Below are 72,089 nucleotides of genomic sequence, written 5' to 3'. Positions count from 1 at the left end.
ATCGAAAAACCCCCACTTGTGCACGCACAAAGTTCTTGGAATTGTCCTTAGAAGTCTTGCAGACAATATAGCAAGTCCATAAACCACCACGTGTAGACTCACGAAGTTTTTGGAATTGTCCTTAGAACCAGCAATGCTGTTATCCAGTCCCTTGCTGAATTAGTAACACACGTGCAAACACTAACAGACCCAACTTCTCACATATTGTGCATTACTATGACCAACAGAAATGTGTGCAGTGAAATGAATGCTTACACGTTACTTAATTTGATGAACTGGTGTCAATTACAATATTATAACATGAGAATACAATTACAGTGGTGGTGATTAGTGTTTAACGTCCCGTCGACAACGAGGTCATTAGAGACGGAGCGCAAGCTCGGGTTACGGAAGGATGTGGAAGGAAATCGGCCGTGCCCTTTCAAAGGAACCATCTCGGCATTTGCCTGAAACGATTTAGGGAAATCACGGAAAACCTAAATCAGGATGGCCGGAGACGGGATTGAACCGTCGTCCTCCCGAATGCGAGTCCAGTGTGCTAACCACTGCGCCACCTCGCTCGGTAATACAATTACAAAGGTACAAAATACATCATTAAAAACATAACAATACAGATAACATTTGTAGTAATACAGGCTTTACAAAAGAATCGAAATAACATATACATCAGTGTTACAGGAATTATGACATGAGTACATAATAAAAGATCAGAATAGCTTTCGAAAAATCAACTTCACACATGAGCATTAAAACAGAACAGATAAATAATGTCTAAACATCTTTACAAAGTAAATAACATATTATTAATGCAAATTATATTTGAGGCTAACTGTATTCCTCATCATAGTGAATGTAGCTGAGTATTAGAAAAATTCTAAAACATAAATCGTATCAGATAAACACATAAAGACAGGAAGAACACAAATACACAAGGGTACACAAACATATAGCGGAATAATACAAAAGGAAAGGACAGGGTTTGTTTTAGTGCAGTATTTTGCAAACAAAACTTTCTTTACTTCTTGGAGATCTCCCTTCATTCATCATTATACCCAAAAAGTTCTATCTATACCTCCTTTCTGTATTCTATTCATATTTCTTACACAATAATTATTTCTCATTGTACAATACTCATTCTGACCCAAATCTTTTTCATATAACTTCGCAATGCATTCTTTACCTATTCTCCACAGTCAGTTTCTTATATAGTCTACCCCTCTTAAGTTAACTTAAATCTACTGAGCTCAGATGCTAAACTAAGGGTCGAGGCAATGCAGCAGCACAAAACAATTAATGCAAACAGCAATGAAAAAAATGCAGATTTGCGAAGCAAGCAGCATTATAGAAATTAGCAAAGCAATTGCAATATTACAACTAATATAAGGCAATGTGCAGCAAACAAGAAAAATAAATCAGTAGTAAACTGGCTTAGAAGAGTAACACAAAGTCAAATTCAGTAACACTATGCCTGGCAAACAGCAGCAGCAAATGAAATAACTTATATCTAAACATGACATAGCTCAAGCAGAAAAAAAACATTACAGTAAAAATGGCCATGTTTAATACCTATGTCACATCTTAACACTAGAGTGATGCATCACAATTTATTCTACAAAAGAAATTACCAAGTACTTGAAAAGAAAATTATACACTCCTGGAAATTGAAATAAGAACACCGTGAATTCATTGTCCCAGGAAGTGGAAACTTTATTGACACATTCCTGGGGTCAGATACATCACATGATCACACTGACAGAACCACAGGCACATAGACACAGGCAACAGAGCATGCACAATGTCAGCACTAGTACAGTGTATATCCACCTTTCGCAGCAATGCAGGCTGCTATTCTCCCATGGAGACGATCGTAGAGATGCTGGATGTAGCCCTGTGGAACGGCTTGCCATGCCATTTCCACCTGGCGCCTCAGTTGGACCAGCGTTCGTGCTGGACGTGCAGACCGCGTGAGACGACGCTTCATCCAGTCCCAAACATGCTCAATGGGGGACAGATCCGGAGATCTTGCTGGCCAGGGTAGTTGACTTACACCTTCTAGAGCACGTTGGGTGGCACGGGATACATGCGGACGTGCATTGCCCTGTTGGAACAGCAAGTTCCCTTGCCGGTCTAGGAATGGTAGAACGATGGGTTCGATGACGGTTTGGATGTACCGTGCACTATTCAGTGTCCCCTCGACGATCACCAGTGGTGTACGGCCAGTGTAGGAGATCGCTCCCCACACCATGATGCCGGGTGTTGGCCCTGTGTGCCTCGGTCGTATGCAGTCCTGATTGTGGCGCTCACCTGCACGGCGCCAAACACGCATACGACCATCAGTGGCACCAAGGCAGAAGCGACTCTCATCGCTGAAGACGACATGTCTCCATTCGTTCCTCCATTCACGCCTGTCGCGACACCACTGGAGGCGGGCTGCACGATGTTGGGGCGTGAGCGGAAGACGGCCTAACGGTGTGCGGGACCGTAGCCCAGCTTCATGGAGACGGTTGCGAATGGTCCTCGCCGATACCCCAGGAGCAACAGTGTCCCTAATTTGCTGGGAAGTGGCGGTGCGGTCCCCTACGGCACTGCGTAGGATCCTACGGTCTTGGCGTGCATCCGTCAACTGCACATACGGTTCACGTCCATGCTGTCGCGGCATGCTACCAGTGTTAAAGACTGCGATGGAGCTCCGTATGCCACGGCAAACTGGCTGACACTGACGGCGGCGGTGCACAAATGCTGCGCAGCTAGCGCCATTCGACGGCCAACACCGCGGTCACTGGTGTGTCCGCTGTGCCGTGCGTGTGATGATTTGCTTGTACAGCCCTCTCGCAGTGTCCGGAGCAAGTATGGTGGGTCTGACACACCGGTGTCAATGTGTTCTTTTTTCCATTTCCAGGAGTGTATATGCAGTTATTGTTATCAGTCCATTCTTATTGTTCTTTCCATTCCAAGAGCTCCTTTTTCGAAGAATGTGGATCATAAAATAATTATTTAATAGATCTGTTGACAGAAAGTGTTCACATTAGCAAATGCATCTAAGTTTATTTTATAAAACTAATGCTGCAACCCAGCTGGAAACCAGATATTAAACAAAATGAGCAATCTCTCAACTACAAAGGCAATAGATGTAAAATGTTTCTCATCATTTCATTAGGCATTTTAGTAAATATCATAAATTACGAGCTCCACAGTATGCTTTCAACAAGGAAATGTCAATAGCGAGGATAATGGCCTCCCTTCCTTTTTTTCCACCTGTGCCTCTGAAAAGGCACACACTAATGGCTTGTTCTCCAGGCGTCTGACACTGCTGGGTGCCCACGACGCATTACGTGCAGGTGGTCACTTAACTTTCTTATGGAAATATTTACGACAGCAGTTTCTGCTACAGTGACGGTCTCATATAAAAATATTTCACAGGTCAAGAATTTGCGTTGCAAATGTGTAGAAACAAAATCCTATGAATATAACATTGTCCAAAAAATTTTCGTCGGTATTGTAATACATTCACGCATTTACATACATTTCATAACTTTTAAAGTACGATTCTTGGTTTCCAACATCCTTTTCATAAATCAGAGTCCCTAACCACTACTCCTTATTTCTTACCTTACTACACATATACATATTCGTCGACACTTCTTCAATATTTCATCTTAATAAATATGTAGCATAATCGAATTCCTCATATAACATTGGCTTATTGATCACAAACATACCTCAACAGCATAATACACATCGTCGTCGTAAAAATAACATCATAACACCTCAGTCAAATCTGAAAATCGTCGTAGCTTTCTGCAATAATTTCAAAACCTAAAAAAAAATTCTCTGCTTATGTCAAAAATGTCATCTGCCTCAAATGTACTTTAAAAATCGTGATCCCATACCAAATATATCATTCAAAGCTCTCATAATATCACAATGGGTCCGAAAAAATATGAACAGTTCACAGAGTACAGACCAAATACAATTTCGTAAGTGTGAAGTAATCCAACTCTGCAATTGCGTAAACATGTGTCACTGACGTAGTAAAAAAGTTTGTCTCTCTCAGTTAAATGATCAGATAGCTGTGTAATTCTGTTTTAGAGGAATATGGTACCAATGTGTAAAGTTGTATAAGCAAATACCATATTAGCTAGGGCTCCTTGTGCTTGCCAAACACATGGTACACAAAGTAGGCGTGTACCCCCCTGAGGATTAATGTAATTATACCCTCAGGTGTTACAGATTACAACAATGGAATAGGCATAGTTAGCATAGTTAGGCATAGTTAGCAAATGAAAGATTTTGATAGAGAACAAACAATGTATTTACCTTAATAGTGTTGAAAAATCATAATATAAATAGCAGTTCATAATATCCAGTATTACAAATTTCAAAACTCCGCCATCTCTCTCCCCACATCCACCACTGCTGGCGGCTCACCTCCAACTGCGCAACGCTACGCGCTGTTCACATCCAGCTGCCCAACACTACAATGGCAGACAACAATTCAAACTAGCCACAGACTGCACACAGCACAGCCAGTGATTTTCATACAGAGAGCGCTACGTGGCGGCGGCGTTACCAATATAAGAACCTAAACAGCCTACACATAAGAACCTAAACAGCCTACTTACAGGGTAACCGCAGCCATGGTCTCCGAGCTGATAGTCGATGCTGCTGCAAACGTGTCAAAGTGTTCGTGGAGATGGTGGTTGTCTTGCAAAGGTCCCCATCTGTTGACTCAGGGATCGAGACGTGGCTGCACGATCCGTTACAGCCATGCGGATAAGATGCCTGTCATCTCGACTGCTAGTAATACGAGGCCGCTGGGATCCAGCACGGCGTTCCGTATTACCCTCCTGAACCCACCGATTCCATATTCTGCTAACAGTCATTGGATCTCGACCAACGCGAGCAGCAATGTCGCGATACGATAAACCGCATTCGCGATAGGCTCCAATCCGACTTTTATCAAAGTCGGAAACGTGATGGTACGCATTTATGTTCCTTACACGAGGCATCACAACAACGTTTCACCAGGCAACGCCGGTCAACTGTTGTTTGTGTATGAGAAGTAGGTTGGAAACTTTCCTCATGTCAGTACGTTGTAGGTGTCGCCACCGGGGCCAACCTTCTGTGAATGCTCTGAAAAGCTAATCATTTGTATATCACAGCATCTTCTTCCTGTCGGTTAAATTACGCGTCTGTAGCACGTCATCTTCGTGGTGTAGCAATTTTAATGGCCGGGAGTGTAAATGTACCCACGCTTTGACCCACAGTATCAGCAAGGAAAAGTTGCACAACGAAACATAAGTGTTTTTCGTTGACTGTACATATATTTTAATTCTTACCTTTTATGCGTGCAGTAATCATGAATTTACCACCTGTTGGAGCCCAATTCATTCGTGACAACCCGTCACTACAAACGTTGGCATTTTCCATGCGCAAACAGCATTGTCTGGTGTAAAAGAATACAATCCTTGAGTAAGGATCTAATATGTAATCTTTAGACTGGCAGACGTACCCTAACCCATCCAGGTACCTTTACTTACAAAACTCCAGCAACATACTTGGTCAAGACTATCTTAGCTATGGCTTCTTGCAATATAGTCTCAAGAATCTTCAAAAACACACCATTATGTGGTTTAATACGTTATAAAACTACAATAAAAACCAATTTAACTTATAAAGAATAAGGCATTACATATTATATATTTCATTGCGTGACTGGATTTCAAGGTGCTGTCCAATGGATGACCTTATGTCATGACTGCTTTCAGTAGATAAATTTAAATTATGGGTACCATGTTACTTGAAATACATTCTAGAAAAAAGATTGGAGCTTTCCAACTAAAACAATGGTATCGGATGATATGATCTGAACAGTTAAAAATATCTTAAACAGGAATAGATTCATTCACTTACCATTCTATGATTTCGGTTTAAAAGGACCTTAGCATGTTCCTACACGAGCGTTTGTGGTAACTGATCTTTTCGTGATGATGTGTGTCAGGGAGTACAGCTCTTATAAGAAAATAGAGTTTCATGGCAACAGTACTATGCCCAACTCTTCTCAGAGCCGATAAATATGATATAATGCTCACCTCAATTTCGCTACTGCCAATACCTTTCTGATGGAAGTGACGTAAGTATGGTTCCCGATTCGTGACTTGATAGCTCAGTTGGTAAAAGCATAGCCCACGAAAGGTAAGGTTCTGGGGTCAAGCTTCAGTCCGCCACACAGTTTTAGTTACCCAATAATTTTTAATCAATGACCAATTAAAAAGTGTCCAATAATTTCGCACGAAGCGGTCAGACTCCATTATCCTCGATATTCAACGTACCTCAGCCAGTACAGATTATCAGTGGCCCAGTAATACACAGGTGTTTCCTTCATTTCTTAAGGGTACTTCACCACTAAAGAATATTCTTTGAAGAAAGGATCAATTGTCCTGATGACACATCAAAACTGAGCAACAGAATAACATGCGTTTTCTGCACTCCCACTGATTAATCTGCTGGTGAAGTGATGCACAATATGTTTAAAGTTGGCTGTGTTACCTCTACGAACAAAAACATACATTAATCACACAAACTTCCATTAGAAGTACTTTTCAAGCACTGATAAGTCGAAGTACTTGCTCAGGCAAAGATACGGTATCAGTATCGATATTCCAGAATCAAGAATCTCTTTTCACACCAGAAACACGTGCTTGATTGTTTGGTTGGTAGTTAACGTTGACTTCAGGCTGTGTAAAAGCAGGTACCAGCTTCTGTGCAAAAGCAGCCTTTCCGCAGTGACTGCGAGGTCAAGGGGCCATACTCCTGATGAGTTACGCCGCAAGCAGCGGGTAACAAAATCTCTACTATGCTTATATACTGATGAGCCAAAACATTGTGACCACTGACCACCGGGTGATTGAATGACGCCTGGAGGCGTTGCGGGTTAAGGATAGTATATAGCTGGAGCAGAAACGAATAGGGAATCATTTCTGTTGACTATACGAGCCGAAAACGCGGAAGTTCTATGACATAAGCCTCACAGACAACGAGCGGGTTATTATAACTCTGTGCCTTGGAACGAGCATCTCGAAAACGGTAAGCTGGTTGGCTGTTGACGTGTTACTGTCGTGAGAATCTACGGAATGTGGTTGAAAAGCGGCAAAATTACGAAGAGCCGACAAGGTATTCGATATCCACGACCCATCACGGAACCTGGAGGTCGAAGGCTTTTCCGCTCAGTAAAAAAGGGTAGGCAGCAGGCTTTGGCAGATCTGGCAGCAGAGACAAGCAGACACAAGCATTCTGGAGCACACCATTCAATACAGCTGGCTGAGTATGAGGCTCCGCAGTAGATGACTCCTGCTTCTTCTCATGAAGACTCAACGACATCTTTAAGCACGACTGAAATGTGCAAGGGAAAATCAAGATTAGACTGTGAATCAATGGAAACGTGTCGCCTGGTCGGAAGATTCGCGTTTCTTGTTACACCAGGTCATTGTTATTGTAAAGATAAGCTGTCGTCCAGACAAACGGCTGCTCGAAACGTGCACCGCGCCATGGACGCAGGCTTCTGGGGCAGTATTATGCCTTATGGGACATTCACCTGGGTTTCCTGGGTCCTATGGCAGTAATATAAAGCACCACGACAGCTGAGGACAACGTGAATATTATTGTAGATCAGCTGCATCCCTTCATCTTAATGTCTTGCCCGTGGCGAATGCATCATCCGGCAGGATAACCGCCCATTTTGCTCGTACACAGCCAGAATCATGAGATTGTTTTGAGGACTATGATAGTGAGTTGACATTCATGTCTTGACCACCGGATACGCCTGATGTGAACCTAGTGGAGAATATCTAGGACGCTATCGGGCACCAGCTCCGCGCCCAACAATCACCGGTCCATAATTTCTGACAATTATGTGACCTATGCATAAACATCTGGTGCCACATACCTCTGGAAACCAACCAGCCAATCATGCCAGGCAGGATCGCTGCTCGTATTGCGTCCCAAAGATGGACCAACACTGTATTAGCTAGGTCGTCATAATGGTTTGGTTCATCAGTGTACATGTCTCCTGAAAGGCATTTGATGATTCTGATTACCTGTGTTAATAGTGAAGCGACAACATACACGCATTATAGTTCCAGAATTTAGATTAATTGATTTTCGTGAATTAAGGGTGCTACTTCGACATGTGTTGTGGCCCACATGGACATTTTTGTTTCCCCTATTCGTTCTTTATATTTTGTGATACAGATTCTAAATGCGTTTTCTCCAAAGATGGACCTGCAGGATGTACCACTAATGACACGATGTCCACAGGCTCTGAAACTGCAGTGATTTCCAAATACAAGGCTGAAGTTTCTTAGGCTGTAGTCCTTATATTAATTTTTTATGTTTTAACTTTCCTTAAATGTATTCTTCTAATTCTATATTACCTTTAGTTTATAAGTTACCGTGACTATGGATCTCAACAAACTGTACTAATGTAGGCTACGCCTGGCAATGTTCAACATAGTTTTTTTATTTTTTATTTTGCAGTTAGTTATCAGGTGTTAATCTGTTTGTATATGTACGTATCTTGTATGGTAAAGATTGGCGGTTTTGACACTAATAAATTGAAATGTGTTTTTCAGGGTCTTTTGAAATTATAGACATCGTAGGAGTTCGCAAGACAGTCATTTTGGTAACACGTGATCACATAAGGTGTGCCTTTAATTTTCGACTATGTGCATACTTACCTTGTGATTGGAGGCCCGAACCGTGTATTTCGTGTCAGTTTACTATGCTTGACAAAAAAAGTGAAGCACCCAGAAAGGGAGGAGGAAACAAAATGAAACTTTAGAGGCTGAGAGAATGTGTGATGTTTCTGCAACGACTACAAAAACAAGTCATATTTGCAAAGAACTTGGCAATATGAGCCCACTTAACAGTGAGATGTTGTACCCCCTCTAGCCTGGATGCACGCATTGATTCGGTTGCGAAGAGTCTCATAAAGCTATTATATTTTCTCCTGTGACTAGGTGGCTTCCAACTCTCATTAATGTCCTGAATACTGGCGCTGGGACAGAGTTGACATCGGTGCTGGTTCCACATACACTCCTGGAAATTGAAATAAGAACACCGTGAATTCATTGTCCCAGGAAGGGGAAACTTTATTGACACATTCCTGGGGTCAGATACATCACATGATCACACTGACAGAACCACAGGCACATAGACACAGGCAACAGAGCATGCACAATGTCGGCACTAGTACAGTGTATATCCACCTTTCGCAGCAATGCAGGCTGCTATTCTCCCATGGAGACGATCGTACAGATGCTGGATGTAGTCCTGTGGAACGGCTTGCCATGCCATTTCCACCTGGCGCCTCAGTTGGACCAGCGTTCGTGCTGGACGTGCAGACCGCGTGAGACGACGCTTCATCCAGTCCCAAACATGCTCAATGGGGGACAGATCCGGAGATCTTGCTGGCCAGGGTAGTTGACTTACACCTTCTAGAGCACGTTGGGTGGCACGGGATACATGCGGACGTGCATTGTCCTCTTGGAACAGCAAGTTCCCTTGCCGGTCTAGGAATGGTAGAACGATGGGTTCGATGACGGTTTGGATGTACCGTGCACTATTCAGTGTCCCCTCGACGATCACCAGTGGTGTACGGCCAGTGTAGGAGATCGCTCCCCACACCATGATGCCGGGTGTTGGCCCTGTGTGCCTCGGTCGTATGCAGTCCTGATTGTGGCGCTCACCTGCACGGCGCCAAACACGCATACGACCATCATTGGCACCAAGGCAGAAGCGACTCTCATCGCTGAAGACGACACGTCTCCATTCGTCCCTCCATTCACGCCTGTCGCGACACCACTGGAGGCGGGCTGCACGATGTTGGGGCGTGAGCGGAAGACGGCCTAACGGTGTGCGGGACCGTAGCCCAGCTTCATGGAGACGGTTGCGAATGGTCCTCGCCGATACCCCAGGAGCAACAGTGTCCCTAATTTGCTGGGAAGTGGCGGTGCGGTCCCCTACGGCACTGCGTAGGATCCTACGGTCTTGGCGTGCATCCGTGCGTCGCTGCGGTCCGGTCCCAGGTCGACGGGCACGTGCACCTTCCGCCGACCACTGGCGACAACATCGATGTACTGTGGAGACCTCACGCCCCACGTGTTGAGCAATTCGGCGGTACGTCCACCCGGCCTCCCGCATGCCCACTATACGCCCTCGCTCAAAGTCCGTCAACTGCACATACGGCTCACGTCCACGCTGTCGCGGCATGCTACCAGTGTTAAAGACTGCGATGGAGCTCCGTATGCCACGGCAAACTGGCTGACACTGACGGCGGCGGTGCACAAATGCTGCGCAGCTAGCGCCATTCGACGGCCAACACTGCGGTTCCTGGTGTGTCCGCTGTGCCGTGCGTGTGATCATTGCTTGTACAGCCCTCTCGCAGTGTCCGGAGCAAGTATGGTGGGTCTGACACACCGGTGTCAATGTGTTCTTTTTTCCATTTCGAGGAGTGTATTTAGTATCGTTGTCAGATCTGAGGACCCTGCTGGCTAAGGAAGTACTTCAACTTCATACAGGGAGTTCGTAGAGACACGTGCCATGTGTGAACGAGCATTGTCCTGTCGAAAAATGGCATCGTAATACTATCTCCTAGGAGGTAAAACATTATAACTCAGGATGTACGTGACGTACCTCTGTGTCGTCAGAGTTCCCTCACGCATTATCAACCGTAACCTGAACTCATAACTGATGATGCCCCGCCCCATGACATCAGGATCAAGGTTGCCATGCCACTCCAAAACACTAAAATAATGGGACCTCTCACCCGGTCACCCCCGCATTCGCCGACGATGGTCGTCGGGGGTGGTATAAGACCGCGATTCATCACTGAACACCATGCGGCGCAATTCGTCAGTATTCCATGGTTCCCGGTAACGGATCCACTCCAAACGCAGCAGTTTGTGTTGTGATGTTAATGGGAGCCTACGCATGGGAAGCTAATTCCCTAGCCTGGTTACAGCTAATCATCCACCATCCACTATTGCAGGTAGTCTATGACTTGTTGGCTGGCAAGTGCAGATGTGAAGGGACCACGAAGTGCTTGATGCACAGTACAGCAATCCTCCCTCGTCGTGGTCAGACGTTGTCGACCGGAGGGTTGATGACCTCGTGTTCAAATGCAGTCGAACATCGGGCCACTGTCATATGTGAATGCTCCACAAATTACGATTCGACGAGCCGGCCAAATGGAGGTCCATAATAGTGTCCCTGTCAAACACTTTCAGGTGCTGATAACGCCCTCTCACACGTTTACGTGGCATTGCTGTCCTTCACAGTGCTCAGTCGCTATTCACGCCCCTTGTATACCCTACCAGCCATCGTAACAATTCAAAACACGAAAAACATTAACGCAGTGTGCTGCCCATTCTACCTGTCAGGGAGAATTACTATTCTAATCATTTACATACAAAAAATTATGTTGACCTCCGACAATGTCCTCTGGCTGCTTCACTTCTTTTGTCAGATGGTGGAGATTATTTCACGAAGTTTTGGGATTGCAGCCGGATTATACTGACTTCTAGTCACGAAATTTCTTTAATTCCTTCATAAAGAAATCATTTTGTGACTAATGACACATCTAGCGACAGTTACGTTTATTAATTTTGACATCTGAAATTTATCTCCGCGAGTGGGAATTTCGACAGAGAGACGCATGCCCCTGCGCGCCGTCGATGGTGCAATATTCGTAGAGGGCGCGGAACTCGACAGAGATTGCTCATATAGCAGCTGCCTTTTGCGCGTGAGTCTCCACTCCAATTTTCGGTTAAGGTAAGCGATGTGAACTAGCCATCTCCAGAGCAAAACACTCACCGGAAGATGGTTGAATGGTTGACAGCCGAAATATCGTGGCAAGAAGTAGATGTAATCCGGCTTCATGGAATACTCTTCACGCCCGAAAAATTTCAAGAACCACATCAATGTAGATTAGTTTGTAATTGCGTTGCCAATTACGTACACCCACTACATAACTGTGCAGCCTCTTCCCAACGTCGCGATGTCACTTTTTTGCAATAGACTCAGTTATTGGCATGTACATCTACGCACAACTTGTACAACAATCTTCTGTAAGGTGAGGGATAGGTTCACAGGGGGTTCCACTGCACATATCACCATTTGTAGAGGTAGTGTTGATTCTCAAAAAGCCAGTTCCATTCAGAAACCGAAAGCACAGACGTTTCAAAATGCTCATGGTCTTCCCAAAAAAAAAAAAAAAAAAAAAAGCGTCACAAAGGCGTTGCCGCCCGACCTTGTAGACAGGCCTTCACAACCTGCCTAAGGGTATGCAGGCCAGTCACTGACGTAAATCTGTAACAGGGTGCTGGTGAAGCAACGTGGCTTTCTGCCGTCAGAGATTGACTGGATTGCTACGTGGTGTAGCACAATAGGGCTTTTCCACAGCTGTCTACGTGGTAGGTGACTACCTCCTGTCATGACGCATCCGACTGGAACTAGTATAAATGCTCCCAGTCCATCTGGTCTCAGCATTCTTTAGCATCGTGCAGTCTCCGCACCAGTCATGTTTGAGCTACTGCAGCCTCATTGAGCACTGCCAACAAGTAGGCAAAACCGCTTACCTACGAACCGTTAGCTAGCATGACGGTCGCGAGATCGAAATCGATTGCCGAGGCGAGGTTGCTCAGCGAGTGCCATAACCTTACATTTGTCCCCACGAGACCAGGGTTCCGACGTGGGCCTGTGCGCTTTCTGCTAGACGTCACGCTCCTGGTACGATGCACGTCTGTCAAGCCACATAACCTTACTGTGCCGCAGAGTTGACTGCAGAGTTTACTGACTCAGAAAGGTGGCTGTTTGCCATCAGGCGCCACTGTTTCAGCATGACTTACCTGCTGTCCTCTATCCATGACCAGAACCTTCGTCGCTACTCTTTCAGTTCTGTATGGAACGATAAAAAATTATAAATAATATTATTGTTGAGCAAGTATTCTTTAATCGTAGACAACTTAGCAGCCAGAACCGTCCATACCTGTAACAGATCAAAAATCGCTGCACTGAAACATTGGTGTCAGAAGAGCCAGTACGTACGAGCGACACCGTGGAGCAACGATCTGCAGCGTCACTGCAAAATGGTGAGGGGAAATGACATGTTTTGCCTGCGGTAGGGTGGGAAACGCACTCTTCAGTTGGCCAGATAGGAGGCCGGGACATTACACCAGGGAATATACGGATGACCATCGTTAACACTCAGACGTAAGAATTAGTCGTGGTCACTGGCAGGATATACAACTGTGGTTTTGGTTCCCTTCGTATAGAATATTAATCTTGATAATAGACACAGGCTTTGCATTTATCGAACCAGTGGTTTAGACGGTTACCACTACAGAGGCAATTCAGGCCTTGTTGAGTCAGATGGTGCAAATGTGGGCTGACAATATGGATCTGCGCAGGCAGTTGCGCGCTTTGAGAGAGGATAGTACGGATCAACCCTCGTCTAGTACGTCGGTTCATAGCCAAGAGGTAGCACCGCTGCCTCACTCTTCCCCTTATCGGGTAAGGCAGGAGAGGACATTTTTGAGTTTATAGACAACCTTTTAACAGCCACAGAACAGAGATGCTGATCTGCGGAACAGTTTTTACACATATGGTCAAATTACGTTTGGTGGGAGACGCTAAGGCGTAAACCATGTATCACGAGGAGTTAGGAATACGTGAGCGTTTGAAATTCTGAGGACGAGCCTGTAGCAGTGATACACGAGAATAAAATCCTTTAGATATTACAGAAAACAGTTGAACGTTATGTCCCCAAAACAGGACGAGTTCATCGAAAGCCTTGCAGACATGATTACAAAGCTAAACGTTAACAGATACCGATAATAGCAACAAGATTCTTTTACAAGAGGCAGAACATAAGGCATTAGATGGAATTATGCTGGGGTTGCCATCAATTGTATCAAGAAAAGTACGGGCATGGTTCCCTAAGCGCTTAGCTAAAGCCATAGGGATAGCAACGTCATTAGAAGAAATGGGCGCGGTGACCCAAGTTCTGGAGAAGAAGGGAATTTTCACCGTGTGAGTTATATGACTCAGTAAGGAAAGAACGTAAGTGGAAGAGAGACGAATGGGCAGTCATTATAGTGAAGATACGGGTACCAAATTTGGAAATCCACTGGGAAAAGCGCTTTTGATAAAGGACACATTGTTGTGGCGCTGCGGCTGGAAATGAGAGTCTCTGAAACGGCGAAGTTGGTCACCTGTTGGCATACTACTGTCGTGAACATCTATGGGAAGTATTTGACGGATGATGAAATAACGAGTAGGCCGTATGCTATTGGACGACTACGTCTCATCACAAAACGTAGAGGTTGGAGGATCTCTCACTGTGTAATCCAGGATAAGCAACGGTCTATTGCAGATCTGACGACAGAGTGTCGGAGCTCGACATCACACGACACCTACGTGTTCCTGTGTTGAACCAACGACATCGTCAGTTATCATTGCAGTGGGCGTAGTATCACTGAGTTTTCACTGTGGATTGATAGAAACCTATCGCCTGTCGAATGAATCGCATTTCTTGTTACACCAGGTCAATGATTGGGTCCTTACACGACGTCGTCCATGCGAATGGCTGCACGAAACATGCACCACGCCGTGGAAGCAGGCTGGTGAGGGCAGAATTATGCTTTGAGGTACATTAAGTTGGGCTTCCATGGTCTCTATGGTGGCATCATGACAACAATGAACTACGTGCACATTATTGCGGACCACCTTATCGCTTCATGCTTCAAGTTTCCCAATACTGCGATGCTATCTTCCAGCAGGATAAAGGTCCGTGTTGCAAAGTCAGAATCGTATTACGGTGATTTAAAGGGTATGATAGTGAACTCACATTGATCTCTTGGCCAGAAAATGTGTGCGTGATCTGTACCCATGTATCCGGGAATTGCTTGACCTGTGCGTAGGCATCTGGTGTCACATACTTCTGGAATCCTGACGAGGACCTGTGGAATCCAAGCCAAGCAGAATCTCTGTTGAACTGTGTTTGAAAAGTGGAACAACGCACTATCAAACAGGTGGTCGTATTGTTTTGGCTCATAGGTGTATAAACACAGCCAAAACATATGCGGTGGAGGAATTTTACTTAGGTCGCTAAAAAGATCGAAGGAAGCTTTTTTTTTTACACTGGTTTACATCTGCGTGTGGCAAATTTGTAATGGAATAGGTTTCCATAACACAGTGTGCGTTATGTGGACTAGGTGAGACTGACATCCATTCATTGGGTTTAACGGCTTTGAGTTTTCGGGAGAGGACAAACAATTGATGGATTTGCATGGAAGTTATGTCTCATACGAGCGGCGAACAATCTTAAGATTAGATTTCTTTCTTGAACATCACACCTGAATTGATCTTGATCGGCATATCGTAGGACTCGATCCTCCATCGTCCCACCAGGGGGAAACCGTGGACAGTTACACAGTTCTGCAAGGTTCATATTTGGTGCAAAGGTAACTACTTAGCCTGTGTGCATGGTCACTAAGGAATAATTTGCGCGGTAACGTACCACAGGCTTGCCAGTTGGCAGTTGCTAGTTTCTAGATTATGCTGAAAGACACTTTAATTAGGGTAAATTTGGACCCTAAGATTAAGCAAGTTGCCAATTTATCTGCATTGCAGGAGGAGTTAGCTTAGTGGGAAGGCAGAGAGAAGACAGTGATACAACAGTTACTCGTCCTTTGCCAGCACTCCCAGCACCACAGCACAGAATCAAAACAGGCAATTAACTGCCTGTGTATCGAAAGCCGTACTGTATATGACATCGCCTGCAACCATTGATGCAAGAATTTACTAACCAATAATTATGTAACAGTGTTATTGAGGAAAGTATTAGTATATGAGGAGTGCTTGTAGTAATTGTTATCGGTTTTGTTGTAAATTTCGGTACCTTAAAAAGCATACAGTTATGTATGCTTACACTACCCACATTATAACAGAAACATTGGATAAGCTGCGGCATTGTAGATAACCTTGTATTATGGACCTGTAGAGTGGCTGTCATCAGTTAGGGGTAGCACCAGAAGATCTCCAAAAGGTAGCAGTTAGGTCCTCTAAGGACATTCAGTACTGGCATACGCTCTTTAGATTGAAAATGCACTAAGCATGTTTCACTGCCACTTAGACAGGAAAGTGTTGGGACTGAAACCTATGCATTAAAAGGTTAATTAAAATGACATAACTTTCTTTTAGAAAAAAATGGAAGAGCATTTATTACAGCTAAGACAATTGTTTAAGTGAATGTATTCCGCTCTTCTGACAGTCCCATTCGAAAAAGTTTCACTTTGTGCTGGAAGAAGTACAGTATTCACAGCATGGAATTAGTTGTGAGAGAGTTCAGAAAGACCTCGTAATTATAAGAGGCATAAAGGGTTTCCTGAGACGTCATACAGAAACAAATTTGCACTGTTTCTTCTTCCTGGTGAATTGTTGTTGGAAGTATGCATAAAAATATGCAGAAACAGTATAGCAGTTCACCAATCTGTTGAAGAAATGAGTGAAATTTCACTGCTAAGTGGATGGGCTGGAACATTGTCACCTATGCTTCACGGCAGCTGTATAGGTTGGAAAAGAACTGCTTCATGACTGAGAAAAATGTGCGGTCTTGCTATAGAGCATAACATACTTTAGATGTTATTTGTATGGGAGAAATATCATGGTCATAGCGGACCATACAACTCTGGAGTAGTTATTAGGATTAAAAGGCTCATACAGCTGGTTAACTCACTGGGCAGTAATACTCAGGGAATTTGATGTTGAGGAGATTCATCGACCTGGCAAGTGACATGGAAATGCCGATAGCCTCACTCGGAAAGTATGTGTGATATAATGAGTAGGTTTCACTTCTGCAAAATGGGAGAAAGTGCAAGTATCTACGCAGACTGGAAGTTAATGATAACTGAGCTGCTCGGGGGAAAATGGTAAACGCTAATAATGGGGTTTGCAGATACAGAGGATTAAAGTTTGCAACTGATCCACAGACCTGAATAATTTTAATCTAACATCAATTTTATTCTAGATTTTAACACCTATATCCTCCCCTATAACGTAAAAGGAACGAGAAATAGACTATAACACATGACACATACAAAAAAAACATATTACTGTAGTGGAAATACCTTCACGCTGCCCTAATCACATACACTAACAACAAAACATAATGATAGATAATAATATGAGAACATATCCACAGAGTTATTAAAAGACTTAACTGTATAGTTCTTTGCTTGAAAATACGTAATAAATATTCATTCTCATCGCTGATTTGTCCATTGTAGAAACGTGTAGGTTTTAGTGATAAGAAATATCCATGATGAACTGGAGGGATAAAATATAAGGGGACAGAACGTCAGCAGCTTTCTTATTTTCAACGAGTCTGGGTCCGTCGAACTGGGTTTTGCCTTCTGCATTTCCCGAAACTTACCTTGCGCCAGATGTCGTGACATAATATCTCGCTGATGAATAAATGTTATGGGTATTCAAGAGTCACCTTCCACCTGCATACATTATTTAGGTTGACAGCCAGACGCATTCTGAACTTCAAAGTCACCAGTTTCCCTAAATGTTTTGAACGTTTACCTCATATTGTTTTCTCCAACTTTCTCAAAACATTTAAGAGGATAGTGGGAGTTAGGCTCTATATCCTTTTTATGTCCAGTTTTTCCATATATACATGCTTCGCCTATATTTCACCTCTTCTGCTAAACTTCTATTATCAGGTGCATCTCAGCCTTTTTCGAGATCTCCTGGTCTGTTCTTCTGCACCTTCATGACAGATATCTGAGACAGTGACAAACTACTCTATGCTAAGGCCAGTTTGGAATTGTACACATATTACCTGAATCACACCAAACATTATCACTATTATTGTTACTTGTACGAATATAAGTGAACAAATATACGTATACACACCATCAAGCCTTGAACAGCTGCCATTCAATAAGAGGCTCATATTTTTCGCAGTTCAGGAACGTAATAGCGTGCACATGCTCTTGCCTTTATGTACGTCAAACATACTAAGTACAACAGGTTTGCACATTTACATACCTATGGCCTTCTGAGTCTTGGGAAATGTACTCAGCATACTGCTAGGATACATGAGGGTCACTCAGAACATCTATGTTTTCTTATAACTTGTGAAATGTAGCTGTCATCTCGGAAACGTACAGAGGTCCCTTCTAGCGCCAGCCATTTTAGCCGTATCTTACCATTGTGTTCCTACGACGGGCAGCAACTAGTGTTTACCAAGAATAATCGTTGTGACACTTGTTGAGTGAGATTAGAACTTTTTAACCGTGTATTATATTTTGCTGTTCACGTCTAGCGCCGATTGCCCTATAGTTCAGAATACACGCCAGCGGCGCTTACTATTATGTTCTCCCAAGTCTCTCAATTGATAACGTTTTGTGCCTCGTAGACATTATAGCCATTCCAAATAAAAAAAATCAACACAACTGCGAAGACAGGATATATAATTCATTATTTAAGTTTCATATACCGGAACCTTGATTCCAGGTCAAGGGCGCCGGCCGGTGTGGCCGTGCGGTTTAGACGCTTCAGTCTGGAACCGCGTGACCGCTACGGTCGCAGGTTCGAATCCTGCCTCGGGCATGGATGTGTGTGATGTCCTTAGGTTAGTTAGGTTTAATCAGTTCTAAGTTCTAGGCGACTGATGACTTCAGAAGTTAAGTCACATAGTGCTCAGAACCATTTGAACCATTTGAACCAGGTCAAGGTACTAAATTAATTTGGAACTGATAAGCAATCAGTTCTTTGTTACGATTTCGAAAATTAAGAAGAAACGCATTGGACCCATTAGCAAGTGTCGGAATGGAATGGCTTCATAGCGCGTTAGGGAGTATTTTAAGACACTATGTCGTCAGTTATCATTATGACTAGGATATGCTGTTACCTTATGTAGTTGCAGCGTACTGTTAAAAAGTGTACTAGAGTATGGGACCTTTGCAGTACGAAATAGTGTCTTCACGGAAAATATCATCAGTTCTAGCGATAGTAAAACCCAGAGTGAGGGAAAACTGTGCATCAGCGAGGAACTTCATGAAAACCATATGGATTGTATGGCGCCAAATGCAAAAAGCGAACATCAAGGTCCAAGAGCGGAACAGACGAAGGGGCAACAGTATGCCAAGTTGCCTAAATACCGTGTAGCGCAATGGATGTTGTGACAAGCGGCGCTTATCTACAGAATTGCGTCAGTGGCTGGATATCGTATACACTGGCAGGTTGCAAAGACCTGCATGAAGCTCAGACCGCAATATTGCCCTCATCTTCGTTGAATTCCGTCCTACAAGAGGAAGGGAACGAATGGAATTGCGGAACAGCGGGATACTGCTAAACGGGACTCAATGTTACATATCAGCACCGGTTTTTAGACTACCAGTCACAATTACGGGGAACACAACTTTGAACCTAACGCATCTTCTTCTGTATCTGCCCTATAATCTTTTCGAAATACTGTTAGCGTAAAACCTATCCTACTTGAATAATATCCTTGATGTGACCATACTAAGTTCTCCCGACAAACTGTTAGCAGCACATTATGGGTGCATTAGTGCAGAACAATTGGTGCAGTATATTCAGCAAAACCTCAGTTGGTAGTAGCACTTTAATCTTGATTGTCGGTTGTACGGCCTATGTGTTAGGGAGACTCTTCGTGAACTCAAATGGGAATCCCTGGAGGTAAGACGACGCTCTTTGCTGGAAACACTACTGAGAAAATGTATTGTTTCTCCTCAGTCCATTTCTGAAAGGAATAGGAAAAAGAATGACAAGTAGGGGTACGAGGTACAGTCCCGTCAAGCACCGCACGGTAACATGCATAGTATGTATGTAGAGGCAGAGGTAGAAGTACATCATCGGCAGACAGACTTCTGCCAGCCCATTACCTAAAAGCCAATAAATCCACCACAATGTTTAACCGAAGTGCCGAAAGATTCTGGGTCTATCCGGTGCCATATACTGTACAATGTAGTGCATAGGGAGGACGAACAGACAACGCAGAGCGTGTAAATATTGGTGTGAGAAAGGATGAAAATTGTAGATATGGTAATGCCACGTTGTTTTGGTAGTTCGCAGTTTCAGCAGCATTCTTGAATTTGGAAGACTGTATACCTCCACGGTGAGTGGAATATTGCGGGATGAGCTTCAGGGATGCCTTTGACACCTGCCAAAGGATATGTGTGCCATCCACCGACGTAACTCGGCAGCTGGGCGCATCAACAGTGTTGGCGCAACACACTGCACTGCAGCATTCTGCCTTTGCAGTTGACTGAATTGCTACTCGTTGTAGCACAATGCGGCATTTTCACATCCGACTATGTAATAGGAGCCTACCTACTGTCATAGCATACTCTGCTGGAGTATGCTGCTTCCAACTCAACCGGTAGCGTGCTTTCGACAGTCATAGTCTTTGCTCCAATCAAACACTACGCAGCGTCAACAACTGGGCAAAGCCGCTGATCTACTAGCCACCAGCTAGCCTGATGCTTCGGAGCTTCGAACTGAATCAAACGAGACGAGGCTGCCCGGTTGATGCCATCGTCTGATACTCCAACGTATTTCCGAGAGCCCTGGGTTCTATTTAGTGTCCTCTGTGATAGGCTGTGCGCAATAAATGCTGAGTTACCAAATAGCATGAAACTGAAACGTTAGTAACACAGTACGGTAAGATGAACAAAATTCAACATAAATCTGTTTCTGAATGATACAACTGAAAGGGGCCCTCCTGACCTGATGATGTGGTGTAGGGAAACGTGAGATGAGTGGTGACAATATCGTGGCGTAGGTCGGAACGCTAGTATATCGTCTCGTGAGTGGTGATGGTAGATAGTAACTGCGATTGCTGCCGAGGTGTCGAGTTCAGGGAAGGCCATCGTCGGACGGGTGGAGGCTCCTAAAGCGACGACCTGGCGAATCGGCGTGGCGTGACACGACGTGGGTAGTATATATACTGAATGATGGGCCATGAGTCCAGCGATAAGTCTGGAGCGTGAGCAGGAGCGTGAGCTGGTATAGTGCTCCATGCCTGCTGTTTTTATAGACAGAGAGCTGGACGATATCATGTAGCTCTCGACGAGCGCGTGACGACGAATGCAACGTAGTCATTGTGACGACAGGACCTGTGTTGCCGATGCACGCGTCACTTGAGAGCGAGGCTGGCGCCCACGCCAGCTAGAGATCATTGGGTCAACCAACACGCATGTTACGGTTCGCATGCAGTAATGTTCCCACAACACGCTACCTACGTAGCGATCCTCGGCAAGCGACTCTTCGGTGGAGGAGCGCCTGAGGCACTGAAGCTGACTACCCGCTCGTCACGGACGTTGTACCGGAAGCAGAAGTGCCGGCTTTTGGCCGGGTATATGGTATTCCACACTATCTGCTTACAATAATGTGACTGCGCTTTAGTTCAAAGTCAACGTGCAGCACCCTCTCACAGACGGCAGGCGGCAGCACTAGCAGAGGAGGGTATACAAAGCTTGTCGGGGGATCGGGAAGACAGTGCAGTTATTGTCCTAATGCGGTAAATTAAGGATTTATCTTATGTCCAAATCGGTTCGATCATTGGCTTTTGGACCAAGGGTGGAGGCATTTACCAAATGGCTAAGTTTGTAAACTGTTCGCATACCGGGGTGGTTAAAGTATACCGTCCATGGGAAAATGGCACTGTCCAAAGCCGGTGCCAAGGCAACTATGGAACTCCACGAGCTATAGGTGACAGGGTTTAATGACGGCTGTGATGACGTGTGCGGCGAACAGATGTGCAACTGTTGAGGAGCTGACCACCAACATCCACCAAGGGGCCACCAAACGTGTCTCCTGAACGACGGCTCAGCGAACGTGGCTGTGTATGGTCCTCCATAGCAGAAGCCTGGTTTATGCATCCAGGCTGACTGTTGTTTACTGGCAAAGAAGGCTGAAATTCGCACGAAAATATCGCAACTGGATAGCCAGTGAGTGGCAACAGGTGGCCTTTCCATGAAAATCACGTTTTATGCTACATCGGACAGATGTGCTGCGGCGTATATGGGACTTGCAACAATCGTCATCAGTGTCCAGGCCAGATGATGGAGTGTTACGACCTGGGAAATGTTTCAGTAGCATTCCATAGGTTATCTCGTCATTCTGGAAGGCATAATGGATCAATATAAATTTGCATCTATCCTTGCAGAACATGTGCACCCCTACATGCAACTTATTTTTTCGGCACGATGGCATGTACCAGCAGGGCGACGCATCATGTCACAGCTCGCAGTGTACGTGTGTGATTCGAAGAGCACCAGGATGAGTTTACCGTACTGCCCTGGTCACCAAACTCCTCGGATTTATGCTCAATCCAGAAACTATGTGATCACCTCGATCATGCTGTTCGCGCAATGGATTCTCAGTTGTGAAATCTAGAGTAGCCAGCTTCACTTCGTCTACACATCCCTGTTGGTACCCTCCAGAACCTCACTGACTCCCTTCCTGCACGTCCGCGCTGAAAAAGGTGGTTATTCAGGCTTATGACAGGTGATAACATTAATGTGACTGGACAGTGTACATGAAGACAGCGCGCTTTCTGCCAGCCACCACACGTCACGTGCAATACAGTCCAGTCCAGCCACCTAGCCTCGCTGCTCTGTGGAGCTGACACACGACTGCATCAACAAAGTTTCTGGCTACAGCCAGTTGCCGCTGTCCCAGCTCACTTCATCCTCTGTTGGCAAGCTACGACTAGCAATCGGTTACTGCTACGAAATACTCTCCACCTTGCACAGTACTGCGGATTACTGATTGTTTGTTTCCATATAGGACACTCTCAGGTGATGGAGTGGTCTACAAGAAAGCAGTGGTGAATTGTAGGAACATCTGTGAGAGATTGATGCAGGGACTGGTAGGAGTTGACCTGAAAGTAGACAAATCTAACTACTGCACATAACTAGGACTATATGTCCTTGCACTGTCGCTGGAAACGCAAACCTCCGTTAAAAAAAAAAAAAAAAACCTAGCAGTAAGCATCGGAAGCGAGTTACAAGCCAAGAATTTGTTGGAGTCAGATTCATTTTGCATAAATATTAAGGGAATGTAATCCACCCACGACAAAAGTGATTTGCAGAATAGTTCTACTGATAAAAAAACTCGTGTTACTTGATTTTTTGCTGCTGACCTGGTAAGCAGTTCCAGCAACGTAAATTACCCGGTGGATAGCTCTATTACGCTGTTAGGAGCGTACGAGGTTGTTCAATAAGTAATGCCCCACATTTTTTTCTCAGAACATACTTCTTGTTAAGAGTCAGAATTTGGTGACAATATACATCAGTATGTCTTGTCCCTGTCCTATTTTTCTACATAGTCTCCATCACGTTCTATGACCGTATGCCATCGTTGGGGAAGAGCAAGTATTCCCCGCTGGTAAAAACTCTTGTCCTGTAGGCGTGGCCATGTTTTCACCGCACGACTGACACTCTCGTCATCTTCAAAGTATGTTCCCCCTAGTGAATCTTTAAGCTTCTCAAAGAGATGGAAGCCCGAGGGTGCCAGGTCTGGTCTGTAGGGTGGATGAGGCAATGATCTCCAACCCAATTTGTCGATGAGTACCCGGGTTCTCAGACTTGTCGTGTCGGAGCAAGATTTCTGCTGGATTCTTGTCCGATCGAACACGTCGGAAACGAATAGCGGCGTACGTACGATTCAGCATGTCTGGAGCAGTGGCTGTGACAGGAAATCCCGAGCGTGGTTGATCATGGAGCTCTGTTTCTGCATTTTCTGAGGCTGTAACTTTATTTACTCATCACCCAACTGTACCCTATCAACTGCAGCATCGTCATACATTGCACAAAAACTTGTATGCACACAAGAATTCAGTAATAGCACGCTGCTTGTAACGTGAGTGGTATGCAGACGCCGTTTTGACGCTATACTACGGCTCTGTCATCTGCCAGAACTGTTCGAAACTTCATCGGCGCACAGAACAAACGTGAAACACCAACAAAGACATTTGTCCATGTATATTAATGGATTTTTTAAAAAAATGAACTTATTGAAAAATACTTATTGAACGACACTCGTATTTTGTCGGTAGGGAAAAAGACCACATGTTTCTCGCAAAATGCTACGGTATAAATTTAATGAACTAGAAAGACTCTTATCGGCAATCCCGTCTGTGTATGTGTGTACACTAGATAAATCTTTCCCACATCCAGAAGACAACAATCTGCTTTCTTTTTTGGAAAGGAGGGGTTCTAAAATAAGAAGATATACTCGTACACAGCTCTAGCCTAAATCTGCTGTCTGCACGCTCAGACTTTGGGAGATACCATTAACTGCAAATGAACTTTCATAGCATATAGCAGTTCTTCGTCGTCCATACTTAATAATTATTAGGCGTACACTTATCACCAAGTGTGCACTACTGTAATTGTGCCAAGTCACATTGTGTTTATATGAACGGTGTTAAGACGGACTATACTGATGAATAAAGATCGCAACACCGAGAGGGAGTTGTGCAACATAAACGACAGTTGTTAGGCATATTTCTACATCTTAAAGATGATGTCTGTTCAAATTTAGCGTCGGTCGAGTAAGAGTAGCGCTTTTAGTGCCACTGTGAGAATGCAAATCATGTTTGCTTTAAATACACGTTGTAATGCTCGTGAGCATTAGTTACTTTTGTGAGTGGAGGTGATGAAATTGTGTTAGCCAAGAATCCTCTAAGGCGACAAAGACGCCATTGTCGACACTTCACTGAGTTTGAATGGGCTACGAGAAGCTGGGTGTTCCTTCTGCGCTATTGCAGAGAGACTTTTCATGAATGTAGCCACTTTACATGATTACTGGTAACGGTGGTCACGAGAACATACGGTCGCAAGAAGACCGGTCTCCGGACGGTCACACGGCACTACCGGGAGGGACAACCATAGGGTTCGGCGTATGGCTCTGACGCATCGTATTGCATCTGCCATAGCAGTCTGAGCACAGTAACACAAGGACATGATACCAACCGATTACTTCAAGGATAGCTCCGAGCCAGATGCACCTGTTCTACTGCCATATGTGAACAGCATTCCAGGGAATGTTTTCAAACAGGATAACGGTCGCCCAACGACTGCTGTTGTAACCCAACATGCTCCACAGAGTGTCGAAATGTTGTCTTGGCCTGCTCGATCACCATATCTGACTCCAATCGAGGACATATGGGACATCATCGGACGAAAACTTCAGCGTCACCCACAAACAGAATTAACCGGCCCTGTATTGATGAACCACGTGCAACAGGTATGGAATTGGATCCCAAACAACTGACATACGGCACCTATACAACACAATGCATGCACCTTTGCAAGCTTGCATTCGACATTCTGGCGGTTGCGTTGGTTAATTATGTACCAGCATTTCACATATGTATGGCTTTCATCACGGTTGCGTTAAGCTGTGATCTTGCAAAGTTAATCACTTAAATATGTTACCTAGACAAATGTATTCCCGGAATGTCATGTTAAACTACATTAATTATTTTTTGGTGTTGCGATATTTTTCCGACAGTGCATTATGACAATGTGAAAATCCGATGAAGCGTTACACAGATGTGTTTGGTAGTGTCTCTAGTATGCCCGTCGATCGCTGCACGTCGCTCTTTTCAATTCTGAGAGCATAGTCAGCACGTGAAGATGCCTAGAAAATAATGTCTCCCGCCTAGTATGAGGACGTGGTGAGAGATTTCGCCTGATGTCCTGCAGCCCACTTTCCATAACTGTCATGCGTTTCGTTCTTCATGACAATCCTCGGCCGCACTCTGCAGGGGCAACATAGATCCTCTTGAAGCGTTTTCGATGGGAAGTGTTTGATCATCCACAATACAGCCCGTAATTTGGCCTTCCTGAGTTTCAGCTCTGCTCAAATGGGCCGCTAGCTATGAGGATCACATTTTGGCACAGACAACGAGCAGTAGACGAGCGTAGAAGTTTGGCGGAAACCACAGGCAGCTGCCTTCTGTGACGAGGGTATTAGAAAGTTCGTACAACGCTACGACAGATGCCTAAGTCGGAGAGGCGGCTATATTGAAGAGGAGCTGTAAGGTGTAGCGAACTACTGCAAATAAAACAATTTTGATTTTCGCAGTGGTTTCCATTTCGCGACCCATCGGAACTTACTTTGAGAATAACCCTCGTGTACGTTCTACATACGATTGGCTCATATATGACAAAAATATATGTGTGATGCATTGATGTACACGGGAAGATGATTGTTAATATCCGAAACTGGTACAGAATAAACGGTTGATGGTACAAATACGCTTTTTTTTCAAATTATCTAGCAACCTTAGGTAGTAACCCACGAAAAGGCTTTGTAAGTAATGGACTGATTGTGTTTCTGGTGATAGGCGTCACAGAGAATGCCACGAAGAATTTAAAAAATGCACACAGTATCATATAAAATACAGAGACATGAGAAACAACGCTGGGACTTTCATCCATGGTGGTTCTAACAACAGCTTTCAGGTCGACTGTAGGAATATCAGGCAAGCGCTCGCAAATACAGTGAACATGCAATCTGCAGACACTAACCTACGATCCGTTAAACAGCGAGACATCGCCCCATCCTCGAAGTGATTTTGTAGGTACTGTGTTTTTTTTAAAATAACTTTTCCCCACAGCCATCCACGACTTTGTATTTAAACACTGACTACACCCCAATTGGTGGTCGCCTTATCCAGCGCATTAAAAATATTGCAGGATTCGAATAAATTATGTAAGCATATGCTGTAAAATAAGATTACGCTAAAATGTGTAGTAAAGAGATGGCAACACATATATACCTGTAATAAAGGAATGAACAAGTATTCTAGAATAATTATGTATATTACACATAACGATCAGAATCCATTACATAGAATGTTGGGATTTCCATAAAGGGGAAAATCGCAAGTGACCGTATATCGGGATGAAAATGGCTTATTGCGAATAATTAAGAGATCTGTTATAAAATTGTAGCGTGGCTGACGCTTCCTACATAGAGTGCGCTACTCTTACTGTGGGCTGCTGTATGGGGCACCGACAGACCTCTAATGTACAGGAAATGCTATCTATTGAAAACGGACTTTTTTTTAACGAAAGATTCGTTGAAGGCAAGAATATCGGGAAAAGCGGTATCTTCCAAAGAAAAGTGGCTTGAAAAAACACCTTTTCATCTGTTTACAGGATTCCACATATGTCGGGCGAAATTAGAGGGGTTTACCGATAAATATACTTTCCACCTGGCATTTATGAATGGTATGAGGGGCGAATGGTATTAGCATCTGGCGAAATTGACCAACATTATGTTGCAATGAAGGAAAAACATTAAAACTATGGTTTGCTCGAAGTTAAAGGCCTAGAGGAAGGAACAGGTCGAAGGTATCATTACCCGCTTTCTTTTAATCGTGAGGTATCTCTGTCATAGAGGTTTGGCTGCAGCATTAGACGGCCGTTGAGCCGTCACCTCGCTTATTTGCCGCTGGGTAGGAGGAGTAGAGGGCCCAGTCTCCATTCAAGACAATGCGAGGTCTGTGCTCTTAATGTCTATTTTATGCACATGTTCTGCGCTCTTTAGGACACACTACAGTATCCTGCTAGCTGGGCCTCAGCCGACTTTCGTAGTGAGTGAATACATGATGTGTTGTCTCTCTATACGAGTTGCATTTGGCATTATGCAGAGGCAGCAGTTTCAGTACTCCACGGGAGAAATCTTGGTGCACTATTTTTTTCCATTATTAATAAAGAAATAATTGTTACCTTCCTTCCTTCCAATACAAAGACCCACTATCGTGTGCTCGCAGCAGCGGTAGCGCGGCAAGAAAAGGGTACCAGTAGCTAAGGTGTGACCGACAGTAGGAACGTACGGCCGTATCCGGCAGCGGCTGGCATACTCAACAAAGCCTTCAGCACGAAGCGGTGCAGTCGAGTGCTACGGGTGGCTTCGTGGGGTTAGTGGGGAAAACATGCGGCATTTTGTAAGTGTTTTTACCTAAAGTTGTAACTGCCTTTCTCCATCCCATCCCTGGTGGTAGCGGCGCAAGAGTGGGATTTTAGTGATGTATATACCTTTCCCTGTGTAGAAACGTTCCCATTGTAGTTTTTACAAGTTTAATACAATATTATTGTGCTAAACTTCTCTTAGGCGACCTGAGAGTGTCGTCGTTGTTTTTTAACACACCAATAATGTGGGGGATATATTCCTTTAAGTGAGAAGGTGGCTTCGTGCATAGTTATTGGCAAATAAAACTTATGTAACGTGGAGTATCCATGCAATTTTCTAAGTTATCACCCTGTGATTATAGTCTGCCCCATATTTTTACGTGTGTCATCTTGAAAAACTTTCTGTTTGTGGAATTCTGGGAAAAAATCCGTAAAATAGCACGAAAACTATAAACAGCAGTGATGTACTTACAGATGATACGTAGCAAGAGTTTATTTGTCGTTAAATAATACACTGCAGAAATTTTGTAAACATTTACAGGCCAGTAGGTGTGTGTGTGTATTCTCGGAAAGTGAGGGAAAATTAATAAAATAGAAAAGAAACCATTATGTCCGTATCTCTTCGCAAAAAGTTAAGAAAAATCGGTAAAATAGTCACGAAACCTGTATTTATTTGTGCCTCGTTAAAACTTCGAGATAAATCGCTAAAATAGCTATGAAACCCCTCAGGTGTGTTTTTTTTTTAATATTTGGAGAAAATTGGTAAAATAGCAACGAGATTCGTATTTATGTGTATCTTGTTGAAAAGTGGTAAAACTGGTAAAATTACGAAACTGTAAATAGCGTAATAAATTGCACAAAGTAGCACTGGGCGCGATACTCTGCCTGAAATGTTTCGAAAATAAAGCCCCAAAACTGCAAACATCATTGGGCACAATTCTCTGCTGGAAATTTTGCGAATATTGTCTGAATTTATTGCTGTTGCTTGAGCAAGGAACAAAGTACGAAAGCCAAGTCCCCTCTCAGTATGTTTTGTACACTAAGAGTGTTGGATGTTGGAGGGGGGGGGGAGATGGTGGAGAACCAATAGGAGCACACTGCACCAGTGGGGGAGGGCGGACACCATCTTCGTATGATAAACTATTATCTTTATGGTGACAGTTATCCCTTTACGCTCAAAGCTTTTGACCATTAAGTAACTCCTATTTAAACACATGCACAAATGCCCTACTTGGCTGTCTCCTTGAACATAAATTAAGGGAACTATCATGACAAGAGTTCAAGTAAACCATTTATTTACGTAAAGGAGCTAGGGCAACTGGCCAATTTGTTTACATAAGGAGTGCAATGGGCCACTTGTACCATCACCGGCAGAGCCCACCTCCTACCCGTTTCCTATGCTCAAACACCACTCATAACCTTAAAATTAGCAAAATTCAATAATTAACCTGGAAATTCGGTACAGAACCTTCAAATAATATATGACAGTTAATGATTAAACCAATAGCAACTGACATGATAACACACGAACCAAAAAAAATACTTGTGCATCAGCCTCAAATTTTCCCACGAAAATGTTAAATGCAATGATAGGTTATATACAGCAATAATTTAAAATCGTATGCTGTGGGAAGAATCGTGAAACCACTTTTGTTACCGTATAGTTTTCATTCGATTTATTGAAGACACCTCACTCGGAAACTCACACTATATTATGCTTGCCAAATGAAGTGTAACAACATGTGTTTGAATTGGACGTGCATGTTGTGATGTGTAGTGTCAGGTAGACGGACGACGGTCGCCTTTGGGCAGTGCTCGGTGGTAGTTGGTCAGCTGTTGTTGTACGTTGAATCAAAGACAATTCCCCAGAGAGGAAGTATTCCGTACTAAATAGACGGCAACGAGCTCTTTCCCAAAAATGCTTCTGGAACTTGCTATAAGGGGTGGGTTACTAAGTGAAATGAAGATTTTTTGGCCTCTGTAAAATTGATGCTTAAAATATTCAGACGAAATTCATTATAAAAGTCAAGGAAAGCGTGTGTTCCTCCTCATGAGTTCATATTTACGCAATGGTGATTACCATCAATCCACGAGGAGAAACAATATCATAACAACTCGAACGGAAAACGACAGTTCTACGAGATACATTCACATTCCATAATGCTGCCAGTCCGAGCACAAGTCCAGACTTAAGATTCGGAGGGCGGCATACACAGCAGCAGCAGCTAGCCGAGACAGACGCATCAACATGGAAGTAACCGATTTTGTAGCTTTTACGAGTTCCTAGTCCGGTGCGAATTATTTAGTTTCACCTGATTGCTTCGGTAGCAATATCTGCATATTAATCTAATTTATTAGACACAGCTCCTGCGTTTTCGTAAGGGTCTACAGTAGGGTTCCGTTACGCGAGTCTCTGGTATCGCGTGCCGCGGAATTTGAATCCCCGTCAGACGTCATGGACGTCGAAGACTCCAAGAGGTCTCTGCACCATCGAGCCATAAGCTGTAGTGGCGCTCGCCTCCTGGCCCGCATTTAGTGTGAGGGCGCCACAGTGGAACACGTGGTTCCAGCGGCCAATAGTGGCACCCCCGATAGTTTATTTAAGCGCCTGGCTTTCGCTCAGCCAGTAATTGAAAATCAATAAAGGAAAAAAAAAGCTCAGCCAGTGTGCTCCAAAACATCCTTCTTCCAGCGCTCCCACACCATTTCCCAAATCGCCTTCGCTGCCCATTCCATCTTCCATGATACCACCTATGCCACATACTCCCACAACCAGGCCCACTTCACCTTCACCCCCCTCACCACCCTCGTCTAACTCCACCCTCCCATGGTACAACAACCCTACCGTATCCTGTACCACAATATTCGCTCCCTGCCCACCCACAAACTCCTCTTCATCCACACCCTCTGTCAGCACCGCGTGGATGCCTTCGTCCTAAATGAAACCTTCCTTCAACCCCGTATCTCCATCTCCACAGCTACTTACACCCTTCACCGCACCGATAACCCGTACCCTCTGGCGCGTGGCGGAGTTGCTATAGGCCACCTCAAGCACCTCCCTGTCTGGCCCCAACCTTTCCTTGATAATCCTGTCGAGCATCTCACCCTCAGCCTCTTATTCCCCGCCCTTACCATCACCTGTGCCACCATTTATGTCCGCCCTCGCACCCTTATCGCGTACGATATCCTGGCCCACATTGACCGCACCTTTTCCACCTACGTGATCACCGCCGACATCAATATCCACAGCCTTGATCCTGCCGACCTCCAGCGGTGGCATCAGTTTATCACCACCCTCCAGGGAGACCTGGTTCCCCTTCCTCAGAACACCCGACCCGAATCCAACACCACTCACGATGTGGTTCTTGCCTCTCCCAACCTCCTTGGGCGCATCACCGCAGATGTCCTTGACCTCATTGGCAGTGACAATGCTCCTGTTCTCCTTACTATCTCTAATGGTCGCCCTCCCCGCAACGCTCCTCGCAACGACATCCCTCCTAGACTTATCCATGATTACTCACGTGCCAACTGGGATGCCTACCAGGACTCCTTTCACACCCAGATTGATGGCCACAACCTTACCCTCCAATCTCCTGATGACATCTCTCGCACTGCTGCCTTCCGGCACCAGACCTTGTCTGACGCCATCGCCACCCATATCCCCACCAAAGCCATCCACCCTCACTGCCCCACCCTGAATCCACAGGCCGTCGTTCTCCTTCGAGAGTCCCGCCGCCTCTACCGCTCTTTTCTCCGCACTCGTGACTGGGATACACTTACCCGCCACTGGCAGTTACAACGACACATCCGCACCGTGCCTGGCGCCAGACATGTACACAACTCAACACCACGCACCCCATAAACTCTTCCAAGTATTGGTCTGCTTTCCACCACCTCACTGGGAACCGCCCCACCCCCTAATACCCTCTCCTCCTTGATGACCGTCCCTTTCCTGACAAGCTCAGTAAGGCCAACACGTTTTCCTCTCACCTCTCCGATGTTTTTTCCATCCCAGATGATCCCCACTTCGATTATTCCCTCTTCCCTGACGTCATGGACCGTACAAATACCTCTGTTCCTCGCCTTGCTCCCAGCTTCCAGTACTTGGGCCACACACCACCATCTGAACTTAACACTCCCATCACTACACAGGACATCAGCCTCACACTCCGCACTAAACGCAACACTGCTTCCGGCCACGACTGCATTACCTAACGCCACCTCCAACACTGCCCTCCTTCCTTCATTTCAGTCCTTGCCACCCTCTACAATGTCATCCTTGCCACTGGCTTCTATCCCGACCTGTGGAAAACCTCCCGTATCCTGATGTTCTCCTAACCCAACAAGCCTCCAACTGATGCCTCTTCCTATCGTCCTATCTGTCTCACATCGGTGTTCAGCAAGCTCTTGGAATCCATCCTTTCCCGGCGCATCCATCACCATATCCACCAAAACCACCTCCTCCCCAACACCCAATGTGGCTTTCGACCTTCCTTCTCTGCCAATGACCAACTCCTCCGCCTCACTCATCTCCTCTCCCTCCAGCTTAACTCCTGTCGCTCCGCCATTTTTGTCTCCCTCCACCTTGAAATGGCCTATGACCGTGTCTGGAATCCCGGTCTCCTGTTTAAACTCCAAATCTACGCCCTTCCTGTCAACTACATCCGTCTGATGGCCTCCTTCCTCTCCCGCCGCCCCTCCTATGTTACCATCCATAATGCCAATTCCCACACCTTCTACCTATCTGCAGGTGTGCCCCAGGGCTCTGTCCTCTCCCCTCTCCTCTACCTCCTGTACACGGCAGAAATGCTGCCCCCCCACCGGTACACCTCTTGCAATATGCCGATGACACCGCATTCCTCGCCCTCGTTCCTACCCTCCAACGGTCCCAACGCCTTCTCCAGAATCACCTCGACCTTTTTGCCACTTGGTGTAACCAGTGGCTCCTGAAAATCAATCCTTTCAAGACCCAGGCAATCATCGTAGGTCGTACCACTCGCTCCTTCCGGCTCCTGGATTTCTCCCTTACCGTCTGCGCTCGTCCTGTCCGCCTCACCTCCACCCTCACCTACTCTGGCCTCACCATTGACCGTCACCTCACCTGGATCCCTCATCTCCGCTCTATCCAATCCAAAGCCAACAACCGCCTTTGACTCCTCAAACTCCTCTCTGGCCAGACATGGGCGTTGCACCCCTCTACCATCCTCCACACCTACAAATCCTTAATCCATCCCATCCTCTGTTATGCCAGTCCCGCCTGGATATCTGCCTTCCCCCCAAATTCTATAAGTCCCTCCAGATCCTTCAGCGTCATGCACTCCGCCTCGCCTTCCGTATACGCCTCCCGTCCCCCACGCGGATCCTCTATGACATCATTCCTTTCCCCCATCTGCTCCTATTTTTCGAACATATCCACATACTCTACACCTCCCGCCGCCTTGATCCCCCTCACCCCCTGGTTGCTCCTCTCCTCTCCCATCCCCACCCCCTGCCACGTCTTCACCGTTGTGTCCCCCCTATCCTCCATGTCTACACCCTTCATCTCCTTTCCCAAGGTGGCTTCCATCAACTCCCCATCCCAGATGATGCCCTCTCTCCCTCCATTTATCCCTCCTATCATCTCTGATCCTCACTCCCCCTCCTTTCCTCCATCCTTTTCTTAGGCTCCCTCTCCTCCCTTCCATACTCTTTTTTCCCCACCTACCCTCTCTCTGCCACCCTTCTCTTCCTCGAGTCCTTTGCATTTCCCTCCTCTGTCATTTCCCATTCCCTCTCGCGTCTGCCCTGCCCCTCCCCCCCTTATGGGTCCCCTCCCTCCTTTGGTTCCCCCCCCCTTTCGTTTTTCCTCTCCTCCCTTCTTGTTTACCCCCTCATCCGTCCAGTTCCACCCCCCCCCCCCCCATCTGCCCTAGGCTATGGTGTGTCCTCTTTGTGCCGACATTTTAGTGCAGTGTTCACAGTGAGTGTTCAGTGTTGTGTGTCTTTTCCGACGTCTTGCGAACGGACACCATACTGTCGCTGGGTGTGCTTTTAGATCTCTTGCGAACAGAAACCACTGTCTGCATCCTGTATTTTTTTTATTCGCTTTGCCAACCCTTTGCTTTCTGTTTTAACTTTCCCCAATTTTCCGCCGTTTTACAATTTAAGTCCCCGTTTTATCGCCTGGTTTTATAGTGTCTTAACTTCTCCTTATATTTTAAAAAGTCTGTCGGCTTCAGCTGCTGCCAGCCCGCCCCCTTCGGGGGGAATCAAAATACAATAAACGGAAAAAAAGAAGCTCAGCCAGCCCCACCTGCCCTCGGCTGTGGTATGTCACATTTGCCCACTTTTTAGTGCAGTGTTTCAGTGAATGTTCAGTGTTGTTTCGTCTTTCTAGTGTTGCGAACAGAAACCATGCTGTCGCTGGGTGTGAATTTTATGTCTTTTGCGAATAGAAACCAGACTGTCACCGTGTTTTTTAATTGTCTGTCTATTATTTTACCTGTCTGCTTCGTATGTATTTTATTAGCATCATCATCCCTTTGTTCTGTGTTTTAAGTTCCACGATTTTTTCGCCATGTTACTATTCAAGTCTCCGATTTTCTCGCCTGTTTTTATTATTTATTCTCTTCATCTTTTTAAAACAAAGTCTGTAGGCTGAAGAGCGGCATACTAAGCTGCTGCCAGCCAACCATCTCCTTCGGGGGGAATCGAAATTCAATAAAGAAAAAAAAAAAAAAAAAGCTCAGCCACCGAGTCTAATCGTTGCGTGAGTCTTGGCATACCGCCTCGACAACAGACAGGGTTTTTACCATTATTTGTTTTCATTAATAGTGGACGTCTTGGATTCGTTTGGTTGTCTCTGTCACTCCCTTGCTTCTTGCTTGTTGTCGTCGGTCTCTCTCCATCGTCTGTTGTTGTTTCGTGTCCGTCCTTTCCGTTCGTTTGTTTGTTCGCGGGCAGCTTTCCGTTTGGTTCCCCGCGCTTTCTCGGCTACCCCGCGACCGTTCCAGTCGCGGTTACAGCAGGTTACAATAGAGTCGATAGTCGTTTGTTTGTTCTGAATATTAGTCACCGCTTGCTGGCGTTAGTCAGCCAGTCAGGCAGCAGCAGCCAGCCGGAGCAGACGCAGCAAGATGGAAGTAACCGATTTTGCTACTTTTACGAGTTCCTAACCAATAGCGAATTTTATAATGTCGTCTGTGTGCTTTAATAGTTTAGTTTCTTTAGTTTCTGCGTGCTAATTTAATATCTAATTACCACAGTTCTCGCGTTTTACGTTTGCGCAGGAAAGTAAACCGTTTTTGTGACATATTACAAGTTCCTGATCAGGGGCGAATTATTTAGTTTCCCATGAATGCTTCGGTAGTTATGTTTCCAAATCTCTGCGTATTAATCTAATTAAATAGATACAGTCCCTGCATTTTCGTCAGTGTCTACAGTAGATTTCCGCAGCATTTGCAGATAGTCCGTTTATCTGGGTAGTTTAGTTTTCTACGGTCTTTAGTATGGATAGGGACTGTGATTGTTGTGTGCTGATGCGAGCCGAGTTGGTGACACTTCGCTGTCAACTCCAGGCTGCGATGGCTTTGGTTACACGGCTTGAGGCTACAGTGGATTGGCACCACTGTTGTAGGCCAGCCGTGCGATCCAACGGACGTCCAGCACGTCCGAGTTCTCCGATCGGTCCTACGGTGGCCAGCCCAGTTAATGCTTGCACTGAAGTTACCCTCGCACCTGTGGTTGAGCGGGAGGTCGTTCTGGGGCGTAGCAGGCGGCGAAAGGCTTCCCAGGGCGCCACACGTAAGATCTCCCCAGTTAGTCTGACAAACAGGTTACGGGTGCTGTCTGTGGCTGACACTGTCGCTGAGCCAGATGCTGTTGCCATATATTCGAAAAAAGCAGATAAAAATTCATTTGATGCATTTCTGAGAGACAATATCCATTCCTTCCAAATTAACAATATAAATATACACCAGAAGTGGTTTGAATACAAAGGAATTGTATTGGCAGTAATTGATATACACCAAATAAATTAATAAACGACGGAGCTGATCCTCCTTGGTACACGAAACGGGTCAGAACACTGTTGCAGAAACAACTAAACAAACGTACCAAATCAAAACAGACGCAATATTCCCAAGACTGGCGATCTTTTTACAGAAACTCGTATTTTAGCCCGGACTTCAATGCGAGATGCTTATAATAGTTTCCACAACGAAAATTTGTCTCGAAACCTGGCAGAAAATCCAAACAGATTCTGGACATATGTAAAGTATGCTAGCGGCAAGACTCGATCAATGCCTTTTCTGTGCGACAGAAATGGACATACTATCGAAGGCGGTGGTGCCAAATCAGAGTTACTAAACACAGCCTTCCGAAATGCCTTCAAAAAAGATGATGAAGTAAATATTCCAGAATTCGAATCAAGAACAGTTGCCAACATGAGTAACGTAGAAGTAAATACCCTTGGAGTAGGGAAGCAATTTAAATCACTTAATGAAAGCAAGTCTTCTGGTCCAGACTGTATACAAATTAGGCTTTTTTCAGAGTATGGTGTTACAAAAGCTCCCGAGGAAAGCTCCGTAACCAAAGTCTGGAAAGTTGCACAGGTCACACCAATATTAAAGAAAGGTAGTAACAGCAATCCACTAAATTACAGCCGCATATAATTAATGTCGATATGCAGCAGGATTTTGGAACATATATTGTGTTCGAACATTATGAATTATCTCGAAGAAAACGGTCTATTGACACACAGTCAATAAGGATATTGAAAACATAGTTCTTGAGAAACACAACTAGCTCTTTACTTACATGAAGTGTTGTGTACTATTGACAAGAGATCTCAAATTGATTCCGTATCTTTGGACTTGCGGAAGGCTTTTGACACTGTACCACACAAGCGGCTTGTTGTGAAATTGCGTGCTTATGGAATATCGTCTCAGTTATGTGACTGGATTCGCGATTTCCTGTCAGGGAGGTCACAGTTCGTAGTAACTGACGGAAAGTCATCGAGTAAAACAGATGTGATTTTTGGCGTTCCCGAAGGCACTGTTGTTGGACATTTTCTGTTCCTTATCGATATAAATGATATGGGAGACAGTTTGAGCAGCCCTTTTCGGTTGTTTTGCAGGTGACGCCCTCGTTTATCGACTAATAAAGTCACCACAAGGTCAAAACAAATCGCAAAACAATTTAGAAAAGATGTCTGTATGATGCGAAAATTGGCAATTAACAATAAATAACGAAAAGTGTGAGGTAATCCACAAGAGTGCCAAAAAGAAATCCATTAAACTTCGGTTATACGATAAATCAGTTAAATCTAAAGGCCGTAAATTCAACTAAATACTTAGGAATTACAATTACGAACAAGTTAAATTTGAAGGTTCAAATGGTTCTGAGCACTATAGAACATCTGAGGTCATCAGTCCCCTAGAACTTAGAACTACTTAAACCTAACTAACCTAAGGACATCACACACATCCATGCCCGAGGCAGGATGCGAACCTGCGACCGTAGCGGGCGTGTGGTTCCAGACTGAAGCGCCTAGAACCGCTTGGCCACATCGGCCGGCTAAATTTGAAGGAGCACATAGAAAATGTTGCGGGGAAGGCTAACCAAAGACTGCGTTTTACTGGCAGGATACTTAGAAAATGAAACAGATCTACTAAGTAGACTGCCTACACTACACTTCTCCGTCCTCTTTTAGAATACTGCTGCGCGGTGTTGGATCCTTACCAGATAGGACTGACGGAGTGCATCGAAACAGTTCAGAGAAGGGCAGCACGTATAGTATTATCGCGAAATAGTGGAGAGAGTGTAACTAAAATGATACAGGATTTGGGGTACACATCATTAAAACAAAGACGTTTTACTTTGCGGCGGAATTTTTTCACGAAATTCTAATGGACATGGAAATGCCGTTCGGCCATGGCCTCTCGTCAGGTACCCCGTTCACCTGGTGCAAGTCTTTTGAGTGGACGCCACTTGGGCGACTTGCGTGTCGCTGGGGATGAAAGGCTGATGATAAGGACAATACAACACCCAGTCAAAAATGGCTCTGAGCACTATGCGACTTAACTTCTGAGATCATCAGTCGCCTAGAACTTAGAACTAATTAAACCTAACTAACCTAAGGACATCACACACATCCATGTCCGAGGCAGGATTCGAACCTGCGACCGTAGCGGTCGATCGGCTCCAGACTGTAGCGCCTAGAACCGCACGGTCACTCCGGCCGGCAACACCCAGTCCCTGAGTGGAGAAAATCTTTGGACCAACCGGGAATCGAACCCGGGCCGTTAGGTATGACATTCCGTCTCGCTGACCACTCAGCTACCAGGGGCGGACTACGAAATTCCCATCACCAACTTTCTCCTTCGAATGCGAAAATATTTTGCGTTCTGCGACCTACATAGGAAGGAACGATCACCATGGTAAAATAAGGGGAGCCAGAGCACGTATGGAAAGGTATAGGTGTTCGTTCTTTCCGCGTGCTATACGACATTGGAATAATAGAGAATTGTGAAGGTGGTTCTGTGAACCCTCTGCCAGGCACTTAAATATGATTTGCAGAGTATCCATGTAGACGTAGAAAGAACATCACCATCTTAAGTGAACGACTTGGACTATGCTCTTTAGGGGCAGGCCAGCTGCCACTTGTGTACACACGGTCGGTAAAAGATAGCACATCTGGAACGAGAAAGTCGATCTTGATCCGATGAGGGAAATGTCACCTCGAAGATAGCAGATGTAGTGATGCTGGTTTCAACATGGTTCGCTTACAGGTAGTGTAGTGGCACAGGTATCAGACAGCCATCTGTGTCTACGCTTTAATAGGTAATGTTCAGTGTGGAGCAAATGTGTAAAGTAATGAGGCAACCATGCCACAGAAAAGCACTCGTGCTTCCTTCAGCCAACTGAGAAAGTTTGAATGGCGTAAAATTGTGGCCTTCCGAGCAAGAGGGTCCTTTCGGGGAATTGCCACATAAGTTGGACATAAGGGCAGCGGAGGCAGATCAGACAGCTACCACAGAACTGATGAAGGGTTGTGCGCTGAGACGTATCAACAGGAATAGTTGAGAACCGGTTATTAGTAGTGAGACTACGTGCACGCACACCTCTTCTACTAATGCCACAGCTTCGACGTTCTAGACTCGACTGGTGCCATCAGAAGACCACTTGATAGACGGAATAGCGCGACGCGGTCTTCGGCAAAGAAATGAGATTCTGCCTGTGCGCAAGTGATGTTCGTTTGCGCGTACGACGTAGATCTGGTGACAGCTCTCTCGTAGAGCGCATTCATCCAAGACTTACTGGGCCAACGCCAGGCCTTATGGTCTGTGGTGCGATCAGCTTCAACTTCCGCTTACGTTTTCTGTTTCTGGAGGGGACGGTAACCAATGTTCGACAAATGCAGACGTTGTTAAACCCTTTCTTTTATCGTCCTTGCAACAGGAAGGTGATGTGTTCTTCCAACAAGATAATGCTCACCCACACACTGCCCGTCAAACTCAAAGTGTTCTGAAAGACGTGCAGCAACTTCAGTGTCTAATACGACCTCTGGACTTGTGTCCAATCGAGCACTTGTGGGATATGATGGGACAAGAAGTGACTCATGCGAATCGTCAACCAAAAACTCTTACAGGACTACATGAACAGGTAGATCAGACTTGGAATAACGTACACCGGCACAGTATTCGCCATCTGTACGATCGACTGGGTGCTATAGACAGCGCCTGCATTGTTGCACGTGGAGACTACACCACGTACTAATGTGGGTGTTTCAGCATGGTTCGATATCTGGTACCTCATAACCGCTTCTGCTATTAATGTAATCATTTCATGTCCTCCACATACACCGTTGGAACAATAAATCTTGAGTGAAATGGAAACTTTTGAATGGATGTACTATTTTTTTGCGGCAGCGTAATTCAGCCACTGAAGAAATAGAAAAAAAAATTTTCCTCTGTGTGGTGAAGTAAAATATTTGTTGTAACTGCGTTAAAAGTTATTAAGTTCACACACCAGGATTACAAAACTTAATTTGACACACATCACAATTATGGAAAAGTCTTGATCGTCAATTCTTATTAAATGTTACGCGTTTCGAAAACCCATCGTCGGACATAAGCTGTAGTTCAATGTACAGAAATTATGAAAAATAAGGAACACATAACCAGTACAGTGCACGATCGTGACAATTACTGAATGCCCAGTTACTTCAGTACTTACATGTAGACTTAGTGTTAGCCTCAACAAACTGAGCTTATGGGCTGTATATGAGTAGCCCAGTTGCAAAAGCGGCTAGGTGACCAGAAATCGAAAATTGAGTTAGAGGCACTTTCTTGTATCCGTTTTCACGGTCTATGTTATAATGTATCGATCAGGATTCAAAAACGGTTCTAAGTATTTTAAAATGAGGTGCAAAAATGACGTGCGGGTGCAAAGGCGGGTCCGCAGCTCGTGGTCGTGCGATAGCGTTCTCGCTTCCCGCGCCCGGGTTCCCGGGTACGATTCCCACCGGGGTCAGGGATTTTCTCTGCCTCGTGATGACTGGGTGTTGTGTGATGTCCTTAGGTTAGTTAGGTTTAAGTAGTTCTAAGGTCTAAGGGACTGATGACCATAGCTTTTAAGTCCCATAGTGCTCAGAGCCATTTGAACCATTTTTTTTGCAAAGGCGGCTATGTTTTCTACGCGTTATGTTGCAAAAGCGGCCAAATCCTATTCGGTTGCAAAAGAAGCAGAGTCTTAACGTGGTAATGGCCGCCGACAAAGGGTACGGTTGCAGAACCGGACATATCGTCTTATCACACGTAACACTTTTTAAAAGTTCCGATTTTTAGCTACATGTGAGTAAAATGTTTGGGTTGGCAGTACTAGGTAGATTCTCGTATGTTTGTGCTTCTATTCTTACATTGTAGGAAGGAAAGTGCGAGAAGGCATTGTTACACGGTAAAAAGACCTACCAACACACTCGTTCCACTGTGTATTTTAAAACGACATTGTAGGCAGTTTTACTGTAGCACATTTCGAAATGGCCAAGGATAATAAAGAGGAAATGTCTATTATTGAAGTACATTTCGACGAACGTGACGACAATAGAGCTGAGAGATTAGCGTTAATGATGAGAGGGAAGATGCCACGAGAAACTACTTCTAGGAAGAGAAGACGGAATGTACAGCAATGGAAACGAAACGCCGAGAAAAGGAAGGGGTAAGGAAGACCACTGGCTATAGTAATGGAATTAATGACCTAGCATCATTATACCTAACCTTTTCTGGAACACAATTCTTGTAAACCCAACGTACATCAAAACAGAAACACTGAATTTCCTATTGCATTGACATAAAACTACTATCAGTTGGTTTTCAATTTGGTTTTCCTCTTACCCGTAGGTACCAACCGAAAGGGTTTCCACAGGTGCCAAACTGTAAACATCCTGCTGGAAAGCTGAAATGTAAAGAATTCACTATGTAGGACGTAAGACGGATCCATCAAAAATATTACGAACAAAATAGCCGAGAATGGCAGAGCAACTACATTCGACAGCATGTCACTGTGTCATATCTTCGAACATCTAAGCTTACAGGAGACAAAGTGTCAAGAAAGCAAATAATTACGGAGTTTGTGCTCCCAAAAGAACGTGGAGGAGTTTCTATAAACATCAGAGTTTGCAGAGCGGCTTTTATGGGGATTTTGCAGGTCAAAAAATTGAGACTCAATAAAATTTGTCAGAGTATAATGAACGATTCCTCACCTGCAACCGCTGAAAGAAAAGGAGGTGACAGAAGAACGAAGTTCTACGAAGATAGGAAAAATGCAGTTGTCAGACACACTGAGCAGTTCAAGCCGATCGAAAGTCACTATTCTACAGGAAAAAAGCTAAATCACCTATATTTGCTCAGTGAATTAAATAACGTGACAAACATCCTGATCTGGACGTAAAGTTTGACTGCTACAGGACAATATTTTGCAACAATTTTGATATTGACTTCGGAGCACCTTATATAGACACTTGCTTTACATGCTAGTCCCTACAAAGCATGATTTCCTTGGAAAATCGGCCAATGGAAAAGAATAATTTGGAACATCAGCTGACATCTCACAAAGTTCGGAGCGATGTTTTTTATGAAACTCTGAAATAAGACATCCAGGGTTAACTAATTTTAAGTTATGAGTGCCAGAAAAATTTAGTGCTTCCAAAAGTCCCAGATCAGACTCCTTATTATTCCAGACAGATGTACTTACATAATTTCACGGTCTGCCGAAGTTCCTCTACGAGCAGTCAGACGAAAGACAATGTGAACTCATATGTTTGGCTGGAGAGCGAATTTTCCAAGGGGTACTTCACCTCATCATCATCAACTGATTAACACCAGTTTGCATGGTGTCACCAAACTACACCTCTTTCCGGATGGATGCGGTGGGCTAAACAAGAATACCACAATGATTGGGATGTTGATGTACTGGTTCCTGTACGCTGCTCCAGTACACGTAGAGAGCGTTGAAGTGTGGTTCCCGATCGTCGGTCATTCTTTTATACCACCTGACAAAGTTTTTGGAAACATGGAGAGAAAATTTTCGAAATTGAGAGTAATCGAAAACCCTGCAGTATACGTCGGCATAATGGAAAAATTCGCCACAGTGGTGCATTTGGGGTCGGACGACTGCAAATTGAGAGACTGGAAGATCACCTCTGACGTCATCAAAGCTCCTGGATCCTGGCACTTCCAGATTCAAAAGTCGAAGAGAATTATCATCACCAAGACAGCAAACAGAAAACTATATCTTGTGCAAGGAGAAGCATTCTTTAGTTTTGAAAGTGGAGAACCGAAACCTGTTCTTAAAAGAGGCAAACGTATCACGCAAGAAACTCTTCCACAGAAAAAAGCTAAAATTATGGACGTCAAGCGACTCTTAGACTGGGGAGAGACATGGCCCGAGAAGGAAACGTTTAACTTCTACACTGATGTTTTTGGGCAGCAGAAGATCATGGAAACAGACAAATATCAGAACGGTGAGGATGAAGGACTTGATTTTGAGCTCTTAGATGACGACGATTCCCCGAACATACCTTAAAAGCTGTATACTTCATTTCACCTTGTGATCGTTTCTTTGCAATATTTCATTTTCCCAAAATTTGTTTCCAAGGGTTTCTCACTTTCATGACAGATGTTCAGACTGAATTCAGTGATTCAACTTCAGTAATATCAATATTATGCCTTGTAGTAGCTCATGTTTAGTTTTTTATGTAAAGGTTTCAATCTTTTTAAATATTTAAAATAAAACATTATTTCAGCACTTTGTTCATCTAATTTTCTTCCTTTCGCGTTATTTTAGTATACTAATGTAGTCTACCATTCTTACCGACATAGCCAGATAAACACTGGAATTAATTTTTCAGCCGGTTTTGCAACCGACTGCATTCCATCATGGCCGCCAATGCGCTTGCAGAAGCTTCTACATGACCTATTCTGTTGCAAAACGGGCTAAGTACAATTTTTTGGATAAAAATACTAATAAGCGATTAATGTAGAATTATAGAGACATTTATGATTTGGTCGCTACGTTTTTTTTTTTGAGACATTAGCCGCCGTTGTAATATTGCCGTGAGAGCAAGGCAACGTTTTTCGGCTTTACCCAAAAATCTCTTAAAACTGACTTAGCAGCTTTTGCAACTGGGCTACTCATACAGTAGCGCAGTTCTCGTTTCATAAAGGCTACACATGTTAGTACTGTTGCCCCTTCAACGAATGCAAACGTCAAACTGGCTATAGCGTATTAAACTGTCGAAGAAGTAAACTACATCGACAGATGGCGTAAGCATTAATCAATAACAGACTAAGATTATTTTATCTGCAAAACGACGTAAGATTCATAGCAATTCTGATGACCTGACTGTGCAATCGGACAACAGTAGATCCCGTAGCGCTGAAATCATTTGTCATACTTTTACTGATGCATCACATGCAAATTACTGATTCACAGACACATAACGTTCTAAAAGCTTCACTCTCAACCATATTACGTCATTTTAATGTGTCGCGTGCAGTGCAGAAAATTTGCACTCCCCAAATAAACATTTTCTGTCAACATCATCCGCAAATCTATTCACGTTGACCAGCCGACGGGATTATTCGGTTCTGCCGAAATGGAATCGGTGAGACCATACAAACCAGAGATGTATCTGTGGTCATTACGCCACTGCTTCCGTTTTGTGTTAGCAAATCGCAAACGAGAACGTATTAAATTTTAGTACAAAGACATTTGAAACGATAATGGAGAACACTGTATAAATGAATAATGATTCATATTATGAGATGGTAAACCAATCAAACTTCCTATTACAAGTAGAGAAGTAGATGATTTCAAGGTTTTCACTGTTTCCTTAGCGGTACATTAAGAAAGAGTATGTAACAGTAATAGCAGAACGTACGGACTTGTGCGCAACTAATAAATTTTGTTGGCTTCCTTCATCGCTGCAGCGGAAACGGACGTTGATGGCGAGAATTTATGGTTTACGACAAGCGAAAGCGCTGTCATTAGCTTCCACGCGGCACTGACATTAGTGCGCCACTGGTAACACTGACTCTTCCCTCTCTTTATCTCTGACGCTCTCTGTCGCTCTCTCTTTCTCTCTGTCTATCTATCTCTGTGTCACACACACACATAAACGCGCGCGCTATACTATTTCACGAAACACCTGAAATACAAATTTCAGTAACGTTTGTTTAATATTCGGTATTAAGAATAATACATCTGATATCAATATTGTAACAAATTTATATACACACTAATAAAATTTATAAGATGTGCCTGAAAATCCTGCAACTATGTCAGTGATGATTTCAATAACAGTCCAGTCACATGGTGATTCTTAGAGGAAAGTATTGAAGATGTTTTTGACAAGCTTTCTGTATTTTTTCGAGGACCCTGAATCAGAATTTTCATATTCCTACCATAATTTCTGGCAGAAAGTGGGTCAAAAATGGGAAAAACCACGACGAAATTGAATTTTTGGTATTTTTCGCTTGTAATTCTGAAACGACGCAGTTTTCGGCAAAGTTGCGCATAGCACGTGACACTGACTTTGAAATTATAGTCCAAATTCAAAATGTTTAGTGATATACGAAAGTGAAACGCGTTCAAATAGACTGGGAGCAGCTCTTCAGTAATTTGATATACAACGACGGTCTGTTGACAAGCAGGTACAGAACATTCTACCTCACATCCACGTCCTTGGCGGCAGCAGTATAGTGGTGTCAGTGCCTCAGTAGTCGATGTGTTTGGTGGTATCGCATTAATATTAACTGCAATAAAGTCACTGCAGGATTTATTTCTAAATCATCAAAGTGTAGTAAACATAGGTGTTCACCAGGATGCAATGAATCGACAAAAATGCAAAACGTTTTTTGGCGGTAATGTGAAGTGCATACTGGAACGTGACGTCCACGGTGGTGATGTCCATTTAGCTAACAGTATAAGCACATCCTTTTTGAAATTTAATACAAGACCACATACATACTCTAATGGAACTGAATATAATAGACGTGGAGTTAAAAGCATACGAAAAACAATTATTTGCAAAATACTGTGGCATGGAGAATGGTGTTGAGCGCGACGAAAAAGAATGACTGTTTTTTAAATTGTAATTTGTGGATAGTGTTGGAGGTATGCCAGTTAATTATACGAGTATTTAACATACGACATGAAATAAAAAATAATTATAATTTGGTACTTTTTACAAGTTGCAGTGGTTAATGCCATTATGCATATTATTTTGTCTCTCTGGAAAATGACGTGACTTAACAGAAATTAGTATCATGCTCTTTGTTCAGGAAGACGTGTATCAGGTACTTTATATATTAAAAATATGGCATTTAATTCTTTGATCCCTATTTTTTATTTTCAATAACCGGTTTCAGGCTAGCTGCCCATCTTCAGATCTGTTAGATAAAGTTAAAAATATGATTAACAAGAGAGATTATATAGTTACTGATAGAACTATTTCTGTTTACAAACTATTTTGTTTTCGGAATGAATTAAAAATGCAAGCAACCATATATTGCAATTACAGAGTAACCTGTCAGTACAGAACTACTGGTTCGGAGTCATAACTAAAGTAATTTTTAATCTTTTGAAACCTTATATCACAGTTTGGAGAAACCTGATTGGTAAAAGTAAAAAGTGCCCTCTATCTGTAAGAATTGTGCATATGTACTAAGAGGTTATTTTATCACTATACATATTAATGGCGGATATACTTTCTAATAATAAGACGATTTTTAAAGAAATAACTTTTAAATAATCTTTTTTGAGTGCACCACGAACTCAAATAATTTACAATAATGGACGAAATTTTTAAAGAAACTTAAAAATATAATTAAATACTTGTATAATCTTTCAAAAATGTGCTTTTCCTCTTCTTTGTATTAATTGCTGGTGGAGAGGATTTCCCTATGTCACGACGTAAACAGCGCCACGCCATGTCCTCTTCCGCCGCACCCAATTCACGTCGCCGCCAGTACGCTGAGGGCCGTTCCGCTGCAGCTGGTTCTTATTGGAGCGTGCTATTGTATTCAAGAGTAAGTCTAAAACATGTCTTTAAATATCTTATAATAATTCTTTTGCATAAAATCACTTTGCTCATTAAGTAGTAGGTTCGGGTTTTTCGTTTGGTGAGCGTATATTTCAACCTCTTAAAGCTCATTGAGATAGAGACTTTTAGGAGCTTTGTGTAGCACCTCCATTTGTTCATTTATATTGCCCACTTCATGTTTAATATCCTTTACATGCGCTCCAAATGCTGTCCGATTGCTATGACTGCAATGTTCCCTGTATCAAAATTCAAAATTCCGCCCTGTCTGTCCTACATAATAACGGTCACATATTTCTAACTTTATCTATCAGATCTGAAGATGGGCAGCTAGTCTGAAACCAGTTATTGAAAATAAAAATTAGCGATCAAAGACTGAAATGCCATATTTTTAATCAAAGAACGATCGCCGCTATCCCAATAAGACAATCATGTTTTTATTTATTTTTCATTTATGTAAATTTTTTAAGATGTCGGCCCTATACCTGATTTGTCATATAAACTAGTGGGTCTATCTGCATCTACAGGTATACTCAGCAAGCCGCCGCACGGTGCATGACGGAGGGTACGCCGCACCACTACTAGTTGTTTCCTTTCCTCTTATACTCGCAGATAGAGCGAGAAAAAACGCATATCTTGAGTTCCCGATGCATGTACGTAATACTTGCATGTTGATCGAACCTACCGGTAACAAATTTAGCATCTCGCCTCTGCACTACTTCTATGTCTTCTTTCAATTCCACCTGGTGCGGATCCCACACAATCGAGCAGAACTCAAGAACAGGTCCCACTAGCCTCCTGTATGCAGCCTCCTTTACGTATGAATCACACTTTCCTAAAATTCCCCCAGTAAACCGAAGTCGACCATTCGCCTTCCCCATCACAATACTAAAATGCTCGTTTCATTTCATAACGGTTCGCAAGGTTACGCCCAGATATTTAAACGATGTGACTGTGTCAAGTGGGACACTACTAATTTATCCAAATATTACGGGTTTGTTTTTCCTACTCATCCGTATTAACTTTCATTTCTCCACAGTTAGAGCCAGCTGCCATTCATCACACCAAATATAAAATTTGGCTAGGTCATCTTGTATCATCCAACAGTCACTGATCTTCGTCACTATCCTGTATACCACAGCATCATCAGCCTGTCCGCCATATCATTTATGTATATAGAAGACAGCAACGGTCCTATCACACTTCCTTGGGTTACCTATGATGTCAGCTCTGTGTCCGATGAACATTCGTCGTCCGGGAAAACGTACTTGGTTCTGTTACTAAAGATGTCTTCGAGCCACTCACATATTTGGGAGCCCAATCCGTATGCTCACACCTTCGTTAACAGTCTGCAATGGGATACGGTGTGGATTAATTTTTGGAAATCTAGAAATGTGGAATCTGCCTGTTGTGCGTCATCCATAGTTCGCAGTATATCATGTGAGAAAAGTGGAAGCTGGGTTTCGCACGGGGATACTCTCTAAAGCCGTGCTGATTCGTGGACATAAGCTTTTCGGTCTCTAGGTAATTTATTATATTCGAACTCAGAATATGCTCTAGAATTTAGCAGCAAACCAATGTTAAGGATATTGGTCTGTAATTTTGAAGGTCCATTACTTTACATTTCTTATATACCGGAGCCACCACCGCTTTTTTCCAGTCACTTGGCTCTTTGAGCCGGTGGAGAGATTCGCAATGAAAGCGAACTACGGGGCCGGTAATGTACAGTACTCTTTGTGACACCGCATTGGTATTCCATCCGTAACTGTTGAGTTATTTATTTTCAGCTCTCCCAGTTGTTTCTCTTCAGCAAGGATGCTTGTTACTATCGCTACAGTGCCACCAGAACACTTAGAAAAAGAAGTAGGAAATCTGCTAAAGAAAGATTGCATGCGCAACGCTTGACATTGCACGCATACTATCACTCGCTATCCCAGTGGTGCTATTTTAAATCTGTACTACACACCACACTGGTTCGTACTATTAACACCTTTAAAGCAGTATTGCTTTTATCATAATGCTGTAATATCTAAAAGACCTACACAATATCATTATTTAATGATAATTCGGTAATATCCAGATTAGATGGTATTATGGTGCAAAAAAATGCTTTTCCCCTGCCTTAATATAACACTTCTGTATAGCTGACATTTAAACTCGAGCAGATCATACCATAGTTATAAATCAGAGCGTAAAACCACGTTCTTTTAGTGGAGTAAGATGTAAACGCTTCTACCATAAGTGTATCAGGAAGCATTATAAAATATCTACTGATAAATTTATTCATTCCTAGGACTATGATTTCACGTATAAAATTCGTTGTATGCATATTTACAATCAGAGTTCACCCAAGTTAAACGACCTTATCGATGTTTAAAACAACATTACTATACCCCTGGTAGTCTTCTACTTTTTGCACAAATACACGCTCAATAGTTGCCGTTCCATCTTAGATAGTCACACATATCCACTGTATTTTGAGAAAATCTTGCGATTTAACCATACCCATAAACTAATATTCATCTACACGAATCCGTTGCAACAGCCCACGCTGTGGCCCATTTTGACTCCAGAAAATTCTTCTTTTCATGAATTTCATAAATTTTCGCTGCCTCCATAACAGTTTCTCCTAATACGCCTCTTGACACCACTGTATAGCTCTTGTACATGGAAAATTGTATAATGGCTCTAGAACATCTAGCCTGCCTCCTATTAAAGTACAGATATATGACATCATCCATTTCCCTTGCTTGCGTGAAAGTCTTACATCTTCTGTTGCCAATTCCGATTACATGGATCGTGAAGTATTTCTTACTAAAGTAATATGACATATGTCTGTAGGTAGTAGCACTCTATAATCTGTATGCTATGGGTGATTCTGTGAGGTGACAGATTCAGATTTTTTGCCCATGCAGTACACCTTGATACAGAATAACGAGCTTAGTGGAATGTACATGTTAGACCCGCACTTATTACTGGATGATATGTAACTGTGTACAACAGCACTTAACAACAGTACTATGCTGGGGATAAAATGATGTTCTTAAACCCCATGGAACACTTTATACATTCACAAATGGCGATATTGTCTGTCAGTTCCACTTTTTGACGCTAAAATCACTATTCCATAACGTAGGTCGTTTTTTTTCCTAAGAAAGTATTACGATCTTGTACAAGTTATACCACAAAAAAAAAAAAAAACAACAAACAGTTCAAGCCACCACAGATACGATTTCACAGGTATACCTCTCCGAAATCAGCAGACATCCACTATGTGAGTGAGAGAGTTGCTTCAAAGCTTCTTACAATTACTCTAAACAACATCCAAGATGGTGACACTTCCAGTCGCATGATCGGGGCGTCACTTCTGGTCACTTATTCTATATATATATATATGTGTGTGTGTGCGTTTATGCGTGTTTTAGCTTGTTGCAGGGCACACGCCATGTTCCATATTAGACCTGGAGTAGGGTTCACACGTGGAACCATCACACATTATATTCGGGATAGGGCTAGAATGTCGATAAACCATGCATCAAGTCTAGGGCAGCGTTTGAAGGTGGATCCACACGCAATATGTATTGAATAGGGTCCAACGGTGGATCCTCCCCTGACATGTGCAGGATAGGGTCCAAAGGTGGATCCACCCCAGTATGCGCAGAACAATGTTCGAATATGGCTCGACCTGCACCCTACGACAAACCAACACACGCACACACACACACACACACACACACACACACACACACACACATACACACACACACACACACACAGCGCGACCGCTACGGTCGCAGGTTCGAATCCTGCCTGGGTCATGGATGTGTGTGATGTCCTTAGGTTAGTTAGGTTTAAGTAGTTCTAAGTTCTAGGGGACTGATGACCTTAGAAGTTAAGTCCCATAGTGCTCAGAGCCATTTGAAGCCATCACACACACACACACACACACACACACACACACACACACAACAATGGAGAAACTAGCGTAACTGGGCTAGGCGTTTACAATTGGACTGCACTTGCAAGCAAACGTATATCATATTTGATATCCGAGGATCTCGTTAGAAAAAAAGAAGACATATTTCTCGCAAAATGCTGGTGTATGAATGTAAATAACCTGCAGGACTCTGATCGGGTATCACCTGTGCCAATGGTCGTTATTTGTGTACATAACAGATAAATCTTTTCCACATGCCTAAGACAACAACTTGTTTTCTTCTTTAGAAAGAGTAGTTTCTATAACAACCGCAACTACGCTTATATTCACTGCGTATGTGGAGAAGCTGGACACCACTCTACCCTAAATCTTTTATCTGCACTCTCCAACCTTGAGAACTACCATCAAGTATGGTGAAATAATGAGAGTAGGGTCCGCTGCTGGGCGGTTGGCCGAATGGTAGTGTAATGCTTTTCAGAAAAGGGGAAAAGGGAGAGAGAGAGAGAGAGAGAGAGAGAGAGAGAGAGAGAGAGAGACGCTAAGACGCTAACAACTATAGGGATATTCCATTTCTAAATCAGGGAGATGAATGTGCTGTATATCGAAGAATGCACTTTTAATGGATGATTGGTTAAAGGCAAGAATATGGAAGGAAACGATCGTCTACGAAAAGGGAGGTTGAGAGGGGATCTCTTTGCGCTTCTTCCAAGTGTTGCGAGCAAAATTTATACTTCTTTCTATATACATCTTGCGAAATGATTGCCTCGAGAAAGTTGGCGCTAACGCAAAGGTTTTACCGAGATACGTCCCTTCCACACACCATTCGTGATTGGAGCAGGGACGAATGGTAGCAGCAGAAGATCTGTCTTCAGCGTGAGTAATCTACATTGCATCGGCAGTTACGTTGTGATTCCTCATATTAAACATGATGTACCTCCCAACATGCAGTCTGTAGTGGCTTCCGGAATATGTTTTAGATATAGGCTGTTGACCATAGGGGGGCTGCAAAATCAATTGGGTGTAGCAATTTCCAGAGGTTTCAGCAGTTTATGTTTCTCACATAGCTGGTGACAGGTTGGGGTCGGGATGCCTTTGTATCTAATGGAATAGCGGTGTTGCTCGTAGCTGGAACCACCGAGAATATCATGAAGCACTTAAAAATTCATCCAATACCATTTAAAATGGAGAGACATGAGATACCATGCAGGGAATTTCATATATCGTTGTTGTAGTAACAAAGCTCAGGTCGACTCTGTGGACACCAAGCAAGTGGTCGCAAATATAATGCACGTGCTACCTACAGGTACTAACCTACGTTCTGTGAAATAGCGAGACTTTGCCCCGTCCTCGAAGTGGTTTTGTAGGCAATGTCTTTATTTATAAAATAACTTTTTTCCAGCGCCATACACGATTTTATTTTTAAATATTGACCACGTAGCAAATGGTAGACGTAATATACATCGGATACAAATAAAGCATGAGTCGAATTAAGGACGTAAGCACTCGTTATCAAACGAGATTACGCTACAATACACATCGTTACTGTACTAAAAGAACGACTAGCCATTCTAGAATAATTACGTATACTACAAAAATCCATCAGAATTCTTTACATAGAGCGTGGGAATCACTACGCAGGGGAAAATTGTTAAGGGCAATATATTAGGTTGATTGACTGTTAATAATAATGGCTCATTCTGGACGATTAAGAGACCTGTTATAAAATTAGAGCATGACTGACACTTCCTACATGGAAGGCGTTACTCTTGATGCGTGCTGGTGCTTGGAGCATCGGTCTAACAGACCTGCAGTGTGCTGGAAATTCTATATATTGAAGACTTCGAAGATTTGTTAAAGGCAAGAATACAGGGAAACGGTATCATTCATTGAGAAGTGGACTGAAACAGGTTTTCAACTGGTTACGGCATTCCACAGAGGTCCGACGACATTGCAGAGGATAACAGACAAAAATCCTTTCCACACATCATTTATGAATGTTACGGGGGATGGGTGGTACTAGCATCTGGGGAATCGTTCTGTCGTAATGAGTACAAGTGACAACGTGCATCTGGACTGCTCCAATACGTAGCGCTAGAGGAAAGAACATGAAGTGTCCCGTTGTGGAATGGAAGAAAAGAAATAGGTGGCCTGGTAACAATGAACAATAGAAATTCATTCCTATGCGAAAGTAACAGAGAGCGTGCAACACAGAATACTGATTCTCTATGACGGAACACAAGAGATCGTCCCGATCTAACAAGAATAACTGTGATTGTGGGTTATTCTGAAAAGTCGGAATCGGTCTTGGTGACAATCGGCGGTACACTGGCATTATCTTGATCCGACAGCTCTGCATTGTGGACTTGTTTACTCGGAGTCAGACTCGGTTTTTGTTTTTTTCCTTTATTGTCTTTCAATGCTCCATTTGGGGCGGGCTGGCAGCAGCATATGCGCTGCTCTTTAGCCGAAAGACAGAAATTATACAAAGACATTTACAATAACAGAATGGAGAAAATAGGGCGTACATAGGTATAAAAAATGGGGAACAGTATGGAAGAGAACAGACAAAAAGGGGGGCGACTATAAAATGGAGATAAAAACAGTAAAAAAGAAGTGCACACAAATAACCACACACTGGGACAATTAAAGAGCACAGAGCGAAGTATGACTGAAGCAGAAGAGTATTGACAGACGGCGTAGCACATAACAGTCACTGACAGTAACACTATGTACAAGAGCAGCACACAATTAAAATCACAGCTCTTGACGCACAGGAGAACAGCACCAAACACAACATTGATGTAGCACACTGGTTACAAGGAGCATATTGAGAGGATCTGCCAGGGGCATAAAGATGAGGGAGGAGAGAAGAAGAGTGGGAGGGGAGGAGAGGGGGGACATGGGCAGGGGGTGCGCCAGAAGGGGCCAGGGAGGGAAGGACGTGGGAGGGAAGCAGTCGAGGAGGGGTGCAACTACTCAGGGAGGGAAGGAGGAAAATCTGCTCTGACAGAAGGAGGGGAAAGGGAAAAGGAGGCCCTGGGGAGGGGCGAACAAGGCCAGGTTACAGTGCGTAGGAAGGATATATGTCACAGCGAGGTTCAACTTCTGGGAGGGGGAGGTGCTTGAAACTGCCCTGATGAAGGAGATGGAGGGTTTGGAGGTGGAGAGAGGGAGGGATACAGCTATAGAGGTGCGACATCAGGCGTGGGGGTGGCGAGGAAGGAGGAAACCAGAGGGTGGGGGGATCAAGCCTGTGGACAGTGTAAAGGATGCGGAGATATTGGAGGAAAAGGAGGAGATGGGGGAAGGAGATGAGGTCATAAAGGAGTCGTGTGGGGGAAGGAAGATGGATACTGAAGCCAAGGTGGAGCACATGGCATTCGAGGATTTGGAGGCCTTGTAAAAGTGGGGGAGGGGTCGGGGATCCAGGCAACACTGGCATAACAGAGGATAGGACGGATGAGGGATGTGTAGGTGTTGAGAATGGTGGAAGAATGCAATCTCCTTGTCCGGCCAGACAGGAGTTTCTGGAGGCAGAGGCAGGAATGGGCTTTCTGCTGTATGCTCAGGAGGTGAGGGGTCCAGGTGAGGTGACAGTCGAGGGTGAGGTCAAGGTATCGCAGGGTGGGGGTGAGCTGGATGGGATGACCATAAATGGTGAGGTATAAATCGTGGAGACAAAAGGAGCGGCTGGTGTGGCCCATGATGATTGCCTGGGTTTTGGAGGGGTTGAGACAAAGGAATTACTGGTTACACCAAGTGGCGAACTCACCAAAGCAGGTTTGGAGGGCGCGTTGGCACCATTGAAAGGTAGGATAGAGAGCCGGGAAGGCAGTATCATCAGCGTGTTGGAGAAGATGGACAGGTGGGGATGGCTTGGGCATATTGGCATTGTACAGGAGATAGAGGAGAGGGGAGAGGATGGAGCCCTGTGGCATGCTAGCAGTGGGATAAAAAACACGGGAGTTGGTGTGGTGGAGGGTGACATAGGAAGGATGGTGTGAGAGGAAGGAAGCGACCAGATGAACAATATTGATAGGCAGGGCGTAGGTTTGGCGTTTAAAGAGAAGACCAGGATGCCATACGTGGTCATAGGCATTTTGGAGGTAGAGGGAAACAAAAATGGTAGAACAACAGGAGTTAAGCTAGAGGGAGAGAAGGTGGATGAGGTTAAGGAGTTGGTTTGTGGTGGAGAAGGAGGGTCGAAAGCCACACTGGGTAAGAGAGAGGAGGAGGTGTTGATTAAGGTGCTGATGGATACGAAGGGAGGGGATGGATTCGAAGACCTTACTGAAGACAGAGGTGAGGCAGATGGTAGGAAGGGGCGACAGAAGGGGACTTGTTGGGTTTGAGGAATAAGAGGATGTGGGAAGTCTTCCACAGGTCATGGTAGAAGCCAGCAGAGAGGATGACATTATAGATATTGGCTAGGACAATCAGGAAGCAGAAGGGGCTTTCTCTAAGGTTGCAGTAGGTGACACAGTTGTGACCAGGTGCCGTGTTGTGTTTTGACTGGAGGATAAGTTTAATGTCTTGTGCTGTGATTGGGGTATTGATCTTGGAGGGGGGCAACTGCCCCAAGTACTGGAGACTAGCAGCAAGTGGAGTGACCAAGGTATCATTGCGTTCCATGATGGTGGGGAAAAGAGAATAATCAAAGTGGGGAACATCAGGGATGGAGAGGACCTTGGAAAGATTGGAAGCGAAGTGGTTGGCCTTACTGAGGTTCTTGGGAAGGGGGCAGTCTTTATGGAGAAGCAGGTAATGGGTTGCGGAATGGGAACCAGTATGGCGATGGAAGGCAGACCAGTATTTGGAGGAGTTGATAGGGAGGGTGGTATTGGGTCATGTACAGGTCTGATGCCACTCCCAGCGTTTCCTTGCTGTAATAAGGTTGCATATGTGTCGCTGTATTTGCCATTGGCATTGGAGTGTATCCATGTCCCAAGTGTGCAGGAAGGAGCGATAGAGGAGGAGGGATTCATGGGGGAGGAGGACAGCCCACGGAGGGAGAGTGGGATGGTTGGGGTGGATGATGTTAGTAGGAACATAGGCCTCCACGGCGTCAGCAATTGCCTTCTGAAGGAAGGACGAGGTGTGGACGATGTCATCAGGATGGTGATAGGTAAGAGGGTGGCTTTCTACCTGGGTGCTGATGGATTCCCGGTAGGCATCCCACTTGGCATGATTGTAGTCATCGACGACCTTGGGAAGGGGTGCAGGGTGGGGAGCCAGAAGGGGGCAGTGAGCAGACGTTATGGTGAGAATGATGGGGTGGTGGTAGCTACCTGTGGGGTCAAGGAAGTTGTTGGCAATACGCCTGAGGAGGATGGCAGAGGCAATGACAACATCATGGGTGGTGTCACTTTATGAGCAGGTGTGCTGGGGAAGGGGAACAAGGTGACTTGGATTGTGGAGAGGAACTGATGCCACCGCCAAAGGGCAACATGGGAACGGGTATGGACGTCGATGTCAGCGGCAATCACATAGGTGGAGAAGGTGCAGTCTATGTGGGAGATGAAGTTCTAGGGAAAAGGAGCAGTGGAGTGGACATAGATGGTGGCGCAGTTAGTGGTTAGGGAGGGGAAGAAGACACTGAAGATAAGGTGTTCGGTTAGGTCATTGAGGTGGGGTTGTGGCTGGATGGGGATATGCTTAAGGTGGCCAATGGCGACTCCACCCTGAGCTCGAGAACCGGGATCATCAGTGCAGTGGTGGATATAGGAAGAGGTGTGGATAGTATGGTGGCGCTGGAGAAAGGTTTTGTCTAGGAGGAAGGTATTCACTCAGTGGTGGGAGAGGGTGTTCATGAGTAGGTATTTGTTGGTGTGGAAGGAGTAGATGTTCTGGAATAGGATGCAACACTTGTGCCATGCCATGACGGTAAGAGAGTGGGGGTGAAGAGGGGAGAGAAGAGGCTTAAACTAGGGTGTCAAGGTGCGTGAATGTGAAGTGGGCTTGGTTGTGGGAGTAAGCGGCGAAGGTGTTCAGGTGAAAGGTGGAGCGGGTGGCAAAGGAGATCTGTTGGAGGGACGTGGGGGCACTGAAAAGGTTGAATATTTGGGAGGACTACGGTGAGGAAATGGATGATGCCTTTAGCCATCGGGGTGGACAGGGGTATCAATGGGACTGACAGGGACAGTAAGCTCAGGGGTGGCAGTAGGGGGTTTAGCTTTACACTTGTGGGAATAGGTGGGATGGGGGCCTTTGCAGATGTTACAGGAAGGATGGATGGTGAGGATGGGGCAGTGTTTAAGTAAGTGGGAGGCCTTGCAATAGGGACAGGTGAGGGTTTTTTGCAGTTGGGGGTGAAGTGATCATTGTACATGAGGCAGCGCTGGTAGCAGTAGGATTAGAGAGGGGTCTGGAGGATTCAACAGGGTGGCGACAGTGGAAAATCAGGGTACCCTGGGTGAGGAGGTGGTCAATGGAGGGGACGGACTCTAAAAAGACCTGCATGAAATAGGTGGGACCAGAGGCACTGTGGCTATGTCGGGCAGAGCGGTTTTCCAGGTCTGCGTGTGAGTTCAGTTCTGCAACACCTCATCCTCCGTAATCACCGGGCTTGGTGATCACAGTGGTGTAGGTGGGAGGACAATGGTGGAAGCTGGAGAGGAAGAAGAGATGTAGAGTGTCAGGGACATGTGGAGGCCGAACATAATGCACGGGAATTTACGGAGGAGATCCGGGTGAAAGGAGGGGAAGGGGGACTTGATGAGGACTGTCCCTGCGAGGAATCAGCTGGTAGATGGGAGAACCAGGTAGATACTTTCGTATCTCAATGATGAGGGTACCGGCATCAAGGAACTTAGGGTCTGGGTTTGACAGGACAAAGGTGTGGAGGGTGGGGCTGGGGTATGGGCGTCAGATGAGGGGTGGTGCCCATGGAGACAAGGGGGGAGGTGGAGGAGGTGGTCACTTTTTGTGGGAAGTGGCGGCAGCAGAGTTGGCAATGACTCGCTTCCGGTCTTTTTGGAGACTGTGGGCTGGGGGGAGGGGAGAGGGACGGGGTGGAGAGGGAGATGGCGAGCAGCAGATCCCGTAGGTGTGGTGGAGGTGCCAGGGGAAGCAGCTGGTTCAGTGGTGGCGATTGTGGACTGGCGTGATGTGATGCGTGCATGGGACGCAGATGATGAAATGACCGAGGGGGGAGGGGTGAGAGAGGGGAAGCCGACCACCTGAGGGGTGGCAGCAGAGGCGGTAGCAGACACGTACGTGAGGGCGGGGGCAGGAGTGTGAGCTGTTGCGGGTGTGGAGGCTGGGGGAAAGGTGTAGGTGTGGGGGTACACAGCAGGGGAGGGGATGGGGGAATGGGTGATTGGGGAGAGGGGAGGCGAGGTATAAAGAGGGAGGCCAGGGGCGGCACTCCAGGAAGTGACAGTGGAAGAGGGGGAGGGGGAGGTGTAGATGACAGTGGAGACTTATGATGGACGGACGGCGACGGACGGACAGCAGGCGGAGGCGAGCACCGGGCAGCGGCGGAGGCGGCAGTGGCGGCGAACAGGCAGGCAGGCAGGCGGGCAGACGAATAGACAGACAGACACACGGATTGACTGAAAGCAAAAGCAACAGCAGCAGGCCCTTCGAAAACGTAGATTTCACTCTGAGAGTAGCCCAGGCTCTGTAATCTGTCGTCTTCGAAGGAGGGGATCCAACCCTCGAGATCTGTCAGACGCGGCATTAGGCTCGGCATTTAGACTGACGGAGAGCTGCAGGTGCCGGTCTTACAAGGGCCGCCCGGCGTGTGGATACCAGAAAATGACCGGTGTCAAGTGACTTTGCGGGTACGAAATAGTGTAGGTGATCCTAGCGCACTGCTAACTACAGCGGATTACGTTGTGAGGTCGGACAGCGTCAGCTGCAGGAGTTTGGTTGGACAGCAACCCGCAGCGCACTGCTATGTGACCAGTGTGCCGGATCATTAGGAGACAGACGTACTCGTCATTCCTCTTCCCTTCGGGGGGATCGGGGGGAGATGGCGAAGCCATCTCAATGTGTCGTCGTGGCAGAAGTGACAACCGAGGACATGGCAGAAGGGGTGAGGTCATAAATACTATTATTCTTTAAAATGTGATATGCCCAGAGGAATCTCTCTCATACATGCTCGGCTGCAGCACATTGCGCCGTGGCCTCGCTTATCTGCCGCTGGGACGGAGGGGTGGTGGTCCCAGACTCCATTCGAGACAATGAGAGGCCTGTGCCTTTGCTCTCTGTTTATTCACGTGTTCTGCGCTGCACAAATGTTACAACACGCACTGCAGTGGCCTGTTAGCTGGTCCTCAGCCGACTTCCGCATTGAGGGAAGACGTGATGGATCGTCTCTTTATGCGAGGTGCATTCGGCATGATGCAGAAGCTGAACTTTCACCACCACACAAGATAGGTCTTATCACAACCTTTTTCATTTTAAATAAAGATGCAATTGCTACTCTGCTTATTTTATACACAGGAACGCACCATCGACCGCTCGACTGCTGATAGCGCAGTGAGAAAGACGGGCTGTTTGCTGAAGCGTGATTGACAGTATCAGCACATTTCGGCACCGGGCAAGAGGCGACGCACTTCAGCAAAGACAACAGCGCGGGGGCAGCTCAGTTAAATGCTGGTCTGCTTCTGTGCTGTCAGGAGCATATACATTCAGCCAATTTTGAGTGTAATTTCATCCTTCCAGCCTATCCCCGGTGGCTATAAATTATGGTAATTATCATGACAGATATGGACTATTAAGTATATCCTAAATAAACAAAACAAGAGCCCAAGTGAACGGTTTTTTTTTACCTAAGGAAAGCTAGGGCAAGTGGCTGGTTTGTTTATACAAGGATAACAATGGGCCCTTTGTCCAGGACCGACAGAACTCCCTTGCTAAGGGGTCTGGGGGAGAAAGAGTATAAAATTAGTATCATACTGAACGCTCTGAGTTTAGTTCAATAGTGAAAGACATAGAGGCTGCTCGAAACATTTGTTCCACGTAGGGACCAAGTGTTATCGGAGAAATAATGCCAGAAAATGGTTTTCTAGTCTGAAGGAGGAACGTTTTCAAGTGAATAATTTTCTACATCCATGAAGACCTGTTACGTTTGGTGACTAGTGTTTAATCTGCATTGTACGTGATGGTCCAGTTCAGTTTTTCTAATAAGTGACAAAAGTAACTCTCTGCCACTAGCTAATGAAAAGTTGTATGTAGGGGTACTGCTTTCCCTAATTCAGAATCAGTAAAACATTGGGTAGCCATATCTGCGAGTTTGCTTGAAAGTCCTCGGTTGGCTCGGCGCGTATATCGATGAAATTTCGTTATTGGTGGCGAGATATGGTTTCTTTACGTTAACATCATTAAAAGAAGTTGGTTACTTCAAGGACGGCTCCGTGCGAGATGCCCTCTACCGTACATTACACTGACCCTAAACCATCGCCATTTGTGATTTCAGTGGTGACAACGCAGAGCTCATGGGAGGGGAGCCCGGTTGAGAGTCTGCAACCAATCTGCCTGCGTGCTAGACAGTTTGGATCTACACTAGGAGTTATGATTTGGAGTGCGATTTTGTACTACAATAGGAGCATTCTGCTGGTTATCCCACGCACTCTGACTGCAAATTTGTACGTCAGTCTGGTGATTTGACCTGATGTACTGCTGGAGGGTGTTTTCCAACTGAATAACGCTCTCCCACGTACTGCTGTTATAAGCCAACATGCTCTACAGACTGTCGACATGTTGTCTTGGCCTGCTCGGTCACCAGATCTATTTCCAGTCGAATACATGTGGGACATCATCGGATGGCAACGCCAGCGTCCTCCACAAACAGCGTTAACTGTGTCCCTATTGACCGACCTAGTGCAACAGGCATTGAAATCGATCCCAGAAAACTGATATCCGGCACCTATACTACACAATTCATGCACGTTTACATGCTTGGATTCAACATTCTGTCGGTTACACCGGTTATTAATGTACCAGAGTTTCGCATTTGTAATGGTTACCTCGACGAATGTATTCCCGAAATTTAATTAATATATACTAATTATTTTTTGGTGTTGTGTTTTTTTGTCATTGTATTTATTTATTGTGTATATTAAAGATATATAAGCAATATCCGCTCAAATTTTCGTAATGGGATCATGTAGAAATTGGATATAAATCGGCCAAGATCTTTAAGAGACCTTTGGTAGCAACTTTTCTCCATTAGGAATTGCACAAACATATAGCTTTTAAGTCAGATTACGAAGTATTATGTACACACGGAACTTCCTCTTGTTTTGAAGGTAAAGTGTGTATATTCAGTAAACTAACGAAGAAATGCAAAAAAAAGATATGAATACGAGTGAATACCAGATTACCATGAAAATCTTATGCTGAAAGTCTGTTTTAAATATTGAAAGACAGCCGTTTCATTAAGAGCGAATTTTTCTGTATCATAGGTCTGCAACATGCATGGTGTTACTTTCTTTTTGGTAGGCGCAAATCGATGTCGACTAGTCCGCTCGCGGGGTGCATCTTTGTCAAATGCGGAGGTGAAGGGATATGTTATCCTGATTTTTAAGACTTTGATATGAGTAGGCTAATGGGAACACAGTTTCTTGAAGTCGATTGCTTGCAGCATACTGTTTGAAACAAAAAACATTCAGCACATCAGCGCAAATACTGACACGCATATGTTCGTGTGTATTGCAGATACTTTCATACGGATGGACTTCAGTATACTAATAGGTACCGACAAAGTCGTCACCATTTCCTGCTACTAATCATGTCTGCATTTTGCATGTTATATTTGGGTCTTAGTTCACCATCACATTTGCTTTACAACATGTAGTGAACCGAATCTGTTTCAGTGATACGCACCTGTAACTTCGATTCACTTATATACACCATTTCATCATTAAATGATGTTTGACGTTCTCGGGCGTGTTAACTTTGTGGCATGGTTCAAAGGCTTTGCACTAAAGGGATTTCCAGGTATTCATCAGAGCGGAATTCGAAATTTCGTTTCTGTATCAATTGTATTGAATTTTCATTTAATCTGTTGATGGAAATTCATTATCTTATACCACTTTTCTTCAGTTTCCAATTCTACCACATACGACTAAATCTGTGTTGGGATTTGAAATCTTGCTCCGATGAGACAACAAGCTCTCAGCTTATTAGGTGATGATAGCTGACTGCTATTAAGGTATATTATTGGAGGTAGTTGCACCTAAGAGATGCACCTTTGAGTAGTTCGTGTGGTAAGGAGTTTACAGTTTCCACTACATACTGAAACTTGAAATGCTATTATGAGCGACTAACTCAGATCCTTAGATGCATATTGCACAGACTTTGCAAGCTCCATATTACTTGTCAAAACTCAGATCGACTTATCCATAACTATATTTTCTGTTGGAGGATATGTATCAGGGCATGAACAGTGTTCAGATGTCCGACTCCATAGCCGAGTGGTCAGCGCAGCACAGGTCCCTGTGAATACCTGGGTTCGATTCCCAACAGGGTCGGAGATTTCCTCCATTCATGGCCTGGGTGTTGTGTTGTCTTCATCCTCATTTCGTCCGCATCGGCATGCAAGGCGCCAAAGTGCCACACACATATTTAATTTCATTTTAGTGTTCATATTCTTGTATGAACACTTGTAGTAGTTTTAAGATGGAGTGATAGCTTGTACCTTGCTTATCCTACCAGGATTACAATTTTCGGTGCTTCTGGTCATTCATTTGTATGCATTATTTAGCTTGAATACAAAAATTATGTATTAATTGTGGGGATTATTTTGTCAAGCTTCATTGGAAATTCTCATTATTTTGAGTACAAATCTGTTGGACAGAGCTGTGTGATAGTAGGAACTAATTACAGACTAGCTGAGAAACCCAGCTTTGACCCCGTTATTTATTTACGGCTGTGACCGACTTATACAGTTTCTTTGTACACAACGTTTGAAGTAGTGTGTTTGGGACATGAACAAAGAGCTTGTTTGCTGCGCTAACATGGGAGAGAGCTACATAGAGTTTTCTGTGAGAAAAGCAACTAGCACTAAGGCCCATGCCTACAAAATAGAGCGTCTGGTCTTGTGCTTTGTTTGTGATCATGGCATAATATAAACCCATCGGGACTAGTACACGTTTAAAGTGAAATGGTAAATTGTTAAGAATAAGGAGGATTCAGGGTTCAAAAATTCGCTAATCTGTGCCTATTCCATTAAAATTTCCTCTTCTGTGATGTTACGTTGTGGAGAAGTAACTTCTGTGAGTTGAGGGTGCTGAGGAGTGAGATAATGCATGATGCTCTCGATCAGACTTATGTCACGCCTCGCTTACGGAAGGAGTTTCAGTTTCCAAAGTGCAAGTTAAAACCCGATGTTCTAAGGCTGCAGGACGTCTCACCTCACTATTTCATAGCATGACCGCCCCTGGTAGCTGAGTGGTCAGCACGACGAAATGTCATATCTAACGGCCCGGGTTCGATTCCCGGCTGGGTCGGAGATTTTCTCCGCTCAGGGACTGGGTGTTGTGTTGTCCTTATCATCATTATTTCATCCACATCGACACGCAAGTCGCCGACGTGGCGTCAACTTGAAAGACTTGCACCAGGCGAACGGTCTACTCGACGGGAGGCGCTAGACACACGGAAAAAAAGGACAAAAAACATTGCATTGTTAAAATTGCATAGTCCTCAGTCTTTTAGCCGTTCCGGTTTATTCAGAAAGATACGGGAGTTTTCTAGGCATTATTATTTCTAAATAAAACAGAATAAAAGTGCAATGGTTAGGCACCCAAATAATAAAGCAGATTTAGTAAATTCGATTTTTCCCAGTAAGGAATATAAATAAAACGTTTCGAAAGAAGCAAAGCAATACCGTTAAATTTTTAATACACAAATCAAAATCAGTAAATCCGCAAATTCCAGCCAAATAAACTCACTGTTAGTTTATATTCATAAAGATAAGTTTACACCACTGGATCCCGTCAATGAAGTAAACTTCTGAAAATATGTAAACTAAAAAAACAATAACAACAACTTCTATTGGTGCTTTGGTGTACTGTTAAGCGAACAGCACCATCTGTTGGCTCTTTGTGTGATGATAAAACATGCGAACTATTAATCTGAGCAGAATATTTTCAGTAAAATTTTAAATTGCGGCATCTTTTTTCCTTTATCCGATTTTTAATAAATAAAATCTATTCATTGTCCAAAGCTATGCTCAACTTCCTTGTGAAAACACCACGAAAATTCGTCCAGAACTTTTGGAGATTATCTTATTCAAACAGACAAACAGACAGGGAGGAGAGATTTAGATAAAATTTTTGGTCATGATATCTGTTTTTCAAGTGATCCGATTTTGATGATAAAAAGCCTGTAGTGTCCCAAGCTTCGCGTAAGTTACCAGTGAAAACTTCGTGAGAATTCGTCAAGTACACACCTGGAAATTGAAATAAGAACACCGTGAATTCATTGTCCCAGGAAGGGGAAACTTTATTGACACATTCCTGGGGTCAGATACATCACATGATCACACTGACAGAACCACAGGCACATAGACACAGGCAACAGAGCATGCACAATGTCGGCACTAGTACAGTGTATATCCACCTTTCGCAGCAATGCAGGCTGCTATTCTCCCATGGAGACGATCGTAGAGATGCTGGATGTAGTCCTGTGGAACGGCTTGCCATGCCATTTCCACCTGGCGCCTCAGTTGGACCAGCGTTCGTGCTGGACGTGCAGACCGCGTGAGACGACGCTTCATCCAGTCCCAAACATGCTCAATGGGGGACAGATCCGGAGATCTTGCTGGCCAGGGTAGTTGACTTACACCTTCTAGAGCACGTTGGGTGGCACGGGATACATGCGGACGTGCATTGTCCTGTTGGAACAGCAAGTTCCCTTGCCGGTCTAGGAATGGTAGAACGATGGGTTCGATGACGCTTTGGATGTACCGTGCACTATTCAGTGTCCCCTCGACGATCACCAATGGTGTACGGCCAGTGTAGGAGATCGCTCCCCACATCATGATGCCGGGTGTTGGCCCTGTGTGCCTCGGTCGTATGCAGTCCTGATTGTGGCGCTCACCTGCATGGCGCCAAACACGCATCCGACCATCATTGGCACCAAGGCAGAAGCGACTCTCATCGCTGAAGACGACACGTCTCCATTCGTCCCTCCATTCACGCCTGTCGCGACACCACTGGAGGCGGGCTGCACGATGTTGGGGCGTGAGCGGAAGACGGCCTAACGGTGTGCGGGACCGTAGCCCACCTTCATGGAGACGGTTGCGAATGGTCCTCGCCGATACCCCAGGAGCAACAGTGTCCCTAATTTGCTGGGAAGTGGCGGTGCGGTCCCCTACGGCACTGCGTAGGATCCTACGGTCTTGGCGTGCATCCGTGCGTCGCTGCGGTCCGGTCCCAGGTCGACGGTCACGTGCACCTTCCGCCGACCACTGGCGACAACATCGATGTACTGTGGAGACCTCACGCCCCACGTGTTGAGCAATTCGGCGGTACATCCACCCGGCCTCCCGCATGCCCACTATACGCCCTCGCTCAAAGTCCGTCAACTGCACATACGGTTCACGTCCACGCTGTCGCGGCATGCTACCAGTGTTAAAGACTGCGATGGAGCTCCGTATGCCACGGCAAACTGGCTGACACTGACGGCGGCGGTGCGCAAATGCTGCGCAGCTAGCGCCATTCGACGGCCAACACCGCGGTTCCTGGTGTGTCCGCTGTGCCGTGCGTGTGATCATTGCTTGTACAGCTCTCTCGCAGTGTCCGGAGCTAGTATGGTGGGTCTGACACACCGGTGTCAATGTGTTATTTTTTCCATTTCCAGGAGTGTAGTTTAACGTGTACAAACAGACACACACGACGGTTTTAAATAAAACTGTAAGCTACGGTATGAATTTTTTCTATAGTCAGTTTTTATGAAACGGGGCCCATACGTCGCCCAAAGCAATGCTCAAGTTACATGTGAAAACACAACGAAACTTCGTCTAGTCATTTTGGAGATTAGCGTGCTCTAAGACAGAGACACGAAAATTTTACATCCAACTATAAATTACGATATCTATTTTTTCTGTGATTTTTGATGAAATGAAACCTGTATTTCGCCCCATGCTACGCTCAAGTTACTTGTGCAAACACCTAGACTAATCGTTCTGTAGGTTTGAAGATCGATATGTTCACATAGACAGATACGACGGATTTTCAATTCTATTATTCGTATAGATTTGTAGACAGTGAGATTGTTATGATAAGTGGTTTTCTTTCAACAAAGGAAGAGAATTTTCACTGACTGCATTTACTGTGGTTAATGTTGATGAGTTTCATACTGGTATTGCTATGCTAAGATGCCTATAGTTATTTCATGTGGAGACTGTGTCTCAGCCACTCATCAATCTTTCTCGTACATGGGGGCACAGTGAATCACAACCAGTACATTATGCGGAAATAAAACAATTCTGTGAATCTTAATACCCATCACTCCATGAATTTATGAAGTCTTGGTTTGGTATGCTGGAACAGTGATTATCATATTGCTTTTCTTCTGCAGTCAGTTGCTATATTGCGATGAAATGATGAAATGTGGAGACTGGATTTCTTGCTTGTACTTGTTAACATTCAATATTGTTGCAGAAGAAGCCGAGCAGAGCAGTCGCCATAGTGAAGTGGTTATTATACTAGATATGCGATCTGAAGTTTTTGTGGTATCGATAGCTACGATGCCACTGCTTAGGTTGGCACTACGACAGACACCGAGGACAGCGCCCTCAAGCCGGCGTTGGAGAGCTCTACGAGCATCGCTACAGTTTCGCCCATTTCATCAGGTGCAGACAGTCCGGACAATTCGCTTCAACTTCGCACCACCTTGCGAGTTATGTAATACGTTTACATATGTTTATCCACTAGTAAAGGTGCTTAAACCGTATTTGCAGTGCCGAGAGATTAGTAAATTTTCCTGTTCCTGTTCCTTACCCACGCGCCGCCTCCCAGGCAGGATAAAAAAGTTTTCCCGGCGTATTTCCAATTTTAACAGTTATCGGGTATCCGACCGGGTAGCGTCGTAATTTCTCCACAATATTTCGGCAGACGTACACGCTGCCATCTTCAGGTGGTTTCCTGACGAATGCTGTGCATTTCGGCAGACGTACACGCTGCCATCTTCAGGTGGTTTCCTGACGAATGCTGTGCTGTTACCCCCTCCACCGTTCCTCTCCTGGTGTCTTTGGTGCGGCCCTTTACAGACCTTGGTGCGGCCGGCGTGGCGGCTACTGGAGGTGGTGGGGGAAGCGGCGCCTGGGTCTGAACTGGGGTGTGCAGTCTCCCTGCTGCCGCCGTCGGGGGCGGTCTTCGATCTCTGGGACCGCATCTTTCTCTCCAGGCTGAGTGCAGGGTTCCAAGCCTGACTAAGTTGAAGGCCGCTGTCTTTATTAATTAGACCGTCCTGTAGTCGGATTTCGATGGCCTCTTTAGTAACGCAGTCCCAGAAGTAGTAGGACTGACAGAGTATTTTTGTTTTTTCATAATCCATAGTATGCCCAGTCTTTATACAATGGTCAGCCACGGCTGATTTAGTGGCCTGGCGTAATTCGGTATGGCGCTTGTGTTCGCGGCACCTCTCTTCTACAGTGCGGACTGTCTCCCCAATGTATGATTTTCCGCACTGACAGGGAATATGATAAACGCCTGGTTTTCGAAGGTCTAGGTCATCTTTCACTGAACCCAGTAGAGTCACGGTTTTTGTAGGGGGTCGGAATACACATTTCACATTGTGTTTCCCCAGGATTCTACCGATTTTTCTTGAAGTGTTTCTGACAAACGGAATGCACGCCAATGGTTGTACCCATTTTTCCGAAATGTTGTCTCGAGGTGCTGCAGTTCTGCTGGAAGGCTCTCCTGATCGCAGATCGATCGTGCCCTGTGAACAAGTGTGCGCCAAACGCCTTCACGCTGGGAGTTGTGGTGGCAACTGAAGGCATTTAGGTACAAATCGGTGTGTGTAGGTTTGTGTATACACTGTGTCCCAGCTTGCCGTCAGGTTTCCGTTTCACCAGGACGTCAAGAAACTGTAGGGCACCATCCTGCTCTACCTCCATCGTGAACTGTATGTTGGGGTGGAGCGAGTTGAGGTGTTCGAGAAATTCATTTAAGCTGTCCCGTCCACGTGGCCAAACAACGAACGTGTCATCTACGTAGCGGAAGAAACAAGTTGCTTTTTGTTTGGCTTATTCTAGTGCCTTTTCCTCGAAATTGGCTGCAACCAGTGAAAGCGGGCATCCCATGGCGACGCCATCTGTCTGTTCATAATAATTTCCGTCGAACAGGAAGTATGTTGAGGTGCGCACGAACTCGAAGAACCTTGTTAGGTTTTTGTCGAATTTCTTGCTTATCAGGTCGATGGAGTCTTTCAGTGGTGCCCTAGTGAAGAGGGACACTACGTCGAAGCTCACTAACAAGTCGCTATCCTGGAACTGAAGTTCTTGTATACGTTGCACAAAATGGATGGAATTGCGGATGTGGTGTTCGCATTTTCCCACAAATGGACTAAGGAGACCCGTCAGGTGTTGGGCCAGTTCATAGGTTGCTTCTCCTATGTTGCTGACTATTGGACGCATAGGTGTCCCATCCTTATGGACCTTTGGTAGCCCATACAGTCGTGGCGGGGCAGCCGCTCGTGGTGGAAGTTTCTTGAGAGTTTTTCCATCAAAGGTACTGCGAAGAAGTTCAACGGTTCTACTTTGAAGGCGACGTGTTGGGTCTCCTTCTATCCTTCTGTACGCTGCGTCATCGATACGTTCGTACATATTTCTCTTATATTCGCCGTGCAGGAGCAGTACTGTAGTATTGCCTTTGTCAGCAGGCAAGACCACCAACTCAGGATCGCTGCGTAACTCGCGGATGGCCGCTCTCTCCTCTTTCGAGATGTTCTGTTTCAGAGGCGCGGCCCTGGCGAGCGCACGGCACGTTTCACGACGTATTCCTTCTGCTTCATTGGCTGGCAGAGTGTAGGTGGCATGCTCCACATTGCTTATAATACCCACAATCGGTAGAGATGTCGGGGTCAGGGCGAAGTTGAGTCCTTTCTCGAGCACCGACATTGCTGCGTCATTGATCGTTCTCCTGTAAGGATGATGATAGTACGCTTAGGTGGTTCTTGCGTAGTCTTCTGTCGTGCTACAAGGCGTTCAAACTTCGATGTCTGCTTTCCTTCGCACGCCGTCTGCTTGTGTCCAGGTGAGAGCGGCAGCCCATTCCCATTATATAGGAGATAAAACTGAAGATATCCTGAGATGGGCATCCAGCTGTTTCTTCGAAGTGTCATCCAGGCAGCGGCGAGTATAATGACTTCTCTCTCTTACCAGCGCTAAGCTGGCACGTCCCATGATGCGCCTGGCCGCTGCATTCCTTATGTGGTGTGATATCTTGGCGAAAGGCGGCACGACAGTACCACCTCAGCATTTAAGCAGGAACGCAAGTGAGTACAGCAGTCGCTCCTTCTTGTTCCGCAGTTTGTCCAGCATATTCATCTGTTGAAGCATTTCCTCCCCGTAGAGGTACTTGATATGCGATCTGAAATTTTCCCGGCGTATTTCCGATTTGAACAGTTCTCGGGTATCCGACCGGGTAGCGCCGTGATTTATCCACAATATTTCGGCAGACGTACACGCTGCCATCTTCAGGTGGTTTCCTGACGAATGCTGTGCCATTACCGCCTCCACCGTTTATCTCTTGGTGTCTTTGGTGCGGCCGGCGCGGCGGCTACTGGAGGTGGTGGGGAAAGCAGCGCCTGGGTCTGAACTGGGGTGTGCAGTCTCCCTGCTGCCACCGTCGGGGGCGGTCCTCGATCTCTGGGACCGCATCTTTACCTCCAGGCTGAGTGCAGGGTTCCAAGCCTGATTAAGTTGAAGGCCGCTGTCTTTATTAATTGGATCGTCCTGTAGTCGGATATCGATTGCCTCTTTAGTAACGCAGTCCCAGAAGTAGTAGGACTGACAGAGTATTTTTGTTTTTTCATAATCCATAGTATGCCCAGTCTTTATACAATGGTCAGCCACGGCTGATTTAGTGGCCTGGCGTAATTCGGTATGGCGCTTGTGTTCGCGGCACCTCTCTTCTGCAGTGCGGACTGTCTCCCCAATGTATGATTTTCCGCACTGGCAGGGAATTTCATAAACGCCTGGTTTTCGAAGGTCTAGGTCATCTTTCACTGAACCCAGAAGAGTCAAGGATTTTTGCAGGGGGTCGGAATACACATTTCACATTGTGTTTACCCAGGATTCTAACGATATTTCTTGAGGTGTTACCGACAAACGGAATGCACGCCAATGACTTGTGTTCTTCTGTTTCTTGTTCTTGTTCTCTGGCAACAGTCTGTCTGAGTGCGTGTCTTATTTGCCTCTGGTTGTACCCATTTTTCCGAAATGTTGTCTCGAGGTGCTGAAGTTCTGCTGGAAGGCTCTCCTGATCGCAGATCGATCGTGCCCTGTGAAAAACAAAAATACTCTGTCAATCCTCCTACTTCTGGGACTGCTTTACTCAAGAGGCCATCGAAATCCGACTACAAGAAGATCTAATTAATAAAGACAGCGGCCTTCAACTTAGTCAGGCTTGGAATCCTGGACTCAGCCTGGAGAGAAAGACGCCGTCCCAGAAATCGTGGGCCGCCCCCGAAGGCGGCAGCAGGGAGACTGCAGACCCCAGTTCAGACCCAGGCGCCGCTTCCCCCACCATCTCCAGTAGCCGCCGCGGCAGGATTATTTCGATGTGCTGCGAAAATCTCTCACGACTGACCCTGTACTTGGTCTGTATGATGAGAGAGCACCTACTGAACTACACACAGATGCCCGCGGGTATGGGATCGGTGCTGTTCTGGTGCAAATTTCGGATGGAAAAGGGAGGGTTATAGCCTATGCTTCTAGGATACTTACAAAAGCCGAGAGAAACTACTGAACTACTGAAAGAGAATTTCTTTCTGTGATCTGGGCCATGTGCAAATTTTGACAATAACTCTATGAAAGGCCATTCACAGTTGTTACAGACGACCATTCCCTTTGTTGGTTGATAGGTCTTAAGGATCCAACAGGGCGACTCGCCAGGTGAGCACTGCGACTTCAAGAGTATGACACTACCATAGTGTACAAAAGTGGAAGAAAACACCAAGATGTCACCTGTCTCTCAAGAACTTTCAATCTAAATCATATGTAAACAGACACGTGAGGTTCAAGTCTTTGATGAAGATAGTGACTGTCTCGCTGCACTCCAGGATATCTCTGCTGAGCAGAAGGATGCCAAGATATCTCGAATTATGCTTGCCTTAAATCGGTCAGAGGATGTGAAAGGACAATTTAAAGTAGTTAATGGATTACTTTGCAAAAAAAAAAAAACTTTGATCCCTTTGGAAAGAGGTGGCTACCTGTGATTCCTAAACACATGCGCTTAGATGTTCTACAGAAATTCCATGATACACCTGAAGACGGACATTTAGTATTTATTAAGACATACGATAGGATCCGTAAGATATTTCTCTGGCCAGGTGTATTTAGGAGTGTTCGTCACTATGTGTCACACCGTCGAGAGTGCCAGAGGAGAAAGGGAGTTCCTCAGAAACCACTCGGCCGACTCACACCAATTCCAACAGCCGAAAAGCCTTTCCAGCGTGTTAGGATTGACCTCCTCGGACGATTTCCAACATCTGCTAGTGGCAATAGATGGATTAGAGTTTGCACTGATTATCTGACGCGCTGTGCCATTACAAAGGCCATGAAAACAGCCGAAGCATTCGAAGTAGCCAAATTCATCGTAGAAGACATTGAATTAAAACACGGTGCTCCTAGGCCGTTAATTACGGATCGAGGGAAAGTTTTTCAATCAAATCTTGTGACAGAGATAACCCGTCGGTGCAACATTACTCATCACATGACGACTGCCTACCGTCCGCAAACTAACGGGATTACTGAACGCCTTAATAAGACCTTGGCCGACATGTTATCAATGTTCGTCAGTGTTGAGCAGAGCAACTCGGATGAGGTGCTGCCTTTCGTGACGTTTGCCTACAACACCGCCAAACAAGACACCACAAGATTTACGCTATTTTACCTGGTGCATGGACGTGAGGCGGCTACGATGATGGGCAGCATGTTTACGTTACATCCTGATGACGTGGACGACGACTACATCGGACAGGTGTTAAGCAGAGCTGAGAAAGCTTTGCAGTTAGCTGGACTCCGCATTCTGCAGGCTCAAGAAAACGAACGCCGAAGGTATGACGCGAGCCACCGCCCTGTTGTCTAGCAGCCTGGTGTCCTCATCTGGATCTTCACTTCTGCTCGGAAGATTGGTCTCTCTGAGAAGCTCCTCAGGCGCTACTTTGGACCTTATAAGGTTGTAAGACAGTTGTCTGATGTTAATTATAAAGTTGAAGATTTCGACTCCGACACAAGACGACGCAAGATCAGACATCGATCCACGTCCTTCGAATGAGATCCTGCAACCCAGCGTAAAATCGAAGCTCCAGCGACAGGCAACAAGCGGAAAGGTACCGAAGAACGTAGCGGGAAGGGAAGTTCTAAGAA

This window comes from Schistocerca cancellata, chromosome 4, assembly GCF_023864275.1.
Source record: "Schistocerca cancellata isolate TAMUIC-IGC-003103 chromosome 4, iqSchCanc2.1, whole genome shotgun sequence".
In the NCBI taxonomy this organism is placed as follows: Eukaryota; Metazoa; Arthropoda; class Insecta; order Orthoptera; family Acrididae; genus Schistocerca; species Schistocerca cancellata.
The sequence above is the reverse complement of the archived record's forward strand: the minus strand, read 5'-3'. Positions refer to the sequence as shown.